General features: G+C 38.2%; 9 protein-coding genes across 19 annotated transcripts in view; 6 read left to right on the forward strand and 3 right to left on the reverse strand.

The window, feature by feature from the left end:
• LOC125200753 (serine/threonine-protein kinase D6PKL1-like) overlaps positions 1-1,874 on the forward strand; it is a 4,234-nt gene extending 2,360 nt beyond the window's left edge. For all 4 annotated transcript variants that reach the window (XM_048098507.2, XM_048098506.2, XM_048098505.2 and 1 more), the window contains exons 2-3: positions 1-116; positions 794-1,874. The exon at positions 1-116 is cut by the window's left edge and continues 1,194 nt beyond it. In XM_048098507.2, coding sequence (XP_047954464.1) covers positions 1-116; positions 794-1,670 — 993 coding nt within the window. In that variant the 3' untranslated portion in view covers positions 1,671-1,874. The remainder of the gene's footprint in view (positions 117-793) is intronic.
• Positions 1,875-2,848: 974 nt separating this feature from the next.
• On the reverse strand, positions 2,849-10,946 carry SBI1 (Leucine carboxyl methyltransferase). The gene is made up of 13 exons (XM_048125727.2): positions 10,731-10,946; positions 9,679-9,767; positions 9,438-9,574; positions 8,454-8,501; positions 8,134-8,215; positions 7,249-7,351; positions 7,022-7,142; positions 6,811-6,858; positions 6,038-6,121; positions 4,694-4,758; positions 3,581-3,632; positions 3,301-3,339; positions 2,849-3,208 (listed from the first exon to the last, which is right to left on the reverse strand). Exons 1-13 carry the CDS (start codon positions 10,808-10,810, stop codon positions 3,125-3,127), a joined length of 1,032 nt encoding a protein of 343 aa, XP_047981684.1. The 5' UTR covers positions 10,811-10,946; the 3' UTR covers positions 2,849-3,124.
• Positions 10,947-11,019: 73 nt separating this feature from the next.
• Positions 11,020-16,410, forward strand: LOC125222880 (COP9 signalosome complex subunit 7-like). 3 transcript variants are annotated; one of them, XM_048125751.2, is made up of 9 exons: positions 11,020-11,319; positions 12,598-12,673; positions 13,620-13,708; positions 14,673-14,762; positions 15,015-15,059; positions 15,147-15,217; positions 15,321-15,459; positions 15,913-16,021; positions 16,159-16,410. In XM_048125751.2, exons 1-8 carry the CDS (start codon positions 11,161-11,163, stop codon positions 15,985-15,987), a joined length of 744 nt encoding a protein of 247 aa, XP_047981708.1. In that variant the 5' UTR covers positions 11,020-11,160; the 3' UTR covers positions 15,988-16,021; positions 16,159-16,410. The 3 variants fall into 3 exon arrangements, with proteins under 3 accessions (XP_047981708.1, XP_047981715.1, XP_047981696.1); XM_048125758.2 differs by having other exon boundaries at positions 15,916-16,021; XM_048125739.2 differs by having other exon boundaries at positions 15,933-16,021.
• Positions 16,411-19,061: 2,651 nt separating this feature from the next.
• Positions 19,062-26,481, forward strand: LOC125200613 (protein ARABIDILLO 1-like). Its single transcript, XM_048098291.2, has 12 exons — positions 19,062-19,200; positions 19,496-21,401; positions 21,577-21,735; positions 21,809-21,895; positions 22,023-22,154; positions 23,160-23,375; positions 24,151-24,245; positions 24,527-24,590; positions 25,298-25,473; positions 25,568-25,783; positions 25,886-25,970; positions 26,069-26,481. The coding sequence occupies exons 2-12, from the start codon at positions 20,064-20,066 to the stop codon at positions 26,246-26,248; spliced, it is 2,748 nt and encodes a 915-aa protein (XP_047954248.1). The 5' UTR covers positions 19,062-19,200; positions 19,496-20,063; the 3' UTR covers positions 26,249-26,481.
• A 427-nt stretch (positions 26,482-26,908) lies between these two features.
• SHOT1 (Mitochondrial transcription termination factor family protein) lies at positions 26,909-29,299 on the forward strand. Its single transcript, XM_089063969.1, has one exon. The coding sequence runs from the start codon at positions 26,993-26,995 to the stop codon at positions 28,631-28,633; it is 1,641 nt and encodes a 546-aa protein (XP_088920095.1). The 5' UTR covers positions 26,909-26,992; the 3' UTR covers positions 28,634-29,299.
• A 9,852-nt stretch (positions 29,300-39,151) lies between these two features.
• LOC125201202 (uncharacterized) lies at positions 39,152-41,595 on the forward strand. 6 transcript variants are annotated; one of them, XR_007172851.2, is made up of 4 exons: positions 39,152-40,437; positions 40,524-40,595; positions 40,673-40,741; positions 41,078-41,595. XR_007172851.2 is itself a non-coding variant. In XM_048099220.2 (3 exons), exons 1-3 carry the CDS (start codon positions 39,454-39,456, stop codon positions 40,676-40,678), a joined length of 1,062 nt encoding a protein of 353 aa, XP_047955177.1. In that variant the 5' UTR covers positions 39,153-39,453; the 3' UTR covers positions 40,679-41,025. The 6 variants fall into 6 exon arrangements, 2 of the variants coding, with proteins under 2 accessions (XP_047955176.1, XP_047955177.1); XR_007172852.2 differs by having other exon boundaries at positions 41,176-41,595; XR_007172849.2 differs by having other exon boundaries at positions 40,524-40,741.
• A 1,086-nt stretch (positions 41,596-42,681) lies between these two features.
• Positions 42,682-47,263, reverse strand: SD3 (import inner membrane translocase subunit). The gene is made up of 7 exons (XM_048102718.2): positions 46,969-47,263; positions 46,124-46,142; positions 45,645-45,808; positions 44,210-44,388; positions 44,067-44,115; positions 43,369-43,488; positions 42,682-43,239 (listed from the first exon to the last, which is right to left on the reverse strand). The coding sequence occupies exons 1-7, from the start codon at positions 47,110-47,112 to the stop codon at positions 43,081-43,083; spliced, it is 834 nt and encodes a 277-aa protein (XP_047958675.1). The 5' UTR covers positions 47,113-47,263; the 3' UTR covers positions 42,682-43,080.
• A 36-nt stretch (positions 47,264-47,299) lies between these two features.
• Positions 47,300-48,724, forward strand: LOC125196400 (uncharacterized). Its single transcript, XM_089065549.1, has 2 exons — positions 47,300-47,773; positions 47,881-48,724. The coding sequence occupies exons 1-2, from the start codon at positions 47,472-47,474 to the stop codon at positions 48,566-48,568; spliced, it is 990 nt and encodes a 329-aa protein (XP_088921675.1). The 5' UTR covers positions 47,300-47,471; the 3' UTR covers positions 48,569-48,724.
• A 22-nt stretch (positions 48,725-48,746) lies between these two features.
• On the reverse strand, positions 48,747-50,861 carry LOC125204797 (uncharacterized). Its single transcript, XM_048103534.1, has 4 exons — positions 50,452-50,861; positions 49,416-49,574; positions 49,203-49,311; positions 48,747-49,069 (listed from the first exon to the last, which is right to left on the reverse strand). Exons 1-4 carry the CDS (start codon positions 50,794-50,796, stop codon positions 48,879-48,881), a joined length of 804 nt encoding a protein of 267 aa, XP_047959491.1. The 5' UTR covers positions 50,797-50,861; the 3' UTR covers positions 48,747-48,878.
• Between the last annotated feature and the right edge of the window lie 18,449 nt (positions 50,862-69,310).

The raw sequence follows: 69,310 nt of genomic DNA on the forward strand, positions 1-69,310 counted from the left end.
ACTCATTTTGAGACCGACAGATTTTGTTGCTTGGTCATGGAGTATTGTCCTGGAGGAGACCTGCATACACTGAGGCAGCGACAACCAGGAAAACATTTTTCTGAATATGCTACTAGGTATGTTTACCTTCAATTCATTTCTCAACATAACACTTTTTGATGCTTTTGTTTCAATGGGAGACTTCATCTTTCCTGAGGTCTTATATATCCATGTGATTTTGAAGTCTACATATCATGATGTCTCAAACTGCAAAACCGCATCTGATATCTCAGTAGCACTTCATTGAGCTCTTTCCCTCATTAAAGCAACCTATTTCTTTAATGTTATCGTGAAGATCCTTCATGGCTATTTTGTGAGCTTTGGCTCATCACTACTTAACTAGTTTGAGAACATTCTTGTTACAGAATATACATAGATTTCTTGCTTGGAATATATAGTTATATACCTCAATTGAGATGAGTTGCAGATCCTAATGCTAACCTTAATGTACAAAAATGTAATTTCAGATTAAGATATGAAATATTATTTGGTTGTCTCTCTTTTTCTGCACATTGAATTATATGATATGCCTTCATGCTTCTCTTTCTAGTGCTCCTATTAACTTTAAGGTTGTGTTGACAAAATTAAATACGGTAATCATCACAAGATCATCCACACACAGTTATGATCTTTAATGTATAAATTGTTAATTGGAGCTTGTTATTATTTAGTCATCCTCTCTATTATCTGCATAATGATAGAAATCTTGTTTTCTTATTTTTCCTTTTCATAATTGTTTGTGCAATTGAATCAGGTTTTACGCGGCAGAAGTTCTATTGGCTTTAGAATACCTTCACATGCTGGGAGTCGTATACAGGGACATGAAACCAGAAAACGTCCTAGTTCGTGATGATGGCCACATTATGCTCTCGGATTTCGATCTCTCCCTTAGATGCGCTGTTTCCCCGACCCTAATCAGAAATTCTGCATTAAATTCAGATCGAGGATCTGGATTCTGTGTGCAGCCAGCATGCATTGAACCAACATCCGCCTGCATTCAACCAACATGCTTCCTTCCTCGACTCTTCCCTCAAAAAAGTAAGAAAAAATCCGGAAAGTCCAGAACAGAAGCTGGGATGCTATCCGGTGGCACCCTACCTGAGCTAGTTGCCGAACCTACCGCAGCACGGTCCATGTCATTCGTTGGCACCCACGAATACTTAGCTCCTGAAATAATCAAAGGCGAAGGTCATGGCAGTGCAGTGGATTGGTGGACCTTCGGCATCTTCTTATACGAACTACTCTATGGCAAAACCCCGTTCAAGGGGTCAGGAAACCGCGCAACACTCTTCAATGTAGTGGGACAGCAGCTGAAGTTTCCAGACTCGCCTGCAACGAGCTATGCCAGCCGGGACCTCATCCGCGGACTACTTGTTAAGGAGCCACAAAACCGGCTAGGGGTGAAAAGAGGGGCCACTGAGATTAAGCAGCATGCGTTCTTCGAAGGTGTTAACTGGGCTCTGATACGGTGCAGCACGCCACCAGAGGTGCCGAGGCCTGTTGAGGCGGCCGAGTTTCCTTCGAAGTTTGGGCAAGTGGACCTGGCTAGCAGCATGGGCAGTGGGAGCAAGAGAGTTGTAGGAAATGACATGAAATCTGGTGGTAAATTTCTGGATTTCGAGTTCTTTTAGCTTAGGGAGGGCATATATATGTGTTGTTTTATGTATTTTGTGAGTACTGTTAGTTGTAGTTGCTGTGATACTTGAGCTTTTGTTTTGATGCAATTCGACCATCTTTTTTACCACTAGAAATTGGATCAAGAATCTCAGCATGTAATGTAATACTACAATCATCTGTTACCTATTTAAATCCATTTTGGATTCTTTTTAGTACAACTCAAATTTATTTCTTCTTTACAGAAAGAAATCTGATTTATTGTGCCACAGGCCCACAAAAGTTGTCACTCGTTCCAAATTAATGTGATAAATTAGGGTTTAATTCTGGTTTATGATCATAATAAAATAAAGATTAAAGTTATGGGTTTACTCTTTTGTATATAAACACAAAAATAAGATGCTAAACCATTCACTAGAACTAGAATAGTTTCTCTGTCAAGCTTTTAGTTTAAAGTGAAGGATCTTATTGTATTGTTTCCAAAGACAAGTATATGTATATTGTATAAGGGTCATAATTATATTTTTATATTGCTACTTTTTAGGCTTAAGCAGTAATTTGGCTGGTAAACTAGAAGAAGTTATTCTTGACATTCTGAATTTCATATGGAGTATTAAATTGAACTATTAAATATTAATGTTTAAGAATGGGACTCCAACCCTTAATCTTCCAAAATTAATTCAACCATGGAGCCCAGGGAAAAGGGTCCTTTGATTCCTCTTGTTCTGTATTGTGACAGAAGACAAGATATGGTGGAAGTAAAAGGTTGAAGTTTCTATTCATACTTCTTCTTTTGGACCCCTTACAATTAAAATTACATCATCTGTCTCTCTGTTTGGAGTATAGATTTCAAAAATGCCAAGATAGTTGAACTATGATTGGTAGAGCAACTGTTGAAGTGTTGATGTTGAAACTATACTAGAAGAATGAAATGTTTGTTTGCTCTCTTGTTTTTAGCTAAACTGAGAAACTTGTGTTACATTTCTCCAATGTATTTTAGGAAATTTTTACCCTTCAAATTATTTGTCACACGTCTTTTATTTGTTGCATGATGCCTATATGAAATAGGAACATAAAAAATTCCTAATGGACTCCTAATCAGACAAGTCATCCTTATGCTTCCTCCCAAAATAAAATGTAAAAAGAAAATAATTGTTTTCTCAATAGTAAAAGAAGAAAAAAAGAAAACCCAAAGTGACATAGAACACATGTATAGGATTAAAAATAATGTAATTGAAGAAATACAATATAGGGGAGCAATCAACTATGCAAGAAACTCTTTTTCCACAGACGATTCTGGCTTGTGGATTGACACAATCTTGAGCTATATTGGGGAGGGATATTGCAGATTAGAAACAAATTAGAGGGATCCATACACATTGTAGAAAACTCTACTAGGAAGAAAGAAACTAGTTCTGACGACCTCTCATCTCGATTATCAGAGATGAAGATTAAAAAAAGTAGTGTATTTTCACATAGAGGGCGCGGTTGTGGATGCAGTGGGGGAACCTGTTGCATGCTCCTCGTCGGGGAAACCAAATTCTTTGAATATACCCTGCAAGAACCAAAACGATGCACCCACTGAGCATCATACACAACTTAAGGGGTCGAGGAATCATATCTCGGTGAAGAGGCATACAAACATACCATTGCATCATTGATTGCACAAGTCACACAATAATGCTCCTGCAATAAGCAATGAGGTATTATGAACAGGTATAAATATGTTCGGTATTAAAGACATTTGTGGAACGTGATCTTTGGGCATGTCAAAAACACACAGAAATCTAGTTCAGACTACTATTGTAATTATATAAAAAAATATCTAAAATAAGGAAGAGGCAAAACATTGCACCACTGTATTCAAAAGAAATCATTTCTGACATATGGTTATTTGACATAAGTAAAAAAGTGAAAAGATGCTTGCCTGCATCATGTACCACTCTTCAAACTCATCGAACAATTCCAACCGTTCAATCCTATTCCAGGAGATAAGAATTATTAAAAGAGACCATTGATGCATACAAGAAAGTTAAAAAGGGTAAACAGTTGCTTGAAAGTAAATCATGGATCTGCAAAAGTACTTGATCTTTTAAGATTTATAGAAGGCACTTTCTGATAATCGATACATTCATAATGAAAGGGGGGAAGGTTTAACTGAAACTTTTCAGCCAATTGACAGTCCTACTCCTAGTTCCAGGTGGGAGTGGAGAAGGGTGCTAAAGGTGGTGAGGCGTGAATATTTGTAACCAGGCCTCGAAAAAGGTGGATGCCCAGATTCATTTAACTCAAGAAACCTAAAGAAAGATGCCTCCTTATCTCCTACTACAACCCAAAAGAACATGTTTCTTTTTATGTTTTTATTAACTTGGCTCTTGCCACACTCAGGACACACCCATTCTCCTCCCAAAAGAACTCTAATTAGATTCCCTGAATGGAAGCTTTTTTTAATGCCGAAAATGGGAGAAACGGGTTTGGAAACGAGTCACTTCAAATAATGAGATGCGAATTAAAGATGCATCATAAGTGAGACGCGAAACTGAATCGCGTCAGAGTAATTCACGTCTCATATGTGGCGTGATACAGTTCACGTCTCACTTGCAAAGCATTTTCAATTTGCGTCTCATTAACTGAAGTGACGTGATTCCCCCATTTTCGGAAGTAAAAAAAGAGCTCCAATTTAGGGAAGCTAATTTGTGCATGTAACCCAAATGAGAAATTCATCGTGATGATGAGGGTGGCAGGTCTAGGTCTGAGGTATGAACGGATGTCAAATTTGCTTTAGGACATAACTTCACTGCGATACACGCATGATCCAGGCAAGGTGATTATTGAATTAATAAAAAAAAGAGCTTGTAAGCTGTAAAAAGTTGAAAAGCCTAATAGACCTAGACTTAATAAAATTACATTATAGCAACAAACAAAGGTATAATTGCCTCAAAGAAGTAAGAAACAGTTAATATAGCATTAAGATATTCGTAATAGGACTCAGCAGTTTTCTAGCAATCACAGTTCTATCAATAGATTAGGCAACATATACCTGCTTCTTTCCTGGGCATCAATAAATGTGCTGTAAACTTTCAGCATATCCCAAGCAACAGCTCTCTATGAGACCCCAACCAATAGATGGATAAGATATAAGAAAACAGAAAAAATCTAAATTGTACAAAGAAGAAAACGGAAAGTATCTAAATTGTACAAGAAGAAAACAGAAAGGATCATGTATTTCATAAAAATTGGGGGATAAAAATGATTTCTTCATCTTAACAAAAAAAAAAACAGAAAAAATAAGAGTAAGCTGTGATATGTTCGCTAAATAAATCCTCATAATTATAAAGAAATGACATTCGAAGTCTAAGCAAGTTCATGGAGATACACATACAAGAGCCATGTCTATCCAATAGAGTTTATGCATTATATGACTTAATTTAACCAGAGGCAAAATTATATACTAATGCTGCCATAAGCAAGCAATCATGAGTAACACTTCTGTAAAATACTTTTCAGTAATAAAACCACAACCAATTTATATACTACAAGATATGTCCCAGGCAATATCTCCATGATTAAGAAGAAGTCAAATATCTACAAGTCCACCCTGAAAAAATATAACTTGGCAGTGGTTCATTCTTTCATCATAGAGCAGCAGAAAAACAAATGTATTTCTTAGAAGATTTGCACCCACCTTCCCTCTATGGCTAACTAAATAATAGAGATTCACAAAACCAAGTTACAGTTACTTTTTCTGATATTCCATATCCAGTTTCTTGGCAGCTTGTGTTGTTGCTACAACTGTGGTATCCATTATTTCAGTCTCCAACAATTATTCCAATGATTACAAAGAGGGAGTAAGTAGAACAAAATAGATTGGGATCGTGACCAAGAAACACTAGTTTTTCTTGGTGGGGCAGAAATAATATGTTCTCAGCTTTATATTAAAATTCTGAAAGCACACGCCTTTCTGACATGTTGAGGCTTAAATTAAATCCCATCTATCTAAAATCTAAATAAGGCAGATAAAATGATACTGTAGCAAGGCAATACTCATTTTCATCTCGTTCAGATAGATTTTCAACCTAAGACATTCCAAAAATTGCATCCAAGCCAGTCAAAGCTACAATAATTTGTGCTTTTCATAACTAAGATACTCCAGATCACTGAGATAACAAATTAAGCTATGATTTCTTTAACTTTCCGTTTAACAACGTAAGACTGTTAAATCAGATAGGATGAGGTCCAAATATGATTCAAATTGGTTTTCGTAACTTTTATGTAAATACTTCAGAGTTTGTGCCTTCATCTGCATAGCAGGAGAGGCAATTTCTTGACATCATATTATATATAACTTGGGACCCAGACAGGTTGTGCCATAAAGAGATCATACCTGCCATCCTTGATCAAGAAAAAGTTTTTCCTTCGCCTGCAATGTCGGTGTATCATGAAGGCTTAATAATCCGCATCCTCGACTCTGAGATGAAAAAATATCTCAATTAAATGCCACGTTGTTCACAATATCTTGAGGCAGGACGTCTCAATTTACTTTCATCTAAAATAAATGAGTCCCCATGAACATGACATTGTTAAATTCAATGAAACAGAGATAAGTCGGGGATAGAGACTTCACAAAAAGGAAAGAAAAAGTATTAGCACAATTTACAATTAAAATGGATAACAATATGCTACCATGAACATAGGTGCACAAAAGGAGTACCCCATGCAATAGTATATCTAAGAAACAATGTGCAAGGAGACCAGTCTGACCACAGAATCTTATAAATCATTACTGAAATATGAACATTTTTGGTCTCAACTCATAAGCATTATGGATCTCCCGAAAATGCAAAAAATAAAAAAATAATAATAATGAAAAAACTATAGGCAATACTTTGATTCGACATCTTCAATAGTTCAATTGAAGGATAGTAAAAAACTATTGACTAAACTGTGAGACTTGTAGGAACCTGATGCTTGAAATGAAAACTATTTGATGTCAAATTACAACTAATTACTGGCTGCAAAATCTCATACTAATTTGAAGCAGAATATTGGCCAAAACTGACGGTTCAGAGCAGCCACTTAAGCCAAATAAATACAAAGAACAAAAATTGGCTCCACCTATACAAGGGTGATTAATATTACAAGATAATGAAACACTACCTCCAGGTTCATTATCATCTGTTGCCCAAAAGCATCATTAGGATGAATCTGTTGGAATGTGAAACATTTTGTCATGCCATTGTTGACCAAATAACCAAAGACAGGAGAATATGATAAAATAAGAGGACAAGGTAGAGCAAGTTTAATATATTAAAACTAATAAAATACAGCAACATATAAGATTTAAAAAGAATGAAAAATCTCCCCCAACCTGCTCATACAAGAAAAATGCCGCAGTAGAAAAAGTTCTAGACGCCCAACTAACAACAGAACGGCTTGATTCTGGATCCAAGTATATTAGAACGCATTCTGCAATTATAAAAGTTGGCAAACTGAAAATAGCATTAGAACTAAACAGCTGAATTTTCAAATTTTTTATGTGGTTCATGGGGAGTGTGTGCAGTAAATGAAAATAATTGTCAAAGTATATATGCATACCTAGGGTCCATATCAGCCAAAGAAATCATATCGTCAAGTTGTTGTATATCACGCAAGTCAACAGGGAGGAGTTTGTAGTGATCTCCAGACACTTCCCCTTTCTCTGAACAAATTCAGGATTGAATTTTATTTTTAAAAAAGCATAACCACACACAATCTTCTATATCAGTACCAAAATGACACATCACATTAAAGAAAGATATAAAACAAACAAGTGTCATATTTAGTCGTAAACTCACATAACCTAAACTGACACAAAATCATAAATAAGCTATCATGTACCCTAATAGTTAGAAGTTTGAACAATAGAGATTCACTCAAAAGAGGCCCTTTTAGCCAAGCCTCAGATGTTATAATTATGAAATAAGATAATCAAACTTTAACTATTCACACAGTTCATCTCGCAAATACAAGTCAACTCTAGGAGGCTTCCATAATATGTATTTACATTCTTAAGAAATTACAATAACGTTTTGTGGCTCCTAAACAAATAAAAGGTAACAAAAACCAGAAAATATGTTATTTGTTTACAATAAAGTTTCAAAAATCCTTAAGGAGGTAGTACCTATTGCCCCAACATCTACCAACACTATACTGGAGAACGAGCTTTTAAAGCAGAACTATATTCTAAGCAAAGCCAGAAGGTACTCCACACCAAACATAGAAAAATGACAAGGGGAGAAATGAAAGCATTTTGTTCACTAGAGTCTCATGATTTGTAGTAACATATATAATGCTTGCTCGTTTTCTTGTACAGGTTCCATAACAAACTATCGCTAAATCTTTTTGACTCGTTAGGGGACAAAAGCAGGGCTGGATTATCAGTTGTTTCTTGAAAAGATCTGAAATTTCTTAAGGTCAAAGTATTGCATAATATCCCAATACCTTGAGAGATCAATGCAGCTTCACCAACTTTGCCTCTCAGCTCAGATGAGTTTTCAATGATAGCAGCTTTCTTACTTGTCACCTAATAAATGCAGCACCATGATATGAGAACAGAGAGCTGCCAGATAAACTAAACGTCAAGAGTTTAAGAGATGGATTTCATTTCTATTACAAGAAATAAAGCATCAAGGGTAGTAATACAATTCAACTCTGAAGCATAGTGGCAGCGTCTCCTATTCTTCCAGAGATATGTTCGCTTATGTTCTACTTAAAAAGAACATAATGGGAGAGGAAGAGAGGGGAGAACATGAAATCTCTACCTCTTTGAAATCTAATTCCACGTATAAATGAGGCGCATTCCCTTCATCCTGTAAGCAAACAGAAATGGTTCAATGGAAAAATCATGGCAACTAATTGCATCTGAGATATAATAAAGAGTTGTTTATAGCTGACTTTTTAGCATATTTTATTTTATAGCTTCAACTTTGATTTGATCTTGAGTATAGTCTGGGCTTTGAGAAAATTTCAATTATACCCTAGTTAATAAAACTTGACGCCGGCATATGACTGGGATGATTATCCACCTAAAAACAGTGTCATTCATGTTCACATCATCAACATAAAAACTGCAACAATGTAAAATACGGTATCATTTTCTTCACCTTGAATCAAAATGAGGATCGGTTCTTCTCCATGAAAAATGAACAAAAGCGATTAGGAATGCAAAAACCAAAAAACCCAACTCCCACCCTGTAATGTCTGAATCATCATACTAGAATACCAACGAGACGATGACTCTTTTATTTGATGAAATGGACACGAACGACATAGTTCTCTATAGAGGTGAAAATTTAAAAATTCACCTCATTTTACTTATCAGTTATCACCCCAGTCACAATTTCGGTGCCAGTCTGACAGATAATTTTATCGAGCTACAATTGAAAACTTTCTCAAAGTTCAGACTATACAAAAAATAAATCAAAGTTAAGACTATAAACTGAAAAAGGCTGAAAGTTCAGGCTATAAACTATAATTAAACCCATAAATTATTAGCAATTACAAACAGATGAAGTGCAGCTACTAAAGCATCAGAAGGTGTATCAAGAAAGACAGCTAAGACTAAATGATAGATGTGATTCATGTGAACAGTATAACTAACTGATAGATGTGATTCATGTGAAAAGTATAACTAACTGATATATGTGATTCATGAGAAAAGTATAAGTGGTGATATACTAGTTGAAGGATCCTTCCAGTAATTAGTAACAAGAAATAAATAATATCTCACATGAAAACTCAAGCACCTGCAACTGAAAATATGTAGTATCAAAGCCAGCCCCAAGTGACAATATTTGCTTCTTGCCTTTCTCTTCCCCATTTATCTTGCAGTCAAGAAATTTATAGAGAAGCTTCCGGAGAGCTGAATAACGAGCAAAGTACCCTAAAACATAATTTGCAAACAAAATCATGAAAACTGAAATGCAACAGACCTTGAAGTAATAAGTTTGAAAAATTAGGAAGCTTTAGGTGAAATCCAAACCATACCACGATTTATAATAGGGGATCTCCTGATGGGCCTTCTAACAAACAAATGAATGTAGTCATCTGTCATGTATCCCTTTTTAACGCAAGACCTTGTTACAGAAATCAGATAGCATTAGCAGCGTAGGGCAAGGTAGAGCTACGGCCTACCGGTATACTCAATGCAGTGGGTCTTTATAGAAATGAAGTTTCGAAAACCATATCTGAAATCTGAAATGGGGCTAAAGGAGCACTCATAATATCATGACACCATGGATGGCTTACTTTTTCAATTTGAACATTAAAGGAGGGATGTGTGTATTGTGTAGTATAAGTTAACCAACTTATAAGGGGAGAAAGAGACAATGGTACAATTTAATTCAGATGGGCACTCCTACTACCTAGGAGAAGTTCCACGAGTACCGGAGATAAGCACCAGTAAATTGTTGTGAAAGACTATGCCAAACAAGTGAGGAATGATGCACTTAAGGAAAAACGAGAAGGAATAGTACACTACAATTCAGCTTTATGCTCCTACTACCTAGGAGAAGTTTGGAGAAAACAAACCATAAGAACCAGTAATGTTACATACTACATGACTAATTGGAATTAACCCTCCATATTCACGACCCCCTCTCCCCCCTCGAATTCTTAACCTGAACCGGCTACATAGTAACAAGGCCACAAGAAGAGTGACCGAATTACACCGGTCAACATCTCCCTCGTCTTGATTGTTAACAATTGGCCCCACCTTTAACCAAACTAGTTCAAATCAAAAGCTAAATTGCTTCAGTTTTACCATGACAAGTTAAGTGTATTTGAGGGAGAAAAATTGAGGTAATGGCAATCATCATTTGCCCTTGGAAATGATAAAAAAATACTAATACGCATCAAACTTGACCAATCCAACCAAAAATGAGTGGAAATAACAAACTACGGAGTAGTACAAATTTAATCGCCTTCCATATCGTTTAATACGCAGTTCCCCCGCAAAAGTCGCGTGCAAACGGATAAAACTTTGCATCTCGTAAAAAATGGAAAGAGAAGGCAACATAAGAGGAAAGAGAGGAGCTTACAGCTTGCTAGCGGAGGCGTCGTCATTGGTGGCTTGAACCGCCTTTCTATTGCTCCGCCAATCCGCCGCCGGTTTCGCCATGAAATCAAATATCAGAGGAAAGAGGAGAATGAAGATTGAGAGGAAGAAATTATAAAATGAGGTTTAAATTGGTTCAAATTTATACTCCATATATATTCAAAGTTAAAATTTGGGGCTTTTAAATTCGTAAATTTAAAATATGTAAATATTTTTATTTAATAAGTAGGAAATAGAATAAATAAAATATTTTGCAACAGTAAAGCAGAAAAAGAGATTCATTGCATTCTACAAAAAAATAAGAAGGGGGGCCTTTAAATCCATAGAAACCCATCCCCAAATCCTAAACTTTGATCCCTCAAACCCTAGATTCTCGCTGTATTCGAGTAAAGAAGCAACCAATTTCGTTGAAAATGGACATTGAAGAAAGGCAGGCGGATCACATAGACTATTTTGTGAAGAAGGCTTCGACTCTGAAGGGCCCGGCACTAGCAAACGTCGTCGTCGAGGCCACCTCGCACCCCTCCCTTTTTGCTTTCTCCGAGATTCTCTCAGTTCCCAGTGTTCTCGAGGTATGTATAGCTTCTTTTAGGATTAGTGGTGCTTTCCAGTCTCCATTCAAGATTTAATTTTTAGTTTTGCTAGTGAGGTTTGAAAGGTTTCGCTTACTATGATTTTGGTTTAGTGGGGTTCAAGGTTAGTTTTTTCTTTCTTTCTTTTTTTTTTTGTATTTTTAATGTTTGTTTATGAGGAAGTAGTTGCAGAATATGACTTTGTATTAGTTTGTCAAATTTTCTTGTAATTTGTTGCACTGCACCTTTTGTGCTTTGTGGAATTGTCCCTTGTCTTGCAAATTGTTGCTAGGAGTTGATAGGAAGGAGAGTTGGGCCCTTATATGATATTCATAATGTAAGTTAATAGGGGGATTTGTTATTATAAAATGGTGGAGAAATGTGCACTTTTGCAGAGTTTGAACAATGACATGGGTCTTGCTTGCTGATAAAACTGCAGTAAAAGCTGTGATTTTTAAGAGTTATGATTGAAATTGCTTGTGTTTTCTTTATCTGTTTTTGGGCGGGGGAGGGGTCTTGGTTGGAAAAAAAGACATATTGGTGTCTGACGGAGTGTTTGTGGAGGCAAGGTTAGATGGCCAGTCGAGCTGTCTCTACCAAATCAAAGTCTTAATCACCTTTAATACATAGAGCCGGAGGAAGGATGGAATCACGGCATCATCTTGTCTACCACGTGCAAAAGTCTCTAACGAGTAGTATTTTAATAATCTTGATTTCATTTGTGTCATGTTTGCTCTCCTCTATATACACATATATAATTTGAAAATGTATATTTCTTTGATGTGTAAATTCCTTCCGTCAACAAAATGTATACAGCCATTTCTTTTGGATGTCCACAAAAAGTAAACTTTTCGTTTTAGTACATGTCTCAACCTTATAAACATAGCTTATTACAAAAAGAAAAAAAAAAACACATTTTGCCTACACAGTGAGACCTTTAGTAACTTCACTGGCTAAAAACACAGCTGCAACTATTTCTTTAAATGTGTGCCAGTCAAATGTTGTATACCATTCGTGGATGGAGGGAGTATGTCCAAAGAGAATAATGGTGCAATAAGGTAGTGAAAATGTGGCTGATGCATAGAGAGATATATACTTCTAAACTCACATACTCCAATAAAATTAAAATCGATCATAAGTGAAAAGGGATAAGAAAAGAATATTTTGTTATAATAGTAGTTTCTAGTAACAGCCTGTGGTTTTGAGTTGACAGTTGCTAAAACCTAAATAAAGCTTGTTTTACTTTGAAGTTCTTAATCTGTGAATATATATGTGCAGCTTGAAGGAACTGAGAATAGTGCCTTCCTTGATTTGCTTCGCATGTTTGCACATGGTACCTGGAGCGAATATAAGAGTAAGACTCGTTCTCCTCATATAACCAATTTGACAAGGGTATAGATGTCACCCAAATTGCATGATCTCTTCACTATGTTGTTTCCTTCGTGAAAGTTATTGCACTTTATTGTCCGTGCTCCGTGTTGGATCACTGATAATCGCCTGTTTTCTGGCTAAAGTTAATTGGGCTGCAGATATCATCTGGATTGACTGGGTGTGTAATTTCCTTTTATGTTTCATTCAGGGAGCTTGTATTGATCGTCAGATAAAATCTTTTTGTGCTACTGGTGCTTTAGTATTGATGATCTGGATGTCTTGCATAGGTTAGGGATGCTCACACCATGATAACACTTGCACACTGAGCAGTAATGTACTCTTCAAAAGATTCTCATTGTTTGATTATTTAACATACTCTACAATCATACCTGATTCTGGAAACTGCTTCAAAATAAGTACTCGCCAGTTGAAATCCTACTCTTTATAGGACTAGAAGCCTCTGGTCTGCTTCAAAATAAGTACTCGCCAGTTGAAATCCTACTCTTTATAGGACTAGAAGCCTCTGGTCTGCAGTTCATAAATGTGCATACAGTGGAAACACGTGCACTAGAATTCATGCAGTCAGGCTGAATGTTATTTGAAAAAGACAATCCAGAGAACTCTGCACAATGAAATTTAGTACTGCTTGCAAGATGTATACACCTATTATTTAACTAACAGCATCTGGGCATTCCTATGTTTCTGTTACTTCTCTTCAACTGGCCTATAGTGTCATTATCAGTGGGGTTATTGCTAGTGGGTGTACAATGCCTTAGAAAAAGGAGAGCCTTCTACTGAATGTTGGCAGATGCTTTAGCTAGAGCTTCATATGTTTGAATTATGGTGCTTACACTGGAAAGTTCTCCCTTTACATATCTATAGATGGCGTTTTTTGCTTATCAGTTTTACATTCTTATGTCATGTGGCAGATTCTGCTGGCCATCTTCCAGAATTGGTTCCTGATCAAGTTCTCAAGCTGAAGCAGCTGACTGTGCTTACTCTGGCTGAGACAGACAAGGTAGCTTCTCATGCATTGTCTGAGTGTAAGTGGGTATCACAGACTTTAGTTAGTAGTCCCTCCGTCCCACCGAAGATGACTCACTTTCCTTTTTGGTTTGTCCCAACCAAGATTACTCATTACTAAAAATAGGAACGTCTTTATCTCTACTTTATTCTCTCCACTCAACACACAAAATTAATTTGCATAAAATCCCGTGCCGCGCCCAAGGAAGGGGTCATCTTCCTTTGGGCGGAGGGAGTAATAGATATCTTCTACCTCATTTCATTGTCAGTTATCACTTCTTCTAAGTGAATATATTACTCTCATCCTCGAATTAGTTACATTACGTTTTTTGGGTTTGATCTAGAAGAAAGTCCTAGTGGTTTGATATGTCAGTCATTATTATATACTCCCTCCGTCCCATAATAGATGTCACACTTTCCTTTTTAGCTTGTCCCATAAAAGATGTCACATTTCCTCTTTTGGAAAAAGTTCTCTCTCACATTAATATATATAGACTATATTCTCTCTCCACTTAACACACAGAATAACTATCTCCTAAAATCTTGTGCCATTACCTGCGTATGTCATCTATTATGGGACGGAGGGGGTATATAAATATTCACGTCAATTTGGAATTTGAGGATAATTTATTTTAAAGAAGTTACAAAAGTGGCGCAGTGTTCTGAAGAGTCCATTGGATACATTCCGGAACTACTACTTGTTCATCTTTTACCACTATTTCCTATGCAATTTTACTCCGTGTGTATAAAAAGATTGTCTTTTTGTATAAATATGCGTCACCAGCCCATTTTGACTATTTTTTCTTTGGAACATGCTAGATGATGCAATTTTTGTGTGTTTAAGAAAATTTGTTATTTCTTTGCTTGACAATGACATATTTTGCTGAGATATACTGGAGGCTGTTTTTCAAGTGATGTAACTGCTATTGTTTGAATCTCTGATGTCCCCATTCCCCTAGGTATTGCCATATGATACATTGATGCAGGAGTTGGATGTTTCAAATGTTCGTGAGTTGGAGGATTTTGTCATCAATGATTGTATGTATGTGGTAAGTGTTTACGCTTTCTGTTCCAGAAAATGTACATTTAATGGTACTTTATTTCTGAGATGAACTTGCCGCAATAAAAAAATTTCTGTTGTTTGAGACTACCCTTTCCACACTTTTGTTAGCCATCTTTCATTTTTCTTTGTGAGTTTCTTTGTGCTTCCTGTTCGAATAGCATGCATTAGCTTGTTATCTTCAGTGTGAAGTTGGTGAGATGAAATTTCAATGCTGATGTTCTTGGTGTTTACACGGCAGGGGATAGTTAGAGGAAAGCTGGATCAGTTGCGAAGATGCTTTAAGGTCTCACTCTAATAACATAATTCACGCGTCTAGTAGCTTAATGTTTGACTGGTGGATTGTTAAATCATTCATCTTTTGGACCTGTAGGTGCAATTTGCAGCTGGGAGGGATATCCGACCCGGACAGTTAGGCAGCATGACTGACATTCTAGCAAACTGGTACATGTTTCTCCCTGTGAGATTTGAATCTCAAAGCTGATTTATTCTTGTACTAGTTTTAAATTCCAAATGTGTAAGTGACTCTTCTTTGGCTATATCTTAGGCTGACTACATCAGACAACCTTCTTGTCTCAATTAAAGAAAAGATCAATTGGGCAGACACTATGGGTGAGATGGACAAGAAGCATAGGAAGGAGACAGAGGATAGGGTAGAAGAAGTGAAGAAGACACTATCCATGAAGGTCTGTTAGAGTAACCTTTTTTCGTAAAGAATGTACTGCTCTGTGTTTCATGAGGTTGTTTCCTTCATAGTTCATGACACAATACTTGTAGCCTTCATAGAAACCTGAATGCCTATTTGAACAGTATATGATTTGTTCTGGAGGCCTGGGGTGAAGTGACGTCTTTCTTGTCCTGTAGTTTGAAATAACTTAAATGCTTCGTGACTCGTGAGTCCAATTTCCTAATGGGATTGCTTATATGATAAGTTGTAACCATTAGTTGCGAGTTGATTCAATCTCAGCTTTAGCCAACTTAAACAGTTGTTAAGAGTGGTGATTACTTGCATCTTTCTTAATAATACTTCAAAGGATGCCCGTCTTAGTAAATCTTTTAGATGTATAACTGAGGTTAAGCTTTTGTGTTATATCTTGTATACATCTTTGGTCGATGTTGTCTTACTTACATTGTGGCAGAAGTTACGAACTGTGAGCAGGCAGCCATTGACTCCCGAGGGCATGAAGAGAACTTTTCTGAACTTGGTGGAGTAATGGACTATGACCATGATCGTAACCGGCCAAAGAGGTAGCCGCCATACTTCTATTATCTCAGGCTTCTGCTATGAATGTTATTATCGTCGTTAGCCTTCACAACTAGAGAACGTTATATATTCTTCGTTACCAGCTGTCTCCACTATCCAACTGTTTCAAACCCATGTGCAGGAGACGACATCCCATAGGTTGAGGAGATAGAACTGAGAGAGGGGTACTAGGCTACTCACCATTTTGCATTCAGGTCCGCTCGTGGAGATGCGGTGATCCCCGTGCCATTCTTTCTCAGCTCCGTTTTAGACGGAGCCATTTTTATTATCTATTAGCCTATTGCAACATCTCTCATTGTGTAGAACAGTTGCTGTCATAAACTTATGTGTGGATATCTTTTATTCAATTAATTCATTTCTTATGGCAGCCTAATTGTCTTTTCAATTCACCAAATATCAGTTTTGTGATTTGCAAATTTTGATTTTTCTAGTTACTTTGAATAAGTTATCAACACGAGTAGCTTCCATTTTGGGAAGGCACACATTTGTGATTGGATCAATTGCATAAGCACATCATGATTGTAACAAAGTAACTTTGGTTTTGGAAATAAAGTAAGCTTTTCAGTTGATGATATGATAAGTTGGAATCATTAGATTGGGAGTTGGTTTCTGTCTCAGCTTTGGCCAAATATACGGATTAAGTGTGATTACTTATCCTTGTTAGCAAAACTCCTTTTAAGTTTTAATTATGCATAATTGAGGTAAGGCTTGTACTTGCATTTACAGAGTTCATCTCGATTTTAAAGAACTTCGTTAATGAAAGGGATATTGGAGACTAATATCTCGAACTTTCTAAAATTTGTTTTTTCACTAACATTAACCTTGACATAATACACGAACCTAAATAGTTGTTGGAATTTTCCACCAGCGACAAAATCTGACTGCGTTAAAATGAGATGAATAATCATATATGGCTTCTAAGGACTTTGTCATCACATCATTACCATTTTTCAGTACTAACATTATCTGATATGATGTGATGGCAAATGTGATGTCGGATTCCTTCGCCGATTTAAAAATTGAACAACTATTATCTCCGTCCACAAAAATAGACAGAGTTGTAAATGACACGGGTTTTATGCATAATTGGTAGAGAGAGAGAATGTGGTGGAAATATTATTAGTGGATTGTGGGGTCCACATTTAGAATGATTTGTATGGGTAGAATATGTTTAAAAGTTTCCATATTTAGAATGGTCTAATTTTGGTGGACGGCCTAAAATGGTAAAATTAGCCTATTTTTTGTAAATGGATATAGCATTTAAGTTCGTGATATTATATGATAAATTTAAAATTCTTAGGAAAAAATAAATTTTTGAAAAGTTTTATGATATTATATATCAATGCTCCTTAATGAAAATACACATTTATAGACAAACACAATGACTATTATTCTTGCACCTACCGAAATTGAAAATACACATTTATAGACAAACACAATGACTATTATCCTTGCGCCTTCCATTTCGCTACACAACTTTTTGCATCCCTATCGTATATCTTCGATTTCCGATTATCTCATAGAATGATATCCTAATATTTACAAGTTAATTCATGAAAATAAATATGATCTAAAACGTAAATATACATAAGAGTATAATTGAAAGAAAACATGGATCCTAAGCATGCTTCTAAGGATTAGAATATAATAATTTATGATATTTAGATCTTATCTTTGTAGGTGTGGATTTGCTACTCACACCAAGCCACCAAAAGAACTATAAACCTTGCATCTTCTAGCCATTTCCCTTATTATAAGTTTGAATAATGTGTGGCCATCTATTTGTCAAACTCTTATAGCCTCGGAAAAGAGAAAATATCACATAAGGAGAGATGTCGATGATCTCAAAAATCCTTTCAGACGAGGGCCAAAATTGCTAGAATTATGAACTGTGGATATGTGATTTGATTTTCCCTTCCCTATTTATGTGATTCACACGTCTCTCGTTCCAACTGCGACAATCACGATCGTCGTGATTGCAGTAGACTGTTTACCATGCCTTTTCTGAAAGGCTCTTTGGGTTACCTCAAAGCCTTCTTAGGCCAAACAACAAAACATGGAGAAAATACGTGAAAACAACAAAACATGAGTAAAAAGCCTAAATCCACCGGTGTGGGACAAAGTTCTGGTGTTCAAATAGGACGAAACAATGAAAAAAGTTGCACTTAGGGCCAACCCACTGGGTTGAACAAATAAGAATAGTAAATAGAGAGAATCAAATTAGGTCCAAAAATTCATAATAACTAATTTTAGAAGAGGGGCAAAGTTTCATACAATCACTCCTTGCTCCACTTGTTTGCTTCTTCTTTTCACGCTTCTCCCTTCATCTCCAAAACAGATGAGGCTCAAACTCCTTTTGAGTTAATCACAAATCCCTAGGACAAGGATGTGGGAAACTGACACATGAGCTCTGGATCTTCAACTTAATTGCCATATACTTAGTACTCCGCCCTTAATGATTCTTGATATTATCAGTGTTACTCATCGCATGTCTCTAGTTCCAACTACGACAATCACAATTGTCGTGATTGTAGTAGAGAATTTCTTCCATGCATTTCTTAAAAGACTCTTTTGGTTGGCCGAAAGCTTCTTGGGCCTACAAGCAAAAATGCATGAAGGCAACAAAACATAAGGAAAAGGCCTGCCAGGGGATAAAAACTAACGAAAACTTGGGAAATTGACATAAGACTTGATGTCATAATTAAGTCAGATACTATTCTGTATATTATTCCCATAAATTACTCCATGTGTATAATTTTATTTCTTATGTAAAATTAAATGTGTTCTAGCTTAGGAATAATTGTTGAATGTAGTCTTAATCAAATTTATTTTTTTCAGTAAAAATATGGATTCTACATTGAGTCCAAATCACTACCAATTTTTGGTCATTTGTTAGCTTTTCTTTTAGCATGCTTTTAAATACTATTGTAGTATTGTTTTCGTTACTATTTCACAAATTTTCCATTTATAAATAGAAGTAGCACATGCTACAATATGTGCTTTACAAGCTATTGAAAAAAAAAGTTAGGAAAAGTTTAATAAAACACACCACAAGCCAATGAGCTGTGCGTAGATATATAACAAAATACTATGATGATTGCATTGCATTACATTACATTACAATTACATTCATCTCATCTGTGATTGAATGCCACCTCAAAAGGTAAATTTCTTTTCATCGCCTCTGGTTTTAGATTTCCTACAATTCAAACGCACCAGAGAGAGAGAGAGAGAGAGAGAGAGAGAGAGGGCTGACCAAGTTGCGTGAAGGCTTTGTCTTTGCCTTTTCTCACATCTTTGATTTATTACTAGCCTGAATTCTGTCATACCCTCAGCCCATTTTTTCTTCTCTCTCTGTGTGTATATATAAATTATAGCAATCAGTAAAAGCTTTCGTCTTGTGCCCATCCGTATCTTGTTTTTCATCTGGTTATATAATAAATACTATATATGTGTAGGTTTAGACGAACTTTCTTGGATGCAATTCGCTTCAGGAGGCCACAGATTTGATGCCCAGATGAAGAAAGGAGATTAATGGTTTTCAAGGGTTTTGAAGGAAAAAGCAATTGAATTGCATTTTGTGATTGGGCATATACGCCATCAGTTGGCCTCCTTCATCTTGCATTTCATCACAAACAAATATAGGCTTTGATTAAGGATTTAGTCAGTAAGTTCACGATTAGGGCATTCCTGCTAGGTTAACTTTTGGATTGAACTAGTTTCAAGATTTTGGTTTTGATAGGAGTTCATCTCCAATTGATGAGCATATGCTTGTTAGTCAGTAGTGTGTGAAAGATTGTGCCTTTTTCAAGATTGAGCATTGTGGTTTATTAGAATGCTGTATTGGTCTTGACTGAGTGGTGTTGCTGGTAGAAGAGTTGAAATCAATCGAGAGGAAAGAGGTCGTGAATCGGGTGCTGTTTCTCTGGTTATTAGCAAGCTTTAGATGTCGGGATTCAGTGCATAGAATCTGTTGTTGTGGCCTTTTAATTTGTATTTAGATCTCCTGGTGAGGCTAAATCAAGTATGAGTAGAAGAGTGCGGAGGAAGGTTGTGAGGAGGGGCAAAGAGAAAGTGGGTATCCCTGAGATTGAAGAAACCACGGCTTTGGATGTGAAAGATGTGCTTGATTGGATTAAATTACCTGATGATACAGTAATTCAGCTTTTCTCATGTTTGAACTATCGTGACCGGGCTAGTCTGTCATCAACCTGCCGGACATGGTGGAACCTAGGTAAATCTCCTTGTTTGTGGCAGGAATTGGACCTCCGGCCACATAAGTTTGATTCTGCTGCCGCTTCATCACTTTCTCCAATGTGTGTGAATCTTCAGAAGCTTCGGTTTCGAGGTCCTGAATCTGCTGATGCTATCATAGCTCTTCAGGCTAAAAATTTACGTGAGATCAATGGAGACTATTGCAGGAGCATGACTGATGCAACACTCTGTGTGCTTGCAGCTCGACATGAAGCACTAGAGTGCATTCAAATTGGGCCGGATTTCTGTGAGAAGATCAGCAGTGATGCTGTAAAAGCAATTGCGATTTGTTGCCCACGGCTGAGAAAACTTGGGATCTCAGGTATTCAAGAAGTGGATGCGGATGCTATCAATGCTTTAGCTAAGCATTGTCCGAATTTGACAGATATTGGGTTTATTGACTGCCGAAAGGTGGATGAGACTTCCCTGGGAAATGTTGCTTCGCTTCGCTTCCTTTCAGTTGCTGGAACAACTAATATAAAGTGGAATTTGGTAGCACAACACTGGGGTAAGCTGCCCCACCTGATAGGGTTAGATGTTTCTAGAACAGATATAAGCCCAAATATAGTTTCAAGACTCTTCTCATCCTCAATTAATTTGAAGGTCGTATGTGCCCTAAATTGCCAGGCACTTGAGGCGGATTCGACCTTTATCTCTAATAACAACCATAGGGGCAAAGTGCTGCTGGCTATCTCCACCGATATTCTTAAAGGAATCGGTAACCTATTTGTCGAGACTCAAAGGAATGACAAGAATATTTTTCTGCACCGAGAGAATTCTAAGAAGGATAAAAAGTTAGATGAGATCTTGAATTGGCTGGAGTGGGTCATTTCCTATTCACTTCTACGTATTTCTGAGAGCAATCTACCTGGTCTGGATAAATTTTGGCTTGATCAAGGCACAAGTTTACTACTTAGTTTCATGCAGAGCACCCGCGAGGAAGTTCAAGAAAGGGCAGCCACGGCTCTTGCAACATTTGTTGTTCTTGATGATGAAAATACTAATATTGACACTGGAAGGGCAGAAGCAGTTATGCGTGATGAAGGCATATGCCTTCTTCTAAACCTTGCCCGATCATGGCGTGAAGGACTTCAGTCAGAAGCTGCTAAGGTAAAGTTTATAGTGTAGGAGCTTTATGGATTAGAATATTAATGCTCACAATTTTCTTCCTTCTTTGGCAAAGGCACAACCTATAGGGGTTTTTGATAATCATGCATCAAGTCTTCAAGAATTATTGTATTGTTAGACAAAATTCATGCTTTAGTTGTATTTATTTTACATGTAGGCCATTGCAAACTTAGCAGTGAATGCTAAGGTTGCGAAAGCTGTGGCGGAGGAAGGAGGCATCAGTGTTATTGTAAAGCTTGCAAGGTCTGCAAACAAATTAGTTGCAGAAGAGGCTGCAGGAGGGCTCTGGAATCTTTCTGTTGGTGAAGAATACAAGGTTTCCTTTTGGGTTTTGTCTTTTTGAATTTGAAGTTTTTTTTTTCAAGTTCTAATATAAGTATTGTATTTAGGGTGCCATTGCTGAAGCTGGTGGAATAAAAGCTTTAGTGGATCTTATCTCCAAGTGGTCACGGTGTACTGGTGGTGAAGGAGTCTTGGTATCCTCCACAGTTGTTTGATCCTATTCCTATTTGCACTTGTTTGTGCTGTTGTAGTGTCCTGAAATGGAACATAAGCCTTAGGTACTAAAACTTGAGTTCTGGCTGATTGCTTGATTGATTTCAGGAACGTGCAGCTGGTGCACTGGCAAATTTGGCTGCAGATGACAAATGCAGCATTGAAGTTGCTTCGGTCGGTGGCATACATGCCTTGGTGACACTTGCTCGAAATTCCAAGGCTGACGGAGTGCAAGAGCAGGTGGATCTGTGTTGTATACAATGCCCATTAGTTATTGGTACTTTTTGAAAATCATATTCTTTGCTGAGCTGTTGTTGTAACGTTTGCTTAGGCAAAGCTATATTCTAATTGGTACACCCAGTGAGCTGTTTACAGCACTGTTTCCTCCTTCATAAAGTATCCAAAATAGTACTACTAACAAACAAATCTAATTCCTTAGATGAACTTCCTAGATTAGTAGGGTGGTTTCAAGGAATCCTCAGTTGATACTGGAGTCACTTTTTAAATGACTGATGAACTCATGCTTAATATGCCGTGGCAGTATTTGTACACAGTTTGCTTATTTTCGTTTCTTTTGTCAATCATCTTTAGCTAGTTTTGCCTTGAGGAGCAAGTTGCCGGTTTTAACTAAACAGTCACGACTTAGTAAACTGTGCCTGAACGTGTGGACTGTGGTTGAAGAAAATTACTCCATCCATCCCTAAATAATAGTTCAATTTTTCCTTTGGCACCTCCACAAAATTAGTCATTTTCCATTTATAGACACTACCCCACATCATGATTACCTTAATATATCAACTTATTTACACTTTCTACCACATGGCCCACCACTTTTTTTTACTCACAATACATTTATTAATTATCACTAACACTACCTTCAAGGTCTTCACTCACAATACGCTCAACCATTTTTGTGAAAACCTGTGTTGCTCCCCATTATACCTATTGTTTGGGAATTGGGGAAGTATTACATAATCCATCTAATATAATCTTTGAGGGTCATCCAGAACCTCATTTTAACCGTTTCTACCTTCCAGTCTTCATTTAACACTACTAATTCTGTTTTGCAACTTAATGGATCGTATCTTCTGAAGTGTGTCAATTTCTAGTCTATTTCTTAAGTGAGCTTAAGATGTCATTCAAATATTTTTCAGATGCCACTTTAATATCAAACATTCACCATCCAATGCAGAAAAGGATCTTTTTGCATGCTTCTCACTTGTATCTTTTGATTCTATTGTCCAGGCTGCTAGGGCATTGGCAAATTTGGCTGCCCATGGGGATAGCAATGGTAACAATTCTGCAGTAGGACAAGAATCTGGAGCTCTTGATGCTCTTTTGCAACTTACTCGATCACCAAATGATGGTGTCAGGCAAGAAGCTGCTGGTGCCTTATGGAACTTATCATTCGATGACAGAAACCGAGAAGCAATTGCTTCAGCCAATGGAGTTGAGGCATTGGTATGGCATTTTTTTTTCAGTTTTCTTATGACCTTGTTGAATCATTTCTGGAAAACCTATAAAGTTATGGGTGAGGATGCATGTGTATGTGTATTCGACTATTAGTGCTTTAGGGGTGAGGATGTATTATGTGAAAGCTAGCTGATACAGAACCTATAAAGTTTTCATTGTGGTGTCATTATGTTAATTTCTCTACAAATTGTAAGGTAGTGACATTATTGAAACCTTTCAAAGGCTGTATTGAAATTGTAAACTGAGTCAAAGTTCATGAAATAGATTTCACTTAACCAAGTGAACTTCAATCTACTGTTTCAAAACTTGTCATTGTTAGGATCTGTAGTTGAACCTGAACTTTAACCTGATTTTTTAGATAGAACACATTTTGCTTTTATATAGGATGCTACTGTATAATATTTTATCTTGTGTATGGCCCATAGATAAGGGATCTTACTGTTGGTTTTGCGGATCTGTTTTTCCTTCCACCTTTGAGTTTTTCACAATTTTCTTATTCTAACATCTCATTCCATTTATGCTCGTGCATGCAATGTGTATGGAACTGCCAATAGAAGAACATGTGTATGGAACTGCCAATATAGTTCTTCATAGTTTCGAGCTTTCCATATTGGTACCTGTATCACATGATACCAAATACCAAATACCAAGTGGCTGAATATGCATTCATATTCAATTATGCATCCATTTCTTGCTTTAACATTTTAGTCGGAAAGATAAATTTTTCATCTCAATCGACTATTAAATTCTTGTCCTGTTCTAGGTTGCTCTAGCAAGTTCCTGTTCAAACTCTCCTCATGGCCTTCAGGAGAGGGCTGCTGGTGCTCTCTGGGGATTGTCTGTGTCAGAAGCAAATAGGTATGTGCTCGTATAACTTTCTTTTGTTGATATTTCTACTTTTAATGATTAAATAAGTGTAGGTTCAGGTTATCGATCAATAACAATTTATTTGTAATCCGACAGATTTGATTATGTATTGAAGACTGCCAATGGTTCACTGAATCCGTTCTTTGCTTCTTTTTTCTTCTAAACATTATTGAGATGTTCAATCGATCGAAATTAACTAAATATGTTTATTTATATGCTGGCCACACATAACTTATTTGTCTTTTTTTATTTTCTCTTTCCCCTTGTAATAGCATTGCTATTGGTCGTGAAGGAGGCGTACCTCCACTAATAGCGCTTGCTCGATCAGATGCTGAGGTATGTTTACCAAAAATAATCAGTGGAGAATTTAAATACTTGTTGGTCTAATTAGTTTTCCATGTGACATCGACTTGCTTTTATGAATGAGTGATAACCATAATCCGAATTTTTATCTTGATGAGGTCAACATGTTTTATCAGGTATACTTATGTTAGTCATTTTTACTAAGACCCGTCATTAGAGAATGTTTTGCGTATTATGTATGATTTTTTTAATGGAAAGAGTTTTTGGTTGATATACAATATTCATTATTATTGATTTTTTTTCTAGAATGCAAGGCTTCGTTATCATTTGGGGTGTTGAGTTACCTCCTAATGGTCATGTATCTCTTTCAAGATTGTAACATCATAACTCCGTGTTACGAGATTGCATGTCACATGCTTATTTAACTTAATTTGGCCAATGAAATTGGCAATATATATTAACCTCTCTCCATACTGTGCATGGAATGATAAGGTCTTCTTCTATCACCAGCATCATAAGAAACTGTTATTATGTACACTTTGTTTAAATCTTTGCAATGTTTCTTCTCTTAACTGTTACATTAGTTCAAATCTCGAACATGGAAATTCTCATAACTACCAACCATACCTTCAGAGATATTGCTAATTCATTTTCCACTAGTATCGAAGTATTCTAGGTTGATACCGTTTACCAAAGTGTCTTGATTTTTTATACTTAAATTGGTGTGTTCTAACTCTCAGGACGTGCATGAGACCGCTGCAGGAGCTCTCTGGAATCTTGCTTTCAATCCTGGCAATGCTCTACGCATTGTGGAGGAAGGAGGAGTACCCGCTCTTGTCTATCTTTGTTCTTCTTCTGTATCGAAAATGGCGCGCTTCATGTCTGCACTCGCACTGGCCTACATGTTTGATGGAAGGTATGCAACTACACTTTTAATTTGAAAAGGTGCATAAAAAAGTAGAAATTTTTTTTATAAAAGCAAATATGTTTAATGCTTTTGACCTATGCAGAACGGATGAAATTGCCCTTTCGGGGACACAAAACATACCCAAGAATGTGAACTTAGATGGTTCAAGAAGAATGGCCATGAAGAACATTGAAGCTTTCGTCATGACATTCTCTGACCCTCAAGCGTTTTCAGCTGCTGCCGCATCATTAGCCCCTGCCGCTCTGGCTCAAATAACTGAATCGGCTCGCATTCAAGAAGCAGGCCATCTCAGATGCAGGTGCACTCTCAATCCCTGTTTGAAGATTTATCATCTCTGATTCCAATGTTATGTGACAATTTATCTCTTACATGTCTGATATTTTCCTCGTTGGTGGCACAGCGGATCTGAGATTGGAAGATTCGTTACCATGCTGCGAAATCCTTCCCTCACACTGAAGTCGTGTGCTGCATTTGCTCTCCTTCAGGTAGACGAACAAACAACTCTCGATTTTCATTTTTTCCAAAATAGAAAATTCAGTAGTGCAACCAACACTTGATGATCTGAACTTGTTTAATGTGGCAGTTTACGATTCCCGGAAGCAAGAATGCAATGCATCATGTGAGCCTTCTCCAGAACAGTGGAGCTTCACGAGTGCTGCGTGCAGCAGCAGCAGCTGCAGGTGCTCCACTCGAAGCTAAAATATTTGCACGCATTGTTCTAAGAAACCTGGAGCAGCACCAGACGGAGTCGTCCTCCCTCTAAAAGAAATGGAGCAGCAATCATCCACCATGGATAACCATTTACTAGTAATAACGTCGGTTTTTCTTTTCTTCTGTATCTTTTTGAGGGGTGAGAGGGATGTTAGAATGTTGAAGATGAGATGATGTAGTTTGTTGGGATGGATCTGTATTGTATAAAGGCTACTGTCCTTGCTTTGGTTTTTTCTTTTAATACTGGTTTTGGATTTCTATGGAAATATATTGCATCATAATGTAGTTTTGGTGTCGCACTATAACTATATCACTACTAAATTAATTCGTCCATTTTTAATTTCTCAAATCTAATACTTCCTCCGTCCATGAAAATAGACCCATTTGTGGATAATATGAGTTTTGATAGAAAAGAAAATGTGTTGATTTTTGCTAGAAAAGAAAATGATTCCATTATAAGGGAACATAGTGAAATGACAAAATGACTCAATTATTGTGAAATTGAGAGAGTACACTGTTTTGGTTGTTCCAATATTTCCTATCTTAATAAAAAACACCAACAACTAATTGGTAGGGATAATAACTTATCTAGGTATGAATTTTATGGAAAAAAAAATGTCATTTTTTTTCATAAAAACATGCCATTAATACAATATTAATATAATTACAACAGATGATATAAAAGTATATTCGAATCATAAACTAAAGCAAGACAAGTCAGCCAGCCATGGCTACGAAAATTTTGAGGTCCAATTAATTATGAAAAATCCCATTTCCCACTCTTTAAACCCTGGCTATGCTACTCCGCCGAGCCACCACCGTCTCCCTTCTCTTCTTCTCCACCTCCGCCGCCACAAAACCTTTCGCCAAAATCCCATGGAAACACCGGTCCAAAATCATCCAAGAATCGCAGGCGGCGCTTCTCGACTACCTCCACACCACCCGCGCTCTCCCTTTCATCTACGCCGACCACATCTCCAGAAATTCGCATCAGTGCCTCTGGAACGTCGTCTCCAAAATCCCCTTTTCGCCTCACAATTTCTCGTGCTCCTTCCAGCGATTCCTCAGGTACCATCCAATCAACGAGCTCGATTTTCTATTCGAAAGCATTGGATTGAATTGTGACGAAGAGAGCGAAACCGCGCGTGACATTTTGCCTAAAAATACGTTCTTTATCTCTGATTGGAAGCGTTTTGATGTGGTCTGTGCATTGGGCGGGATGGGTTTCCCTTGGAAGAAACTGGGATTGCTGTGTAGAGATGATTGTTCGGTGTTCAAAGTCGATCCGTCGCATTTGGAGAGGAGGATTGAAGAAATTAAGTGTTTTGGGTTTAATGGTGTTAGTGTGATTGGTATAGGCTTGGCCTTTCCTCAAGTTTTGTATAGCAATGCTGATGGATTATTGGGTGATTTGAAGATATTAATGTTGGATTATGATTTGTTGAGTTGTGTTGATGAGAATGTGGATGCTTTGTTGGAGGTTTGTGAGAAAATCAAGCTGTTTTATGACTTGGGTTGTGAGATGGGGAAAGTTGGGGAGTTGTTGGGAAGAAGCAAACACATATTTATTGAGTACTCGAAAGAGCATCTGATTGGCAAGATTGAGTATTTTTGTAGGTTGAATGTTGGGAGAGTTCAAGTTGGGTTATTACTTTTGTCAAGACCTGAGATCTTTGGTTTTGATCTTGGGGGTCGGGTCATTTCAGTTTCGGGGTTTCTGGCACACTTTGGAATGGGAGAGGAAGAGTTGAAGTCGCTCGAGCAGAAGTACCCTCATGTTTTTGGGAGGAATAGATTAGAGAATGTGCCTAGTGTGATGAGGGCGATGGATATTGGTGAGTGGTTCTTTGAGAGACTTCAAAATGGGGATCCGGCTTTGTTGACTGCTTATACCATGCCGAGTGGCGAGGACTTGGATAAGCACTATGAAGAGGGCTTGAGGAAATTAGAAGATAAAAGAACGAGGGCATATATGAAAACAAAGTTGGATTTCATACACAGCCTTGGTTTTGGAGAGAATCGATTTGCAATTAAAGCCTTGTCTCAAATGCACAGCTCTCGCAGTGAACTGCAGCAGAGGTTCGATATCCTTCTCTCCTGTGGGGTCGAATACTCCAGACTCTGTGCTATATTGAAGTTTGCGCCAAGGGTTCTCAACCAAAATCCGAGCCAACTGGAAAAGAAAATCGAGTTCTTCTGCAATGAAATGGGTGCTTCGGTGCAGTACTTAGATGTTTTCCCTGGATATCTTTGTCATGACTTGGAGAAACGAATCAAACCAAGATTCAGATTCCACAAATGGCTAAAGGAGCAGGGCTATTGTAAAAAGAACTACTCCATGGCCACCATAATAGCCACTAGTGAGAAAACATTCATTGCTCGTATTTCTCGTATGAACCATGCTGCAGCAAAGATGTGGGAGCAGCTACAGAAATAGATGGAATTGCAAGCTCCCGAGAGTTAAGAAGGTATCAACGGGTATTTCCAGATATATTAATCAGCCCCCCTTAGATCGCTCAAAACTGGTCAGGTTGCTCCATCCACGAGATGGAACTCCAATGATATTGTATTATCTGTAGGCAACGAATGTCATTTATAATTGGTTAAATGACTTGATGGGCTCGAGGGTAGTGAGGCCGAGCAAAGTGAAAAAGGTTTTCCTTGAGATGGGAAACACCATGTATTAGTGAACATCCTGATCAATTTTGCTCATAGATTTGGTTGTTCATAGTCATGAGCTGAAGACGCTACCTTGTACACGAATGTAGCCGCTTTGTAAGATTCAGTTTGCAATAGAATTGATTATTGCATTAATTCTTGGAACTAGTGAGACAGAAGAACCTAACTTGAATCTTTCTTCCTTGCATAGTTTGTCTACCTTATAACTGCTTCGTTGATGTATTAACTGTATCGGTATTCCAGTGACAGGCTGCAGCATAGCTTCATGGAGTCGGTGTTTCGTTTCCCCCGTCCCCCCTGCATTCAATTATTTACTTTGCTGTTTCTTTTTCTGCATCCCGGTTCGGACACTCATTGATGTTTGCAGTTACCAATATTTATGTAACTTTGAACATTGTCATCATGTAGTTTATCTGCTCATCAACTAATGTGTATTCTTTGAGTGGGCTGATTGTCAAATACAGGCCTAGTTATCTTCCCCTTCGCTAAAACTTCTCTCTCTATCAATGTTTTCTTTCTTTAATATTCAGAATGTAGGCTTCATTGTTATATACCACTGCTACTATTATTTTAATTATAATGAAATGTGAGATAAATGAGTTAGAACTAAATATAGTATAAGAAAATGTGATATGTATTGACCAACCAACCGAAAAGAAAAGAAAAATGGGACACAAAATTGCAGACAGCCATACTACTATTTTTTTCATTGAGGAAATAATTTGGTAATAAATTGTTTAAAATATATGGACAATTTCGTTGTTGAAACTTGAAATTTATAAGTGGAGTACATCATTTGAGACTTGTCTCTGGGGATTTTTTAGAAGCTGTATTACTCCTATATATGGAAATGGAAGTTCTGCAAGAGTTATTCTGGCAAAAAATCTAGTCTAGTAACATAAGCATCGATCATCCATCTGTGTCAGTAATGAGTGATTTGAGAGGATGTCAATCATTATTGAACTATAACTAAGATACAGTAAGTACTATGTTCGATATGACTGATTCTTGTACTGCATCGGCAATAGTGCATTACACTTTTTTGGCCGTAGCAATCTCTATTTTATTTAGGAAAATATTATTGCACGCGTCCTTATCTCTTATCCGTCTCTTAACCGTCTCATCTCTTCACATTTCTTAACTAAGAGACAACACCTGCATCTCTCCCATCTCTTAACCATCTCATTCCTTAACTATTCATTCAATTTCGTTTTCTATTTTTATTTTCAACAAATTCAATTAATAAAAACACACTTTGTTAAAACATAATCAAAATCCTAAAAAAAATAAAAAATACACAATTTAAAATACTCTAAATGAAATTATAGTAAAAACTACTCCACCGGCGAATCATCCCCCGAAGGCGGTGGCGGTGCCCTCAAGCTAGCGGGAGGCGGAAAACCAATTTGGCTTGCCATATACGCAATTCCGGCAAGATGAGCTTCATATTGGGGAGACGTCATGCGGGAAGTGTCAGTCATCGTGGGGAACAAGTACATGGACATTAAGCTGTTCGAGCTCGAGCCCGAGCTTGCCTGGCTTGATTCGCCTCGGCCCCTCCCCCTCCTCCTTCCTCTAGCCGCCTTCGCCGCCTTGGTCCCTTGCGGCCGACGTCGTGAACCGGAGGAGCCCCCTGCATCGGTGGTCGTGCCCTCAACCTCTTGTGAGGTGTTGTCTGACCTGCCCTCCCTGCCATGTGCTTCGTGCGTTTCGAGTTCGACCCTGTGCAAGACGGGACACCGCCAGCCCACCTTTCAAGGTCTTTGACCGTCGACCAAACATCGACATGTTTGTAATCTTTACCGTTGGTGTCTTTAAAGACTCGCAAAGCCGCTCTCAGAATGTCGGTCCACTGGCTCCGCTTTGGTGATTCGCCGCTTCAGTCCTATAGATCGTGCAAAAATTTTTGACATCTTTATCGCATCGGTCAAAATGACAGCGGAGCATCTTCAAGGTGCGGCAGCGGCCCCCTTCGGCTTGGTCGAGTTGTAAGCTTTGGTGACCTTTTCCCAAAAACACAAGCGGGTTTGTTGATTCCCGATGATGGGATCGTACGAGATGCTGACCCAAGTGTTGTACAGAGTCAACGTCTCCTTGCGGCTGTATGGATGACGGCCTAGATCCTCCTCCTCATCGTCGCGACTGGCGGAGCCTCCACCGCCTCGTCCTCCTCCTATCGGAAGGTTTTCCAGAGTGTGTTCATCTGAAAAATTCTCCTTTATTTGGGATAACCCCTGCATTTGCCCATACCTCGGGGGGGGGGGGGGGGGAGGGACGATAGTATGCATCCACATCAAATGTGGTGTTTGGTACGCCGCCGACGTCGACGAGCCTTGGGTGCCCGACGACGAACCGGAACCGGTAGCACTCAAAACGTTGTACATGCCCCCCAGTCGCCAACCGAGTTCAAGTCGAAGCCGCCGGAGTTTACGTCACCGGACATTTTTTTCAGATATTGGAGAGGAAAGAGAGATGATTTGAGAAGAAAAGATGTGTGTTTTCGTGTACAATGGAGAATGAAAGAGGAGTATTTATAGAATAAAAAAAGAAAAAAAAATATTTATGACGTCAGCCATGACGACGCCCACTCGCGGGCTGGCGAGTGGGCGTCACGCCTAGCGCCAGCGCTCGCCAGCTCCCTCTCCGGCGTGAGACGTGAGACGAGACGGTGCCTCGCATCGCTGTCTCGATGCGGTCTCGTCTGTCCGAGATGAGATAGAGCCTGCATCGAGACGCGATGCGGATAGGGGTGAGCATTCGGGTTTCGGTTCGATTTTTCGCCCAAACCGAACCGAAACCGAATTTATGAGAAAATTGAAACCAAACCGAAACCGAACTAGAAAAACCGAATTACACCGAAATTGTTTTGAATTTCAACCAAAAACCGAAAAATCGAAATTGTATGGAAAAACCGAAAAACTGATAAAGAAAAGAAATCATTAACCCTAACATAATTAATATCCATCAAACCAAAATTAACATCCATTAACCAATAAAATGTAAATATTTAAGCCATAACATCAATGTGAACCAAAATAAAATTTCAAACTAAATGTTTACTCTTTATTTCTTCCAAATTTCAAATATTCTATCGGATAATTTAGAAAATGAGGGTGGCTGGAAGGAGACGAGTCGTCGGGTGGAGGGCGTTGGCGTCGGGCTGGATCTGGAGCACGGCTGGAGTGGAGAGGAGTCGGGTGGAGGGGCGTCGGCGTCGGGCTAGATCTAGAGCACGGCTGTAGAGGAGAGGAGACGGGTGGAAGGGCGCCGACGTCAGGCTGGACTGTTGAGCACAATTGGAGGTCGGAGGAGACGGGTGGAGAAGAGATGGGCGGCGGATGGAGAATTTTGATTTAGGAGAAAGAGGCGGATAGATGAAGTGGAGATAGGGTTAGAGCTTTATATATATATATAATTTAATATAATTGATAATTTATGATATATATTAAAATATAATTCGGTTTTTCGGTTTGGTTTTTTTATAAAACTGAACCGAACCGAAAAACTGAAATTTTCAAAATTTCAAAACCGAACCGAACCGAAAAACCAAAAAAACCTAACCGAATTTCAAATTTTCGGTTTGGATATTCGGTTTTCAGTTTTTTTGCTCACCCCTATATGCGGATGCTCTAAATCCTAATTTATTTGTTATCTATGTCAAATTGTTAATCATAGATACGAGGAGTGATCAATTGCTAACTAATTAGCAATCCCAAACTAAGACTAAATCTTAGCCATTTAATTAGAAGATCTAGTGGTTGAAATAATGCCACATGGATTATACTTTTAATTAAGAAAATTAATAAATAAAATTAGAATTAATGTCAATTCCCTATCATTAAAATCATCTTAAAATTTTAAATTTACGTAACTCTCTCGATTTAAATTATTTTTACGCAAAAAATATATCAAATTAAAGATAATTTTATAAGGATTCCAACGAGATTTCAATTGCATATGTTCCGGCGACGTTCGGATGATGAAATTTGATATTTTTTATTTTAGTTTTCGTAAATGTTGATAACCAGATTTTTATCAACAAATACATCAAAAGATCTCAATAAAACCATGTAAAAATCTCAATAAATATGTGTTGATATTTTCTTGTACTAGTGTTGATATTCTTATGTCATATTGTTGATATTTGTAATACATTATGTTGATATAAAAAAACATTCACGAAAATTATCATATGCTAACATAATGACGATATTACCCCTTTGCTGATATCTTATCTACTATTTATTGAGATTCGTAAGATTTAATCTCATCCACTCATTTTAAAATTTAAGAATGGAGATTTGGTCTTAATTTTAGATTAGGGTACTATAAACCCTCGTACATACTCCTAGTAAAGACCTCCTATAAATATTGGGCTGTAATTTTTCATACGTCAAGATACAAAGTTTTGAAAAATTATAATTATTGGGTGTGAAATTAATAATACGGACTAGTACTATTTTCTTTAGTGATAATATGGCCTGATAGATAAAAAAATGTCAATCGTTTGTGTTAATTTTACCCCTTGGTTTTATTCTTTCAATATTTCTGTCAATCTAAATTATCTGATCATACTAATACTCCTAATTCAGAGAGATAATTCTAGTGATTTTTTTTCCCAAATAGCCATTCGATTATTCCACTTGCAGCATAATGTACAAATTCGATTTTGCTGTTTCATATAAAAAAAAAATCTCAGATTTCATTTTTCTAAAATTTGAAGACCCTTAATAAGAACATTTACAAAGCAATAAATTAATATGAAGATGCAATTTTACCGAAATTGCAAAAGATTGTAAGTTGGCATAAATGCTTAGCACATGCTCATGCCACGATCCATTTATTTAAACACTACCACCCAATTGTTATTAATGCCTTTTTCTAACATCAGAGAAACCATATCCACACATTCATGGATTTAGTTTGAGTTTTATTTTGTTCTGAGTAATTCGCAATATTATTTAGAAGTTGTTAGAGCAATTCATAACAGTGCTGAGGTGTTCAGGGATGGATTGACATCAACAAGCGTTGTGTGTGTGCCATGTGTCATGAGTTCCGGCGGTATTGTGGCTATGCAACCACAAGACCGTCCTCACGACATATTGGCGTGAATCCACTCGCTGGCTTGCCAATGAGTTTCATTTTGTCCAAATTTTTAATTATTTGCTTAAATTTGATTTCAACGACTTATTATTTATGCAATATATATAGGACAAGGGAGCATTAAGACCACCTCCAATAATACACCAAATCCTATTTTTGATGTAAAAATATGTTCCAACCATACTCCATACCCATACCCATTTTTGGGTTTTTTAATCAAACAACACCAAATTTAAAGTGAACACCAAAATTGAGTATCTACTGCAAAAAAATTTTAAATATTACATAATACTTCCTCCGTTCCATAGTAATATAGTCATTTTGTCATTTTGGTACGTTCTATAGTAATAGAGTCATTTCTATTTTTAGTAAAAGTCAACACATTTTTCCACACCTACTTTACTCTCTCTTACTTTTTTATCTCTTCATCTCTCTACCTTTCTCATTTTCCAATTTCCTCTCTTTTTATTTAACTCACCTAACACAAGTTTTCCTAATCTCCGTGCCGAAAAGAAACGTCTTCATTACTATGCAACGGAGGGAGTAGTCCTTATTATTATCTTGATAGTTGAATCAGTCGGCGGCCAATTTGTATATTGTCAATTTGTGTACTAGTACAGTAGTACTTGATAGTTGATTCAAACTATCAGCCGCATAATTTACACACAATTTGTTCATGGAATTTACATATATTTTTCTAATAAAAATAATTAAATAGAAATTAGCAAGCTGGCCATATTATAATAAATTATATTTTTTTACAAATAATAACTAATAAATTTACTAAATATGAATGAATATTGCTAACAAAATCTTGTTATTATTTCAAGAGTATATGACCCGATATGACGCAATAAGAAATAAAAGGTTCATCTGAAACTTCAAAATGCGCTAGTTGATCATTTGTGGGAACAATACACAAATTTCGAGTCTTGAATTTTAGCTATTTTTTATGTAATTGCGATATACTTAAATGAGTTTCAGTTTATATTTGAATTCTATTATTGCAAGTTTAGTGTATTTAATTTTAAAATTAGTGTAATTTTTTTTAATATAAAGTATATTTAATACATAAATATATTAATAAAAAAAATTTGTATAATTATTTAAGTTACATAAATTATTGATAAAATATTGTGGGACTAATATGTAATTTAAGTAAATATGTAGGTATAATTGAAAGCGTATAAAAAGAATATAAATATGGAATATTCTTTTGGGTTTGAGTTTGGAGTAAATGATTGAAGTAAAACTACTTTTGGGTTGACCCAAATTCAAAAATGGGTTTGAGTTTGGTGTAAATGGTTGGAGATGGCCTAAGGTCCTATTGCCCTCTTAGTATCTATTTCCTTCTTAATATCATCCATTAGATTGATAAAATGGATGGACTAGATTAAAAGGGGAAAATTGATCTCGTGCTGCATTATCAGGTTGATTCTGTGCATTATATGAGTATAATTGTAAAACAACAATGAATAAAAACGGAAAAAGCGAGAATTCAGCGGCATTTTCCATCTACTCACTCTCTCTCTCACTCCAACCGCCTCACTCCTCAAACCCACGATTAAATTTCGTCTCCCCTAATTCCCCTCATTTCCAAACCCTAGCCGCTACTCCAAGCCACCGGAAATCAACACTACCGTCGATTTTCGCCGTTAAATCAAGCTTTTTCCGCCGTTTCACAGTCGAAACCTCACTCCCTTCGCTCGCGACCTTCCAGTTCAAGTCGACAACAAGGTAGGGTTTTAATGATTCAGTTTTTCGTAATACCCACTCTTAATCGCCTATTTTCACCGCCGACACACCACCTAATCGTCGATTCAATGTTTTCTCCCAAACAATATCACGTTTTTCACACTTGTTTTGGTCGAGATTTTCGTAAATCGTAAAATCGTGTTCATTTTTGATAGGGTTCTGTCCATTATTGAAGTTTGTAGTGAATGGCCGGTTTCCAATTGTGTATTGGGCGATTTGGTAGATAAAATCGTATCCGAGTTGATTTTTGGTTTGTCTTGCATTTGCATTTATATTCATTCGTGCATTATTTGATGCAATGTGTACATTACTGTACGAAGTGGTGTGCATTATGTTTTTGTTTGAAGCCACATCATTCGGTTTGATAAAAAAGCCTGTAAATGAGTGAATATTATTATCATTTGTGCATTATTTGACGCCATTTGTACATTATTGTAGAGAGTGGTATACAAAATTTGTTATTGTATGGACTGGTGTACATTATGGTTTTTGGTTGAAATTACATCACTCGATTTCCTAATAAGACTGTAATTGAGTGAATGTTATATCCATTCGTGCATTATTTGATGCAATGTGTACATTATTGTATGTAGTGGTGTGCATTACGTTTTTGTTTGAATCTACATCAATCCGTTTGATAAAATGCATGAAAATTGAGTGAAATTTGTATTCATATTTGCATTATTTGTTGCCATTTGTACATTATTGTAGAGAGTGGTGTAAATTATTGTATGAACTGGTGTACATTATATTTTTTGTTTTACTTTAAATGCATCAGTTTTATAAAAGGTCAATGGTTGATAGAATGTAATATTCATTGGTGCATTATTTGCTTACTTTTGTACATTATACCGTTTGTATTGTGCATTAATGCGATACATTATTGTTTTTTGGGCAGTGGTGAAGCAACCTAGGTTAGATATTGACGAAGCGGTGGATGATGTTCTTCCACTTGCGATTGCGCAAAAGTTCAAGGATTGAGATTGGTTGAGCAACAAAGGTCCTATTGCCTCCCGTCTGATTTCCAAGAGGGAAAAGGCTATAAAGGAGGCTACTAGGCCTCTTAGACGGTGTAAGGCTTGCGATGAGATGGGACATCACGACTCTAGAAACTGTCCAATGTTTAAAGAGATGGCGAATGAGAAAGAGTTTCGTAAGGGCAAGAAGAAATCTTGATGTATCTTGTACCTAAAAACATTATTAATTGTGGTTTTCGGTTTAGTCTTAGTTATCATTTCGTTCTCTGAGTGTTATTAATCCTACCACTGTCAACAATTTATGCATAATAATTTTACATTTTTAGTCTCTGTACATTATTAGCAATGAAGTTGTACATTATTGTCTACAAGCACTTAACTTTCTGTACGTAATTATTGGAGTATAGTTCATTATTAGACACATTTTGTACATTACACATAATATCATTGCATTATTAAACTATTAACGCACATTATTATTCATGAAGATGTACATTATTGTACGCAATGACTTAACTTGGTGTACATTACATTATGTACATTATTCATCTAATTTCATCCACTATACAATTTCTTGTTGTCTTCCCTATTGCATACAACATAATCGTCCATTAATGAGTCAATAATAACCATTACACAGTACTATATGTACATTATGTTTATCAGTTAAAACTACTCCCTAGCCGAGACAATATCTAAACTCTAGAGGAATGACAAAAACTCGTTCACTTTGGCAACAGTTGTGGTACTTACTACATACTACACCCTAGCACCAAGGATTGCTAAACCCTCAGGGAATAAATGAAACGTGCGCCGAACAATCAATCAGCGAATATATACATTACAGATCAGATATCGTCCATTACAGAGTTGATAAAAACCATTACACAGTAATATATGTACATTATGTTTACAAGGTGTAACCTACGAAAAGAGACCAACACAAAAATCTGTACACAATGGCTGATTTCATGAAAAAAGAACGACAATTGATGCAAAAAAAAACTAAATACAAGAACGAACTAATCACAAACAAATATATAAAACCATAGATTCCAATTATACAACTAATACAATAACTTTCTACCAAAATTTATCAATAATAATAATAAAAAAAACAGACGTCTTCAATTGAAAAAAGACGACAACAATTTCTTGAGAAGGTCTTCAATGGAGAAAAAACGATGAGGGAGAAAAGAAAGATTGTTCGATTCCTTCAATTTCAACATCTTCATATCCGATCTCGACCGGTGTGCGAAGAGATCAGAAACGAAATTTTGGAGGAATTAGAAATCGGCGTCGTGATTTCTTCTCTCCACCACTCTCCTTGCTCTCTAAATCCTCCTCTCTTCAGGCGTCGTGAATGAATACTCCAATAATTTGGTTTTGTGACGAAAACCCTAAACACCAGATGTCTTCAATGGAGAAAAACCGAGATTAATTGAGGGAAGGAAGAAAGATAAATTGGCGTGAATATTGTAGAAAAAATCAGAATGAATTAAACGTATTTTTGCTGATCTTTGAAGGAGAAAATTAAGGAAATTACCATGACTGAATATATTGTGTATACCAACAATGCCCTTTTTGAAATTTTTTAATCTTTTAATTAAATACAAGTGGCCCTATTTTCGGCCATTAGATCTTGGAAATAGATGGTGGAGATTGAGAAGGAAAAAGAACAAAAGATGTAAGAAGGATATGAATGCATCCATATATATAGGAGGTGCGTTAAAATGACAACGACTCTTAAAATAATACCATACCACAATTCCTAGCCAATCATTTGTACACATGGACGAATAATCAACTATCATATGACGATAAAAAAAATGTTCAAGGGTAAATTTTCTTGGCCAGCAATATCCAATACAATATACAACAATTTACAACAATTTTTTCTCGGCCAGCAATATCTAATACGCTATAATTGTTGTCTAGCGTTTATACTATTGCTGTGTAGCGTTTATAATATTATTGGATACGTGGTGTCACAATGTCACTTTAAGAGTGTTGTCATTTTAACGCAAACGGAGTGCGTTAAAATGATAACACCTCTTAAAGTAACAACATACCACCATTCATAGCCAATCATTTGTACACATGGACGAATAATTAGCTGCCATGTGACAATCATAAAAAATGCTCAAGGGTAAATATTTTCGGCCAGTAATATTTAATACATTAGACAATAATTTTTATCGACCGGCCATATCCAGCAATATTACTTTAAAAAGTGTTGTAATTTTAAAATAAATAGCTAATTTATGACTTCTGAGTAATTGCGGGCAAAGGTATGAGCCGACCCTAATTAGGGTTCTGAAATCCCTCTTCTAAGATTCGAGCGATAGACATATACATACACACGTGTGTATATATTAGTCGATTAATTTAAAATAAAATTAATTTTAACTTAGTTGAATTTATATTAAGTTTTTATTTTTCTCACCTCACTTCTTCCCTTACACCTTCTCTCTGCAACTTCTTCGTCTCCTTCTCTCTCTCTACATTCATCAATTCTCTTCTCTCTATCTTCATTCACGTTTACCCCCCACCAAAACTTCACCCAACACACATAACCACACGCACTCGCCGTATCACGCACTCAATTTGATTCCACATCGTCGGAATTCACCAAACGATGTGACGTCGCCGCCGATTTCCAAACACGATTTGCATCTGCTGATAACAATTCAATACTTTTTTCGTTGAAATCGGCGCTCAAATTCGATTGTTGCTTGCTGCTATGGCCTCCACTGCTCCTGCCAAATCTCAGCCGCTGCACAATTTTACGCTGCCGCATCTAAAATGGAACAAGCACAGAAACTCCAACGGCCAACACCAGCGCCGCCGCTCCGTCAAATCGCCGTCGCGCCGGCCGAATATCTCCTCCCCATCTCCCATCCGCCAGTCGCCGCTGCGAGATTCCGTGTCGGCGACTCCGCCTCGGCACCAGTCCCCTTTCCGAGACTCCGCCGCGGCGGCGGCTTCGTCTCCTCGTCGGTCTCCTGTCCACGGGGATTACTTGGGGAAACGGTCTCCTTCTCCTGGAGAATCATCTAAGCCGAGGGGGAAACACTCGCCTACCGGCGCTGATCCGGCGAGGCATTTGCCGAGGCATGAATCGCCGCCACAGCCTGAAGCTTCCGGCAAGGGAAAAGGCGGCTGTGTTGAGCATCGGAGACATCACTCAAATAATTCAACAAATTCAGAGCACTCCTCTCACAAATCGGAGCTTAAATCAAAGGCGAAAGAAGTCGATGCGGCTGGAATCAAGAGATCGAAAATCTTAATCAAAATTCCTTGCAAAACCAGCAAAACAGAGGACGAAAATCCGCAAGAAGAGCCGCTGAAGGCGGAGAAAAACGACGAGCACGATTGCAGCGGCGAAGCGCAAGATGAGGAGAAGATTAGTAACAACATCACCGATGAAGAAACGAAGACGTGGAATTTAAGGCCTCGGAAGCCTCTACACAAGAGCGGAGGTCCGGTGAAGAGTAACGTTCCGGCGATGCCGGAGAGGAGTAAAGCCCAGTCGCCGTTGAGGAGCCTGAACAATAGATCGGGGGAAAACGAGGGCGGTAATGGTGGGAAGAAGGAGAAGAGGAAGCTTAGCGTCTTTATCCCTCTAACGAAGGATGAAATTGAAGAGGATATTTTTGCGCTGACAGGATCAAAGCCGGCGAGGAGGCCCAAGAAGAGAGCGAAGAACATACAGAAACAAGTAGATGTAAGTTAAGATCTGATTCGATTTGATAATTTACATAATTATGTGTATCTGTGTGATTGATTTGCCTAAAATTTCATGGATCGCAGGTTTGTTTTCCTGGATTGTGGCTGGTATCGATAACTGCAGATTCATACAAGGTCTCTGAGAGTTCTATGAAGGTACAGCCTTGATTGCACATCTATGCCGTTGTTTGTTGGATGCTGAAATCTGAATCTGATATGGGTGTTCCACACAGGGCTAGAGGCAGTTTCTGGAAGTTTAAGCTGCTTTGCTTCCAACTTTTTTTTTTGGATGGTATTTGAAGGTATAGTCTGCAGTTACTTGTACTATTTCAGAGGAAGAGCTAGTGCTGATTTAGGGTTTAGCTTTGCCAGTTTCTTTTTTTCTTTATTTCTTTCCTTTGTTTCCCCTCTTCAATCTGCTGATCTCCAAGAATTGAGAGATGGGTGAAAGGGTGATAGATCTATTTAGCATCAGTTGCAGATGTAAATATGGATTTCTAGATATGTTAGATTTCCCTGTTCAGTTCTGACAACTCAATTGGTTTTGATTCATTTTTGTTTAAATGAATAATCACTGGTTTGGGTTTTTCTCTTTGTACATTATAGTTGAAAATTCATGTCTTTTTGTTCTGTTGCAGTTTTTGACTCATGAATCTTGACAGTTTTACACTACATCTCAAATATTTACATACTTCTATCATTGAGAATTTCTAGCCTGGTCGCATTTGATTTGAAGGACACTTTGTGATGGCACTTGATGATGCTTCAAGTAGAAGCTGTGATGAAGAAAGAGTGGTGAAGGTGGTATGTGTCCAGGGTTGGTGAAGTAGACACAAAGTTGGATCTTTGCCACTTGTTTTGTTCTATCCTTTTGTGTGTATGTATGGCTTGAATTTGAATTTGGTGAGATTGGAAAAAAGAGAGAGCTTCATATCTGTTGCTGGGGAGAATGAGTTGATGCTCTGCATTTGGTGAGTGCATTGGTTGGATTATGGTAATATAAAAGTGTGGAGAATGTGTAAATTGAAGATGAAAGAAAGGCTAATACTACTATAATATTGTATTCAAGGTAGGAAATGGGTAAACTATGGCAACTAAGTATTGGTTGGCTTGACTTTTTTTTTCTATTGAATTGAATTGAATTGGTCTCATCTAATCCCACGCCATCCTTTTCGTATATATTTGATCAAACCTTGATTAATTCTGTATCTCAACTCTTCCTATATTCTCTACTCTGTCTCTCACCTGCACTACACTAGGTATAACATCGCCGTATTTTGTCAATTCCGGTCGCCGGAGTTAGAGATTTCCGATTGTTTGAGCTATCCAAATCATATCACAATTCTATCACGTCATTTTTTCCTACAATTTTTGTCCACCCATACATATGGATGCAAATCGATAAATGAAGAAAATCACTCTAAAATAAGAACCATATCAAAGTTTTTCAATCAAACTGTGGAATAGAGATTTTGTAAAATAAATTTTTTTTTGGGTGTAGAATAAAAGAAGTACTAGTAATACATAAATAAAAATCTCAAATTTTTGGATGTATGTAAAAAGAAAAGTAAAAATAAATGTGGGGGGTGGGGGTGGGGTATATTCACGTTGTTTTCAACTTTTGAAAGATAAAAGCGCGTCTAAAATTGATAAAATAGTTGACTCGATTTCAGGGTGGTTCATTACATCTACTTGTAGTACTTTTTGGTAACGAACTCCACAAAATCTTGAAATGTGCAACTGACTCATTTTGGAATTTTGGTCGAAATATACATATTGATTTTGTCTATATGATCTTACACAAGAAAGTACAAAAAGTATGATCAAAGTACACAAAACAAATCACACACCGAGAAAAAGAAAAATAAATAATTATCCTATCACCACAAACCACTGCAATCACCACCATACAGGCCATGTCAATATTGATATCGAGAAATCGTGGTATTTAAATGAATTATTATTATTAGTACCACCCTTCACTAATTCTATTTTTTTTAAAAAAATTTTAGCCTCTTTATTAATTACCGTCAATCACTTATTCTTCTATTTATCAGTCACTTTATTAAGTTTATATTAAAATCCATTACATTAAATCATAAAACTACTATATGACCTAGAGGAAGATTAGGGAGTGTACTTATTTCTATCTAACTCAGAAAAGAAATTTGAGAAACCTTTTTCCTAGACCAATTCCAGTTGAGAAACTATTTGAAAGCAATTGTTTTAAAACCAGAAGAGAAGTACCAAGAAAATGACTATTATACTCGGTAAATAACTAAATATTATCAATGCACCAAAGTTCTTGGCATCCAAACAAAATTTTCTTCTCATACATGTGGATATTGTACCACCATCGGTTCATAATCCACAGATACTCGGATTTTGAAGCGTTCCAATGCAACAAATGTTTAACATTCAACATATAATGGAAGTAGGAAAAAGATAAGAATCAGAAAGCAAATTAGCTAAAGTACACAAGAAAATTGCTGCCAAATATGATTTCAGCACTGCTCAACTGACAAATTATTCATGCCCGCGCCATCATTTCAGAACAAACTTAAAACATTGATATTAGCTGATAGGGATCACATTGAGGCCAAATATGTAGACACCAACATAAACTGATCAGCCGGCATGCTTAGGCTGGAATATAAGACTCGAGCATGAGTTGAGTTTGGGAAGGTGAAGTGAGTTCAACAATTAGGTACATGAACTTCCATTCCTTGTCCACCTTGTCTTTGAACATCTCCGACATAACTTTGCCAGCTCCATGTGGTCCACGAATGAAAAAATTAACCTACAATGCCAGCCATTACACATCATAACAGTCTTGAGATGTTTGAGTGCTTCTAGTCTATGACATCTGCTATTTTAATGAGTAGAGTATCATAAAGGCAGTGACTTTCTAGTTTCTAGTGTAACTTACCAGTACATGTTCAGTGCCATCATCATCAGTCCATATCTTGTGTGGAACCCGTTGACGAGCAGCACGGTTCCTGCTTTCTGATCCATAGCCAGTGACAGGAGATCCGATTCTTACCCTAACCTGTTGGTAGTTCAAAAAGGGATCAATAAGACTAGCCAAGACCTAAGAAAGAACTTCAATATCAAGCTGTTGAGAGATCCTTTGAACTCTTTGCAAATATGATGATTTCTCCTAATAAAGTAGCAGTCATTATTTCTGTTTCCATGCCAAGAAGAATAACAGGCCCATGCTTATAGAAAAAACAATCTGCAATCAATGAGCTCATGAATATAAAATCTGAATAATAATGAAGCTAACAGAGCAAATCTCACTAATTTGAGACACTAAAGCACTATTAATCCAGTTATCACATGTCAAAACTTTTGTGATTTAGAGTGTAAGTGCTTCATCCAACACTAGTTCAAACCAATGTTATAAAATAGAATATGCAACTTTTTAATCCCATTCTTCTCTACAATTATTCTTTTCAGCTTAATAAGCAGCAGAAAACAGTGAATGTAATTTGATGCTAGATAAAGCCTGGAATGCATTTACATTTACAGTTCTGCAATAAGTGAAGTCCATTAATGGAGCTCATCCATTCCAGCTCAACATTACAGAAATGCAAATTCACGACACAGAAAATAGATCAAACATACTTGGCTGTCACTTTGAACCCTTTCAAGAGCCTTGTTGAATATTTTGTACCTGAAAAAAAACATTAGCTTCAATTAATATCACAGGAAACAAGAGGAAAATAAAACAATTCACACCTTTTCAGGCAGTAAAAATATTAACGCACTCTTTTGGTTCAAATATAAGTTCTTTGCAAACTGCATATGCTGCAGCACCAGCAATGCCAAGGCCGGCAAGAATTACAAGACTATAAGAAGCTCCCTCCGTGAACGTTACTGGCTTCTCCGGAATATTATAAGTCGGGGAATCAAAAGGGTCCTCGACGTTGGAGAGCTCTTTTCGAGTCTGTCAAAGATAGGTGCAAATATGGAAATCAGACGTGATTAAGAACTCAAGAAAGTTCATAAATACAGTATTCATGCAAATAAACATTGAAGAACTACACACATAAATTCCTACAAAGAAATATATGAGGAAGTTGATTCAAGAGCCAAATCTGGCATTACAGGGGAAGGGCCACTGAATTATAATCACAAAAAAGTTTCTAGGGACTTGTGCAAGGATCACACTGGATGCACATGTTTACATAAGGTTGTGCCCAAGGATATGACACAAATAGCCACAATTTTTGTTCAGCAAAATGGGATCATCAACAGCACTATCGAAAAGAACTTATTTAATTGCCTCAGCAGATGGTTTTTGTTTAGTCTACTGGGAAAAATTTAGAACTATTTTTCAAGGAGACACATTTATATTACCAACACAAACTGTTTCTTGTGAGCTGTGACACAGGCAATATATGTGCATGGCAACAAACACCTACAAAAATATGCCCTTTTATTAGATGGCACAATCTCTGATACGATCCCACATCGGTTTCACACGAAAGTGTGGAATAACATATAATAGGGAGTCAAGCCTTTACTTTTGACCATGGTCTTGGGTTAAGTTAGGGCTTCTTATCTTATATGCTTATCAATTTGGTGCGGTGAACGTGGATCCGGATGTCCAACGGAAAGGGGCTACCTGTAGGTGTGACCAAAGGGGTGCCACCGAAAAATGTGGGCCCAAAGGAAAAGGGCAGCAAAGGGGATGGTGGGCCTGTGGCTTTGGGTTTTCCACCCGGCGTGTCCCGTCTGGTTTAAAAGAGGGATGGATTGATACGATCCCACATCGGTTTCACACGAAAGTGTGGAATAGCATATAATAGGGAGTCAACCCTTTACCTTTGACCATGGCTTTGGGTTAAGTTAGGGCTTCCTATCTTATATGCTTATCAATCTCCATCTAGATAATACATTACGGGGACAGATAAATTGGGTGAAAAGCAAGAATCTAGCTTAGCTAAAAAAAATTACTGGTGCTATAAATCATCTTTCGAATCCTAAATATACTTTTTTACGTCAGACAAACAAGTCAGACCAACAGTAAAAGAGGTTCGATTCTGTGCATCCAGATTAAAAAATCAGCAAAAATGTAGTTGCGGGCATGTCTACTCTATCTAGCAAATAAAATAAGACCAGCTTAGTCTGGAAAGAATGCTAATATCTTGGGGTGTCACTTATCAGTGTGTGTGCTTTTATTTTAACTGTAGGACAGACCTGTGATCCTTTTGATTTGTTTGACGCCGTAGGCTGGGATGCAAAGGATCTCGCATAGCAGGATGGGCTAATCTGCTGCCTGGCACTTCCAGAAAGTTGAAATGGTGATCGATGGACCAGAGCATGTATCCTAGCCCACTCATTTCTGCATAGAATAGAGTTCCCTGCGAGATCGAAGTGATTATGAACAGAATGTTTTAAAAATCCACATGTTAACATGACCATCCCTTCCTGCTACCACCTAACCCCACTTCGACATCCCCCCACCTCCCCACACCCCCATGGCCATGATGAAAAAGAGAGATGCATGGCTTATGCATGGAGACCAGAAGTGCGGGCAAGGGAGAAATTATCCAAATGTGTTCTAAATATTGTACTCGAATATGCAATTGAGCAGAACTCATATTTGCGCAACACATTTTCATTAATGGCTTCAAAACAGAACTTGAGAATTTCATCGAGTCAAGAAATCAACATACCATTAATAGGACGAGTAACCTGCAACGTTAAAAGACATAAATCATCAGCACTGAAATGTAAGATAGAAGCATTTCTATACAATTCCAGATAGAAAATGATGCTAATTCACACAGAAAACTTGAATACAGCAAGGATCAAGCAAGAACATGCAGGACTATACTATCTAGTGAGGTAAAATTTTCTCTAGCTTTCTTATCAGACAAATTTTTCTCCAACGTATGAGTTAAGAGTAAATGAAGAAGATCGTAAACCTTAATCCACTTTGAGATTAGTAACATGTCACCGTTAGTTGTAGTTACTAGTCACCAAGAGTTTTTCCGGAGCTTGAACAATAAAATTGCATCAATATACCACCCAGACTACGCACTAATAAATTGAAAAGGCAAAAACATTTTGTGCAGTAACAAGGTTTGGTAGTTATTGCCCATTGGTGGCCTTTTTAAGTCGTATTCTGGTACCATCATGTAAGCATAAACTAGAATTAAGCTTCAAGAGCCATTGCAATTTGCATTTGCACTGAAATAAAATGCAAATGGATAAAAACTTCGACTTGCATAGAAAACCATGGAGGAAAATTATTTTCACGAATACATGACAGAAGAACCAAGTTGAGTAATAGCTAATTTAAACACTAACCTATAGCTCTCTAATTCAAATGCAAGGCCAAAATCACAAACTCTAAACATACAGAAATTATCGTTTTCAAATAATTAACCACTTCAATTGCATAATTAGCAGAACGCATAAACATAATTAGCTCTAAACGCAAATCTCGAACAAGCATTGAGCAAAAACATGAGCTTAAAACCCAAAAACACAAACTTTTCACATCCACATCACTGACCAATAATCTTTGGGCCGCCGACGATGAATATTGGGCGGAAGCAACATCAGCCACCGCGTTGGGATACCTAGGTTTCAGCCCGTTGCATGATGATCTCAAAACATTCAACACTTTATTCTTCATTCCAAACCCACCTCGGCTCATAGCTTGCAATATTCTTAAGCTTTGATTGTGTCTTACTCCAAAAGAATCGTGAGATTTAGTGTGTTTAAGGTTACTGAATTTGTTTATTTTCTGAACAAGAAATCACAAAAAAGGAATTCAGAAATAAGGTATAGGGTTGAAGAGATTGGAAAAGGGGAAGCTTCTGCAAATCACGTGCACGTGACACTCTCTTAACAAGCCAAGCCCAATAATGAAAAAGGCCCATTGAAAAGCCCAAGTTGAATGAGGAACGCGGGAAAATTGAGTGGAGATAGTGGGAATAACCGTCGCAACCGCCACTCTCTCTCACTCTCAAATTCCAAACACACAATTGATAGATACAAACATTATTCTGAATTATGAATCACTCCACACAAAATCTGCAGACAATTAAGCAGAGAAGAAGCAATACCATCTCAATCAATCGGCGTTTCAGTAAGAGAACGATGAATGGGAAGAGAAGGATGATGTCGCGCGATGATGAAATGCGCGATATGAAGAAAGGTCCGTGGAAATTTGAGGAAGATCAAGTCCTCATCAATCACGTGAAGAAATACGGCGCCAGAGATTGGAGCTCCATTCGATCCAAAGGCCTCCTCCGCCGCACCGGAAAGTCATGCCGCCTCCGCTGGGTCAACAAACTCCGCCCTCACTTGAAGACGTAACTCTCTCTCTCTGTTTCTCCAATTCCAATTTCTCTTTTTTTCTTCATCTGTTTTCTAGGTTAATTGTAAATGCTCTTAATTTGTTGTTTGTGTGTGAGTAAAGGGGGCTGAAGTTCACGGCAGAGGAGGAGAGAACGGTGATCGATCTGCAAGCACAGTTCGGGAACAAATGGGCGAAAATCGCGACGTATTTGGCCGGAAGAACAGACAACGACGTCAAGAATTTCTGGAGCAGTCGACAGAAGAGGCTTGCTAGGATTCTACACTCCTCCACTGCTTCTTCTTCAACCAGCCAAATCCCTACTTTCGATTTCCTTCCATCTCTTGAGGTCATAAACACTTCTCTCTTCCCACATCTTATGATACAAAAATCTCAATCATTTATGCATACGCAGGCGCCCAGTTTAAGCCAATCAAGGGAGGAGGAATTTGGGGCCAATTCACAGTTTGGGGAGGTGGGGAGTCCGAGCCCGATTAGTGCTGTTCCGGTCGAGCAGCAGCAGCCGTACATCTCCTTCCCTCAGTTTCCGTTACTTCAGCTGGACTACCCCTTGCTTCTAGAAGGGCAGGACTTTACTGGCAGGTTCGAAGCTCCGAGTTTTCTTGATGATGAGCTTGGGCATTCTGCGTTGGGCACTGCGCAAGTCCCCATCGCCCCCTCGTTCCAAGCTTCTGGGACGTTGGAGAGTCACATTGAGGTGGACATCGATAGTCTCATCGAAGATGATTTCCCTCCTATTGAGTTATTCGATGAAATCGAGCCACTTCCCAGCCCCTCTCACTGGTCGTGATTGAAGCTAATAAAAATTGCTTCTTGCATTTTCATCTAACATTGTAGCTAGTAATTTCTTTCAAGCTTGTTGTGTTCTGTATCTGCAACTCATTGTGAAATGAATTCTAGTTTCTATGTAAATAGTGTGTTTAGATGTGACTGGAAAAACAAGAATGAGACCAATAACAAGCCAAAGATGAAAATGAGCAACTGCTTTTACATTTCACTACATTCGATGATTTCAATTTTTAAATTGAATGTAGCAATAACAGATTGGTACAAGTTTATTAGATTCACAACAAAAGAGAGGAAAACAGAACACCAATTCACTAAGTTTCTTGAACTTGCACTAGCTGAACACCGACTAGATCTTGCAGTGATCCCACAAACTGTCCAGCACTAAACGACTTGCTCTCTTTGAAAACTACGGACCTGTGTAATACTGAATACGCACAATACTCGACTTCGGCTACCTCAACATCCTCAAAACATCCAGCAACAGAGGATCCAACTCCTTCCCCTGAAAAAGCAGACCATTTTTTTCAAGTCTCAGATCATCAAGAGAAGAAGCAACTATGCTGATGAAATGTGTAGAATGATAACACTTGAGAGGCAGTGAGCGCTACATTACGACTAGCTGTTGAGAAGCTTACCATGAGTCACTAGCAACAAGTTTTCCGAAGGATATTTGTCAGCAAGACTTGTGATCACCTGGAGATATCTAGCCCTTGTATCTTCTAATGTCTCTTGCCATCTTGGCAACTACATTCACAGACACAACCGAGTTTTAGCATACGAGATGTTGAACTGCTACAGGCTCATATTGTGGAGTACTGAACACAACGAAAGCACTGCTATAATATTACCTCCTTATAAACCATTTCAGTAGTATTATCAATAGTTCCAGCAGGTAATACAGATTTACACTGTGCTATATCAAAAGTAAAAATCCCATCTTTAGGAGCAACTTTAGGTCGGATGGCTAAAGAGTTCATCATCTCACATAATCCAAACTCCATTGACACCTGAAATATATGCAATGACATTCGTTTATTTGAACAATTCGTGCAGTTTGATTACTTTGAAGTTTATATAGTTACACCCACACACACTTAGAATTCTGTCACTTAATCACACAAAAGCATAGATAAAGAATGGAGCACATATCAACAGCCTCCTCTTATTTCCAGTTCTAGCATCCTAAGAGAAGCTAAAGAGTAGTTTGTTTACATATTATGTTCCAATTTTCTGTTTTATTAGTATTGCAAAATATAGATTACAAACTTGCATTAGTATTTGACAAAGTATATATGTCTAAGCGTGGGAATAAAATATGAGTTTGAGGAGAATATATTGACCTTTTGCAGTTATGGATTTGGAATTGAATAAGTACTATATGTTAGGTTAGCTGTATTTTCTTGAAACTAATGGTGGGGTCAAATGAGTTTGCGGTTGGGATGGAATAAGACAATTAAAGAGGTATAAAATTCATGTGAAATTTGACCTTTTTTAAAACAATGATTATTTGAGTGAGAAAAAATGCTAAGTGTTGAAAGCCTCTAAGTAGCTAACGAGTGACAAAAAAATGACTTTTTTTGGGTGGAGAAGAACGATAGTGGTTTTCTGAGTTGTCGAAACTTCACAAACTCAGAGGGCAAATGGATTTGGATAAACCTCACAAAAAATGCATTCGATCAAAATTCTGAGATTTCATCCGATTAAATTTGATCTTAGAGATCTAACCTAGAATTTCATCTTCAATTCATCACGCAAGTACTTAAACTCAAATTCAGTTATGATTCAAAACAGAGAATTTACAGAAAATGAGATTGAAATTCGATAAATCGAACACGAGAAAAGTTATAATGATTATAAATGCATAGATTGGAATGAAAAATAGACCTTGATTTTGGAAGCATCGATGACGACGGCGTTGGAGGTCAAGTCATTGGGATCGTCGGATTTCCTATCGACGGCGCAGAGCGCGGAGACGACTCCGGAGGCGGTCTGGAGGCAGCGGAGGAAGGGGGAGACGAAAACGCGGTGGATCGGGAAAGAGAGGTGTTTTCTGAGTTTGGCACCGGAGGTGAAGGCTCGGACGTGGCCGTCGTCGGCGAGCGGCGGGTCCCAGGGGCGGGGCGCCGAGGCGGTCCAGAGAGGGACGGCGTTGTCGAGCCTGTCGCCGTGGCGCATTACGATGACGTGTTGGCGGAGCTGAGAGGAGCCATCGCCATCTGACAAACCCATCAACAGATTTGGTAGGGTGTTGATTTCTAGAGTGAGAAAGTGTCGCCTTTTCTCTTCAATGCGCTACCATCTCCTCTCCTATTTATAGCGGCTGTATAATGCTAATTTTTGTTTATAACTAAAACCGATTGTAGCACGGTTAGCAGCGTGGAGCTACAGTGACCTTAATGTAGTGGATTCAGCAAATTCGGTCAAAAATAAGAACAAATTCGGAATACATTTGGTCTAATGGAATAACAGTTTGCTAAAAGTAATTTCTATTTCATTATTGTTTTATACTTTGTCAGTCTTTAAAATATTTTGAACATTTGATTTAACACAAATTTTAATGTATAATTGATAAAGTAAGCTATGGTGACCTTAAAGTAGTGGATTCAGCAAATTCGGTCAAAGATAAGAACAAATTCGGAATACATTTGGTCTAATGGAATAACCTGTCTGCTAAAAGTAATTTCTATTTCATTATTGTTTTATACTTTGTCAGTCTTTAAAAAATTTTAAACATTTAATTTAACACAAATTTTAATGTATAATTGATAAAGTAAGAGAAAGATGAAATAAATGTTAGTGTAAGTAGTATTAGAGGAAAGTGAGCTCTACATCATTAGTAGTGTAATGTAATGGTATAAGTTGTAGATAAAATGAAGTACGAGGTTAATTTGTTATTTAACTATTTCATAAATTAAAAAGTTTATATTTTTTAGGGATAGACTAATAAAAAAATAATTTATACTTTGAGACATCATATCAACATGTGTATAAAAATAGTTCTTACTTTTCAGAAATAGAGAGAGTATATAAACACGTTTATGAATACTTTTACTTGACTCTAACGAAAAATACAAAATTATTATAGTAGTAGTAGTTATTTGAAAATAAATATGCTTTTGTAAAATATAATCATGAAACATGCATGCCGTCCAATTTATGTATAGGACACGTGAATGTTATTGTTGTAGGCATGTGTCACGTGTGTATTTGAATTTTACAATTATCTGATGTCAAACCAGTTAGTAAGTTAGTAGTCGTAGTAATAAGTACTACTCCTAATAACCAGCTGCTCTATGTAAAGTATCGAGTTCGAGTCTCTCGACATTAGTTGTATTTCCGCATTCGTACAGAAGTTTATTTTATTTTATTTAAAAGGGCCATAATAAGCTTACCACCTAGTCTTAGGTGACCTAGTAATAAAGTGATTAATATTCGATAAAAAAAAATATCAGTTCCGAGTCCATCGTGGCCTTTAAATTTTGTCTATTTACCATAGTACTTAATATTCTATGAAGCAACAGTGGATTTGGTGGATGGTGGGCGGTGGGCAACCAGTGGATGCATTGCAATGAAGCTTCCAAACTACAACGACAAGACTGAAAGAGACGATCCACTAAATAAGAATTTTATCCATCTTTTATAATCTCGCATTTCTTTTTCTATGGGCCACTGAATTTTTGTCTCTTCGTATTTGTTTTCCTTCTACTACTTATACAATAATTATAATTATAATTTAATTGTATGGGTAGACTAATATTGAATCTTGACACACGTTCAAACTCAGAAATATTTGGCCACGGGAATAAGTTATATATATTTAATTAAAATATTACTGTAATGGTTAATGCATATATGATAGTTTTTTGAAGTAGTATTAATATATATCGGGAGTGATCAATTGCTAACTACAATTAATTTAAGACAATAGAACTTTAGAAATCTTGTGGTCTACAATTTGCCACGTGTAATTTTCGTTTTTATTAATTAAATAAAAAAAGATATAAAAAAAACTACCAAATTAAGATTTTGGATGAAAATGTCAGTATAGTTGTTCGAAAATATCAATACAATGCTTTGAAAATGTCAACACAATGCTTTGAGAATGTTAACACATTACTTATATTGACATATTTTATATACTATGTTGACATTTGTGTTGTACGAAAAAATTAAAAAAATCCGATTTTTTTTTTCAAATTTTGACGTCGGAACATATGCAAGTGAGATATCGTTAGAATCCTTATGAAATTATCTTTAATTTGATATATGTTGTGCGAAAAATAAATTAAAATCGAGAAAGTTAAATGCGTTTTAAAGGTATGAGATATTTTTCAAAAGTTAGTTATAACTAATATTTTTTAAATTGACCTTAATACATTTATTGACGTTTTTTATTGATAGTATTGACATTTCAGAGTTGATGATCTAAACCCTTAATTTGAATCTCTAATAACTATTATTTAATTATAATTAACAATTAAGTATTGAGTTAGCAATATAACACTCCCCCACTATCTATAAGTTGTGTATTTATAAAATTGCATTTTTGTTGCATAGGTACATTAGTCACCAATCAATTATGTTTTGTCATCTTTCCATTTAAATTTGCGCATTACTTAGTGTTTTCTTTTTCTACTAGTCCCATTATCGTCCCAATATCCAATTTATAAATACTACTCCTACTTTAAAGATAGGAAAACGAACGAGGCCAGTTGTTGTTGAAATTAGAAGATTTTAATAAAATATTATTAAAAAAGATACTCGTTTGCCAAAACAACATATAGAAATCATTTGATTAGAGTGACAAGATATCATTAATGAACTAATCTAATTTAATCAAAGATTTAATTTATATACTTATGTCTCAAAAGAATAAAACCGTAATATAATTTGGCGATTAATATATCACCCAAACTTGGTTAATGGACTAATATACTCCATCCGTTTCTTATTCATCGAGACATTTTTTACATGGAAATTAAAAATAATGTGTTAAATGAATGTCGAATAAAGTAAGTGAGATGAAAATAAAATAAAATAAGAGAGAGTGTTACTTTTTACCAAAAATGAAATGACTTAATTACCTTAGAAATTCTTAAAATAGAAAAAATGACTCAATTAACAAGAAACGAATGGATTAGTATAGTAGTCGGGGTAGCTGCTAGGGTAGTGGTTTATAAACATGTGCAGAATATTCTTGTTAATCAAGTGGAAACAATCATAGTAGTTTTATTTATGTGACGTATTGATATCAATCATATCGTCTAGGAGGCGTGCGGTTTGGTGGATTAAATATAAATTAGCTTTAAGATATGTTGGTCGATTTAGTCATGTAGTAGTACTTAATTTGAAGATAATATCAAACATACTATTCATTGTCTAAGTCTTGAAATTGCCCCAATATTATAAAATTATCTCAAAATAAATTTTAACTTTAGGTAAACTCGGGTCCATGTATTTCACGAACATTCAATTAAATGTTACTAATAATCTAATTTAATCTAACAAGTGCATCAAATGTAATGAATCAACTATATTATTAGGGTGATTGTACCACTAATACAAAATATTTTATTATTGTTTTATTATATTAATACAACAAATTTATTCACAAGAATATAATATGAAACGCACATACAGACTATAAATTAATGAAACATTTTGTATGAGTAATTATCCCAAACTATTATCTCATACATTAGTTTCGTGGTGCTTTAGCTTCTTTTTTATTAATAGAAGAGTTCTGCTTTTCTTTTATTTGCAATGGAAATTGGATTGTTTATACTCCCTCCGTCTGCCATTAGGAGTCCCGGTCACTTTTGCGCAATCGTTTGTAAAAATGGTAATAAATAATTAAAGTGAAGAAATGATAGAGTAAGAGAGAAAATAATGTTGACAAAAGTCTTATCTAAGTTATTCTCTCTCTTACTTTACCATTTCTCCACATTAACTATTTATTATCATTTTTATAAAACGAGTGTGCAAAAGTGACCGGAACTCCTAGTGGCGGACGGAGGGAGCTAACGTCTAAAATAACAAGATACTTAATAACTACTCCATAATACTACAAGACACAAGCATTCAAACTCGAAAGCATATAATTCAATTAACAAAGAAAAATACGAACTGATACATTCATTTGATTATAATATTACAAGTATTATTAATATTAATATAAATATTAAAATCAGAGTGGCGCAGTGGAAGCATCCCACATGTCCCAGGATCGAAACATGGCTCTGATATGAATAGCTTCCGGATTCTGATTATTTTTTGTTCATAATCAGTAATTTTCCCGTTTTCTACTCCTATTTTCTTTGATGGAAATTTATTGTAGTATTTGCTATCTGTAGCAGCTCATTTTGGCTTAGAGATACGCATGTGTATAAAAGGAAAGAAAATGAAATGAAGGAAAATGAAGAAAATAGAGTTATGGTACTGATATATACTCCGTCCCGGCTAAGATGACACATTGCTTAGCCGGCACGGGATTTTAGGAGTTATTTGTTAAAGTGTTTAATTGGAGAGAGAGAATGTGTGTGTAAGTATTAAAGCAGAGAGATAAAGAAAGATAAATATTTTAATAAGAGTGAGAAAAAGTGGTTGAGTGTATTAATTGGAGAGAGAAAGTTACCAAAAAAGTAAATGTGTCATCTTAGTTGGGACAAACTAAAAAGGAAAACGTGTCATCTTAAGCGAAACGGAGGGAGTATATATTATCCATAGAATCGAACCAACCTGTTCGGATTGTTAGGGTTATTCGTTTATAAGTCAGTTGGGTTAAATATTAATTTTAATTTGAATTATAAATCGTTAATCATGGGCCAATATTCAAGCTCAAAAGATATTACAATTTTCTTAACTGATGTATATTCTCTTCATAATTTTATCAAACCGATTGATCATAGTTAAGAACCATTACTCACATAATCACATTCATGCATAATTATCTAATTAATATATATACCCTACAAATTACTATCAAAACGATTGATGTGATGGATTTTATTAGACATGTGAAGATATTTAGTGAGATTAATCGAACTCGAAACAATGGGATGTGGGAATGCGTTATGTTAAAGAAAAAAAAAAAACTATCGTCAATCCATATACAATAGTATTATTTAGAGTAGTTAAGTTGTGATTTTAAAAAATTGCATTATTGTAGCACACCCACATTAGTCACCAGTCCATTGTTGGTATGTGTCGCCTTTCCAGTTATATTTGCACATTAATTTTTTTTTTCTTCTCTTTATTCTAGTCCAAAATAGTTCACTTTTAAAAATGTCTCCACAGACTCCACGTGATTGTTGGGATTGGAGTAATTATAATGTATAGTTAGTAATAGGGTTTGGTGCATTCAAGTTAGGTAAACCTAATACTTACACATTTTGGTTAGACTAGATAATACAAAACGGGGTTTATAGTTTGGTGGATTAGACATTAACTTATCAAGTTTTAAGATATGTTGTTCGGTTGAGGAGACTCAGACAAGTACTTCATTTCGAGATAATATCAAATACAGAGTATTAAATTACTCTTGTTTGTGTTCGATCATCCCCTATATATTAGATAAATCAATCTCGGGGTAATAATCTTGGATATATTCAATCCCAGGAATTTCTAGGTCAATTTAGTTATGCGTATCAACATTATTTCATAACACCTTTGTAAAATTTTGAATCTAATAATATTACTCCATTTGTCCGCCATCTAAAGACACATTTTGACTCAGCACGAGTTTTAAGAAATTATTTAATTTTACAAAGAAAATTAGTGAAAAAATTGGTAGAATGTGAGTCTTATTCATATACATTAATTTTATAGTAGAATGTGAAAGAAATGAGTTAGTGGAGTATGAGTTACACTTGCTTAAAATGTAAAAGAGTCATGTTTTGGCGGAGGGATTATATCCTCATGTTCACTAATAATATTATGTCATAAGAAAGTATTGTCAAATGTAACGTATCAACGAACTCATCTCATACATTAATTTGTTTTTCTTTTTTTCTTTGGGTACTTTAGCTTCTCATTGATTAATACTACGAGTTTTGCATTCCTTTTAATGGAAATTGGATTGTTGATAGACCATTTAAAACAATTAAATAGGTACAGTACAAGCATTAAAATCCAAGTATACTAGTTAAGTCAGTATAAAGCATTTCATTCGAGAGTGAACTACAAAAATATCTCTGGATTATGGGTTTATCTCGTCCATAGTCCCTGAATTTAAAAATATCGCCAGACTGTCACGACCGTGATTCACTTGGATTTTACATGAATTTAGAGGGTAGTTTTACTTGGTTTTGATCATATATTGTGTACTTTGAGACATGGTTATAGCTACTTCTCTATTATGTTGGTATTTTGACCATTTTGTGAAGAATGTGTAGAAAAATGTACAAAATATGTGGATGTGCAGCTGCTCAATGTTCTAGACAGCTTATCTGGAGATTTTGAAGTCCGATTCGCATTTAATACATACCATTCTCTTCGTCTTTGAAAGAGCTTCGCGTGGATATCTTAAACGTCTCAATCGGAGTTCGGTAGAAGAAGTTATGACCGTTTTACCAAGACTGCGCAGTGCAGTGACATAGCTGGCGACCCGCCAGGTTCGCATGCAAACGAACCTGGCGACCCGCCAGCAATCCACGAAAAAAACGCCGTAAGCAGCTGGCGACTCGCCAGCTTCGACGCACACCCAACCTGGCGACCCGCCAGCTTCGTCGGACAGCTTATTTCGGGCCCAAAGTCAACCCTAGGTATATATATGCCTAGGAAACGCCTCCAAACACAACTTACATGCCTCCTACCCCAAAAATACCACTTTTTCACCTAGGAAGAAGAGAAGAACGAGCAGAGGACGAGTATTCATCGCAAGATTGAAGACGAGACCTCCAATCCGCCCAATCCAATTCTAGGAGTTTCTACTTTTAGTTTTATTCTTGTTCAAACAATGTTTTTGAATATTTCTTTGAATATTTCTTTGACTTTTGTGATGAACATGAGTAGCTAAATCCTTCGTAGAGTTCTACGGGGGAGATACAATGATTCTTATGTTTAATTGATTTCCTTTTTCTATGCCTTGGCTCATGTGGTTATTTTGATTTCTTCTGCGCTTATACGTTTATTTGACTGATCACCTTATAAATGCATGTGGATTTTACTACAAGAACTGAGAAGTGAGTAGTTTAATTTGAAAGAGAAGAAATTGACGTCTTTGCCAATATAATCGAGAGATTTGAGCCTTTGAATGAAGCTAATTATCTTAGGAGCTATTAGGAGTTGTTGCCTTAGTTCTAGGAAGGAGACTTCGGTTCTAGGTAGCAATCTACAAATTATATGCTTTGAGAAAAGATATAGTTTTACCTTAGTGATAGCTTAATAACCCTTGAGACCATTTGTTGGCATAGTTAGGAAGTTAGTTGAGCATAGGATAGTTGTTATCGATCCCGTAGGATTCTACCCTTCTCATCCTTGATCTACATCCGTTTTCTTATTTGCTTTTAGTTCTCTAGTTATTTTAATTGTTTTTACCTTGCTTTTAAATAGATTTAGAAAAACCAAAATTCCGATTCATCTAGATAGTAGTTGAGGTTGGTTCGTGGTAATTAGGTTGACACTCATTGTCTCTGTGGATACGTGATAAGGCTAATTTCATGCATTGGTTATGTAGTGAAAAACATCACATTTCTGCTGGATCTAACAAGTTTTGTTAAGCCAGGTGTGTGTGTAGCGCTAGATCCAGGAGATGCTGGAGGAGGATATCTAGCGAGGAGCAGGAACGGAATCACGAGGAAAAGCTAGAGGAAGGAAGCCAAAAGCTGAGGGCAATCAAGTCAATCAATACCTCGCTGGGCCCCACCTCGAAGCTTATAAATAAAGGAGTGCGCAACAAGAATGGCAGATCCGTCACACTCCACACACAGTCACGCTCTTAGCTCACACACACTAGGGAAATGGGGAATTGGGGGAGGTTTTCGTTTTCGTGAATTACGTATCAGTGCACCACCGTCCCTTGAGGGCGAAGAAACAATTGTTCTCTTAATTTCTGTTTGGTACTCAGTTCAGTCTCGAACTTCACGTTTGGAAGTCGAGCTTGTTGTTTTGTTGCTGAATCAGTTTATCCGTTCTATTTACATTTGATTTGCTTTGATGAAGTTAGATTTCGTGTTGATTATTATGATGCTTGCTATTTTGGTTTGTTTATTTGAGATGTTCTCTTGAATTTGTTGCTGAATATTTTAGGAGATTCGAGAATCGTGGTATTGAAGTTGTGTTCGGTTGGATTTTTGTTCTGATGCTTGGATCCGGAGTGGATTTAGCATCCGAAGTGTGGATCTGAACAGGGGAGGTGAAATTTGTGCATGAGATTATGGGGATTTTGTTCTGCTTGGTTTGCTTCGTCTAGTAGTGTGATTTCCGTCGTTGTTTCGTTTACCGTTAAAATTATGTTTCCAATCTACATCTGAGTTTGTTTTTCTTGATCTCTGCATTTATTTGTGTTCGTTGAAGAAGATGAAGTCATTTTCAGTTGATGCTTTAGTTAGTTAGGCTGCAGATTCGATTCTGTCCGTACTTACCTTTTTCAGAGTTTGGTCCCCACTTGTTTTAATCTCCTTGGTCTAGAGATGTTCGTAGAAGTCCCAGATCTAGTAGTTGATTTGATTTAGTTCTTATACATAATTCATTTTTTGCCTAGATCTAGCAGTTAGCATAGCATACTTTATTTCCAAATTCACTTAGTTAAATTCCTCAACCCAAAATATGCGTGGCAGCAGCCAACCCAAAAATAGTTTCCAAATCTCTATGCATGTACTATACGAGTCCATCTCTGTGGGATCGATCCCTACTTCCCTGTGCTAGTTTAGTATCTGTGGTTGAGGGTTTTGAAGGTTTGCTTGCGTACCAACGACCAGACTTCCAGTCTTGTGAGTCTCTAGACCTTGTGATCTAGTTGATTTACTGGATCTAGGAAGTGTGTAATTAGAAATTGATAGGATACAGCAAGCAAGAAAATCAACTCTTCAAATGGCGCCGTTGCCGGGGATGGATGGCGTAGTTTGTTTATGTGTTTAGAGATTTGGTGTAAATAGTTTTAATCTTTTGAATTTCGCTTTTGGCAGTTTATGAGCAAGGGCTCAAGGTCAGGAATCTGGAGCAACCCATCTTGGTCAAGGAACGTGCAGTTGAAGTGGCAAGTTAAGGAATCAACATCCGCCATAACTACCAGATCGGGGTTGTCAACTGTAGATCCATTTCCGTTTGAATCAGGGAGTGAAGAAGAGTGGAATTCATCGGGGAAAGAGGATTCACGGTCGTCGTCAGAAACTGAGCATTCGGAAAGGGAGGAAGAGGAGTCTGTAATGGCAAACTTAGTGGACCTAGACCCAGAGATTGGTTCGCTAACTGCACATCTCGACGGAGAGCCAGCTCATGCCATAGTGTCAAATCAACGTCAGCGGTCTATTGAGATCAAGACGAATGTGCTGGGCGTTTTACCTACATTCTCTGGACGGAGGAATGAGTGTCCTTATGAGTTTTTGAACGAGTTTAGTAAGCTATGTAGCATCCAGAAAAGGCCTAACGAAACTACCGAGGAGGACTATCGCCTGCGAGCGATTCCATTTGCATTGAAAGGAGAGGCAAACACTTGGTTGCTGAGGCTTCCACCTGACTCGATCACCACATGGAGGGATTTCAAATTGGAGTTCCTGGACTATTTCTTTCCGTCCAATAAGACAAACGCTTTGAAAAAAGAAATTCAAGAGTGTAAGCAGGACTACGATGAATCTTTAAGCCAATATTGGTCTCGGTTTAAAGGCCTGCTTGACGCTTGCCCAAATCACAGGATGACGGAGGCTGAAACATTTTATCTATTCTACGAAGGGGCAAATCCTGAGTCCAAGGACTTAATGAATTCCTCGAGCGGGGGGAATTTCACCAAGAATAAGGCAAGCGAGGCACGCGAGATTCTGGGAAGATTAATCGACGCGAAGAAGGCGTATGACTGCCCGCGTGCTATCATGAGGAGAAGCTCCGCGAACACAGTTAAGGAACGAGAAGGAGAAGAGGTTAGAGACAGAATAGATCGACTGGAGAAGGCACTGCTAAATGCCATTGAAAAGAAAAATACCCCTGGGTCGACTGATAAGGAAAAAAACCCAGGTCAAGAGGAACATCAGCTTCAATTTTACAATAATCCCTCACTCGATGGAGATTTCCAAGCTCAAGTGAATGCAATGGGGAATTGGAATCAAAGTAATCAAAATACCAACTGGAACCAGTGGAAGATTAAGGAGGCACCATGGAGGGACAATCCTTGTTTCAGATGGGCTGAAGGGAACCAACAACCACAGTCACAACACCCAGGTCCAGCGGAGAACCAGCAGACATGGCCCAGCCGGAATCAGGAAGGACCACAGCATAATTCTAACTGGGCAGGGAAGCAGCAAGAGGGGCTGAACAACTGGAATTTCCGTAACCAAGGGGATCAGCATAACTGGAACAACAGGAACCAGAGCAACCAAGGGAATTCTTATGTGCCACCGCATCAGAGGAACAATTCAGGAAACAATCAAAATTTCCAACAGAGTCACCCAGGTCCAGCAACCCAGTACAACAATAATCAAGGAGGTCAGGGAAATTTTCGCCAGAACCAGGTGGTTGGAACCAATCAAAATCAAGGATTTAATCCCAGTTCAATTCAAGGTTTCCGACCACAGCGGAATCTTGATGACATGGTGCATGACCTGGTAAATTTCCAACAACACATGCAGAATAACATGCAGGCTAACAATGACGTGGTGCACAAAATTCAAGATGCCCAGCAGGAGCAGAAGTCTGCCATGGACATGTTGGCAAAGCAGATGTCCCAGTTGGCCACGTCGCTGAACGAAATGCGGGGAAATGAAGGGAAATTGCCTGCCACTGTCAAACCACCAGACCGAGCAAATATTAGTCAAATTACCTTGAGATCGGGGAAAGGCTATGAAGGACCGAAGCAAGTGATAAACGAGGAGACACCCTCACAGATGAACGGAGAAAAGGGGAATCAGAAGTCTCGAGGAGATGATCCTGGACTCAGAGAAATTCCTATACAGGATGACCTCCAGGAGGGAGATTTAAGGGGATCTATGCCTCGACTAAGTGACCCATTTTTCCTTGATCCAGAACCTGAGTTGGAACTTAAAGAGGGAAGCAGGGAGACAGGTGCAGCCCCAGCAGGGAGTTCCACGAATGCAGTAAAGCGACCCAAACCATTCCCATATCGAGGAGAAGCCAAGAAAAAGAAAGATGATACTGAGGACCTTGTGGAAATATTTAGTAAGCTGGAGATTAACCTACCCTTTTTGCAGGCTCTGAAAATACCCACCTTCAGCAAGTTCATCAAGGAATTCATAGCAGGAAAAACCAAACCTGATGGGAAGATTGTTATAGGAGAAAATGTATCCGCCGTGATACAAAAGAGGAGGATGCCGTCAAAGTGTACAGATCCAGGTATGTTCACTCTTCCTATTTCTATAGGTGATATTAAAATTGAGCATGCCATGTGTGATCTAGGTGCTTCGATAAATGTCCTACCGCTGTCAATATATAAAAAATTGGTGGGAGTCAGTTTGGTCGATACTAAAGTAGTGATTCAGTTGGCCGATAGAACATGCATATCGCCTGAGGGAGTATTGGAAAATGTCATAGTCAGAGTGCATGATTTCCTATACCCAGCTGATTTTCATGTGATAAAAATGAGGGGTAATGAATCTGCTGAGTCTAGTGGGGTGTTACTGGGGAGACCTTTCCTTCGCACCGCGAAGACTGTTATTGATGTGTTTGATGGAACCATATGCCTGGACTATCATGGGGAGAAATACACCTTCAACATTGAAGAAGCTATGAAAAAACCGCTTGATGTTGAAAACTTGCATGTTGTAGATGTAATTAACCCCCTAGTCCAAGAATATCTTGAGACTGAACTAATGCAGGAACAGTTTGACAATTCGGAGCTGAGCCAGACTGTAGAAAAGGAGGTGACAGGATGGTGTGAAACTTTTTTCACACAGGACTTGACAGATGATCAGATCAATGAAGCGATCATGGCATTCTGCCACCAGCCACTATCATTCCAATCAGCCAGATCTGTTCAGGAGAAGAGCCCAGACGAGGGAGCGAATCTAGAGGAAATGGCGCCAAGAAGTAAGGCGGAGAACCCTTTACCTCAGGAAGCCATCACACCGAAGAAGGAGTTGAAAACTTTGCCTGAAAATTTAAAGTATGCATACCTGGAGGAAGGAGAAACTTGTCCAGTGATAATTAACAGCCGCTTGACTGAAGACCAAGAGAGTGCGCTGCTGGAAGTAATAAGGAGGAACAAGAAGGCCATAGGGTGGACACTTTCTGACCTAGTTGGAATTAGCCCTGATCTTTGCATGCACCACATCAGACTAGAGGAAGGGGCAAAGGCTCGGCGTGATCCACAAAGGAAACTGAATCCAAACATGAGGGAGGAAGTGCTCAAGGAAGTTCTGAAACTACTGTCCCTTGGAATCATATACTCTATTCCAGATAGCGAGTGGGTCAGTCCGGTTCACATGGTACCGAAGAAATCTGGAATACAAGTGGTGAAGAATGACAAGAATGAGTTGGTGCCTACTCGACTGGTCACTGGATGGAGGATGTGCATCGACTATAGGAAACTAAATGAAGCCACCAAAAAGGATCATTTTCCTTTACCATTCATTGACCAGATGCTAGAGAGGCTGGCTGGCAAACAGTATTTCTGTTTCCTCGACGGATATAGCGGTTATTTCCAGATTTTCGTGAACCCAGAGGACCAGGAAAAGACCACATTTACATGCCCTTTTGGAACTTATGCCTACCGAAGGATGCCATTTGGTCTATGTAATGCACCAGGTACATTCCAACGTTGTATGATGAGTATTTTTTCGGATCTACTAGAGGTATGCATCGAGATATTCATGGATGATTTCACTGTATATGGAGGCTCATTTGATACTTGTTTAGCCAGCCTTGACCTAGTGCTGCAAAGATGTCAAGAGAAACATCTAGTCCTGAATTTTGAAAAATGTCACTTCATGGTAACTGAGGGGATTGTTTTAGGTCATGTGGTCTCTGAAAGAGGAATACAAGTGGACAAGGCAAAGGTGGAAGTGATTGCAAAGCTACCTTACCCTACAAATCAAAAGGAAGTTAGAGGATTCCTCGGTCACGCAGGGTTTTATCGAAGGTTTATCAAGGACTTTGCAAAAATTGCGCAACCACTCACTCATTTGCTGCACAACGATGTGGAGTTCGAGTTTGATGAGGGATGCAAGAGGGCATTTCAATTGCTCAAGGAGAGACTAGTGTCCGCACCAATTATCAGGGCACCGGACTGGAATCACCCTTTTGAGATAATGTGCGACGCGAGCGATTTCGCTGTGGGAGCCGTCCTAGGGCAGAAGATAGATGGGAAAAACTACGTAATTTTCTATGCGTCCAAGACACTAAATCAAGCTCAGAAGAATTACGATACTACGGAGAAGGAAATGTTGGCTGTCGTCTACTCGTTCGAAAAATTCCGCCCTTATCTTCTTGGGTCAAAGGTTATTGTTTTCACTGATCATGCAGCAATAAAGTACTTGCTAGCTAAGAAAGAATCAAAGCCAAGGCTAATTCGATGGGTCCTACTTCTACAGGAGTTTGATTGGGAAGTAAGAGACAAAAGAGGAACAGAGAATCGAGTGGCTGACCACTTGAGTAGAATTCATCAAGGAGATACGGACGAGGCTATTCCCGATGTTTTTCCCGAAGAGCATTTGTACTATATGGACGAACCACCTAGACCGATAAGCTGGGAATCTGTCTTAGTTTTAACCGGTCCAGGAGAATCTGATCGAGGAAAGCGCGTACGTAACGCAGAACCATGGTACGCAGACCTGGCAAATTACTTGGTCACGGGAGAGGTGCCAAGTTCAGAGGAAGCTTCCCGGGCCCAGAAGATGAAGCTTAAAAGCGAAGCCAAATATTACTTCTGGGATGATCCTTATCTTTGGAAGATGTGTGCAGATCAGATAATTCGACGTTGCATTCCTGAATGGGAACAAAGAGATGTACTCCATCATTGTCACTCCTTGGCGTGTGGAGGGCATTTCGGACCAAGGAGAACCGCAAGGAAAGTTCTAGACAGTGGATTCTACTGGCCTACATTGAACAAGGATGCCTTTGAATACTGTCAATGCTGCGAAAGGTGTCAACAGACAGGGGGAATCTCGAGACGAGATGAGATGCCCCAAGTGCCCATAGTGATCTGCGAAATTTTCGATGTTTGGGGGATGGATTTTATGGGCCCATTTCCGTCGTCGTACGGAAATGCTTACATATTGGTCGCTGTAGACTACGTTTCCAAATGGATAGAGGCGAAGGCTACGCCCACTTGTGAGTCTAAAGAGGTGGCCAAGTTTCTGAAGTCAAACATTTTCAGCAGATATGGAGTTCCTAGAGCGATTATCTCAGATCAAGGAACACACTTCTGCAACCGCACTATAGAAGCGCTCATGAGGAAATACGGCGTGCATCATAGATTGTCTACACCATATCACCCCCAATCGAATGGGCAAGCTGAAGTCTCTAATAGGGAGATAAAGAGTATTTTGGAAAAATCAGTTAACACCACAAGGAAGGATTGGAGTAAACGCCTTGACGATGCTTTGTGGGCGTATAGAACTGCTTACAAGACACCAATCGGGATGTCACCTTATAGGTTGGTGTTTGGGAAAATGTGTCACTTACCCGTGGAAGTGGAGCACAAGGCATACTGGGCCATTAAGGAAATGAATATGAAGTCTGTGGCATGTGAAGAAGAAAGGAAGCTGCAATTACAGGAGCTGGAGGAACTACGGCTAGAGGCATTCGATTCAGCAATGTGGTACAAGGAAAGAACGAAGCTCTGGCACGACAAGAACCTCCGGGTCAAGGAACTTCAGGTGGGGCAGAAAGTACTTCTATTTCAGTCCAGACTCAAGCTAATGCCAGGGAAGTTGAAGTCAAAGTGGGTAGGTCCATATACCATCGTTGGCCTCCGCGCACACGGAGCAGTGGAAATCCAGGGAAGTGCTCCTAACTCGGTCCCTTTTCTTGTTAATGGCCATAGATTGAAAGTCTATAGGGATAATTCTGAGCTATGCGTAGTGGAGGAAATACCACTACGTGCGCTCTCAGTTATCACTTAGCCAGACAAAGGAATATTCTCGATGAACTCCTGGGTCAAGGGAAATGTTATGTTTTTACACACTGATCCAGGGGATTCGAGAATATTCAAAGGTAATTGTACATAGTTTAATTGCTTTAGAAGACAAAGAAAATCCAAACAAAATAAAAATTCAAAAATTTCCAAAAATATTTTCGAAGACCCAAACTCAAAGGGGATTTATGTCTCGTACTTTAACCTTGACCCAGGAGTCTGGGGTCTTCATATTTTTTTTAGGTCGCGGTCAAGGGAATCAATTAGAGGAAGAGTGCATGAAGGAGCAGTTGAGGAGGGAAGTTATAATTTGAAATTCAAAATGCCGACAATTATGGAGGAGTACGGTCGCTGATGTCATGCCTGCAACCGTCTCTCTCTTCTGTGTAAAAGATGCGAACCGACCTTCTCTCTCCACATAATAATTTCACAACTTGCTCCTCCCTCTCTCTACTGTCATTCTCTCTCTAAGCTTACAAACCCTAACCAAATCGGCCGAGTTTTTGTTTGAATTGCAGATCTGAGTAATGGAATCCACTAATCCCGCCGGAAATTCTCCACAAATAGTCTACGACCCGGCCTTGCTGGCCGATCTGACGCAGAAGGTAGGGTGCGTCGAAAAGGCGAAGGAGGTCTACGCCCTATTCTTTGCCAATATGATGCCATCCGCGGCGATCACTGTGCCGACGTCGGTACCAGACGATTCGTCAGCCCGACCTTCCGTCTCTCATGAGAAAGCGCTGCAAGGAGAGGCGGAAGCGTGTAGATCTGAACCGACAAACACAGAAATAGTCCCAGAGGAGGCGGATGATGTCGGAGGTAGGCAAAAGGACGGCGGAAAAAGGGACGGAAAGGAAGGCGGGGACGGTGACGATACAGAGACAGGTAATTTTGAGAACCCTAATCTTGAGGGTGACGAGACAGAGATAGGAAAATTCGAGGACCCTAATCTTGAGGGTGATAAGGGGAAGGAAGGGGGTACCCCTGCCGACGAGGAGGGTACTCTACTCGATATTGGGGGGGGAAGCCCCGTTTACATTGAGGGGGCAACCCCGATGGTTGAAGGTGAGGGGGCAACCCCTGAGAAGTTTGAGGATGCTGCGGAGATGCAGCAGACTGATGTACAGGAGCCCGACGTGGAGGGGCTCCATTTAATTGTGGATTTGGTAGATGAACCGGAAGAGAAAGATGAGCCCGCTGTAGACGAAAGGGCTGAGCGAAGGCGCACCAGGAGAAGCTTACTGGATGAAGTTGACGAAGTGGCACAAGAGGACTCAACGGCTGAGGAGAGCCGTCTGGAAAACGAGAAGAAACAGAAAGGGAAAGGCCATGCAACTACCCGATCGAGGAAAGCTACCTCCGTCAAGGAGGTCGAGGAACCTTTTTCCCCAGTGGTCGAGGAACCCTCCACGGAGCATCAAGACGAACAGACTCCCCTGCCGGAGTCTGACTCTGAGGAAGTGGAGGAGGAGCCTATCGCTGGACGCCCGAAGGTGTTGTTAACGAAAAAATTGTTGCAAGCTATGAGGAAGTTCGACGATCCGAAGAGGGCCGCTATTTACAAGGAAAGGTGTGGCACGGGAAAGATGACGAAGTCTGGGAAGCAATATCGGCCGAAGGAACTAGTAAAGATTGCAAGCGACGAAGAGTTCTGTGCTTGCATTTCCTCAATTGGTTTTGAGTGGCTGCTGCAGCATAGCAGAGTAAAGGTTCCGGTGGATCTGGCGAGGGAGTTTTTCTCCACCTTTCGGTTTAAAAACACTACTGACTTGGATGCAGACTCCATTACCTTCCGGATGTTCAACGAAGAACATGAGATTAGCATCAGAGAATGGTCACTCCGTATGGGGGTGCTCACTCCAGAGGAGGATGATGAAGGGGAGTGGAACGAGAGGATGATTGGGCTACCAAAGCACACACCCGGTTTCAATGTGCAGTCAGCATGGGAGTCGCTCACTCACTCTCAAGCGGGTGCATTCAAGTCAAGCTACTCGAAGGCCTCTCATATCCAAGACCGCATCCTTCGTTTCGCCCAAACTTTTATCAGCTACAATCTGATGGGGACAGCAAATGCCGCTCTTACAACCACCGACCTATATTTCACTTGGTGCATGGCCAATGGCATCAAGGTACATTTGGGATATTGGCTGGCTCAGGCCTGTCACCAGATGACGAGCAATCCCTCACGCCACATGTATACTTGCCACCTCATCGGCGCCTACCTGCAACGAAACATTGAGGTGAAGATCGCCGAGCTTGCTCCCGAGGTCGTGATGTGCGACCGCCCAGAGGTTTTCAGCGTAGACTACTTCTTCAACAAGGGCTTGTTGCAAACTCAAGGCAACAAGACTTACTTCTATTCGCTGGGAGATAAAGCGAAGGCGGAGCCGGAGGAAGCTGAGGAGGCCATGCCAAGTGAAGAGGTGGAAGAGCTTAGGAAGGAGGTGCAGGACATGAAAAAGGAAATGCAACTGATGAAAAAGGAGATGATGAAGGAACTCGGGGGAATACGGAAGGAACTCAATGGGAGTCGGGAAGAAGTAAAAGTTCTGAGCAGCAACGTAGCAGATTTGGCCACGAAATGTGCCAAACAAAGTGAAAGAGTGGCGGAAGCTGTGGAGATATCTACGCGGATGTTGAAATGGCTGCATCAGACGCTTCCCTTGACCCAGTCGAAGTCGACTCCTGGGTCAAGTGGCGAGGCACAGAAGATCATCCACAGCAGTCCCTCGATCAAGCCATTCCAGCAGTTGACCACCCCGACTATTCCCGAGAAAGTTCCAAATCCACCGAGGACGAAAATGCTAATGAGGAAACCAGGACTCGATCAAGCTGCAGAAGGAAAGGAAGAGCTGGAGCAACCAGCGAAGAAGAAAGTGAAAACAAACCGCCCCAGTGTTCCACCACCGTCTGGCTCTCGCGGGAGCCAGCCCCAGAAATGAGCAATTTCCCCAGACCAAGTAAATTTTAGTTTTTGTGTTTCTTTTTCTGTGTTTTATTTCCATGCGTTGCTGTGTTTTATGCTATCTTCTCCCACTTAGCCCAATGCTTGGTCTAAGTGTGAGAAGTTCTATGTTTTCTGTTGGTTTATTCTTCTCCCACTTAGCCCGTTGCTCGGTCTAAGTGTGAGAAGTGAAATTGTTGTTTAATTCTGCATTGAATTCTCTGTTTTCCCCCCTTCACGACGATGGCTTGAGGACAAGCTTGAGTGAAGTGGGAGGGGGAGAGGAATCAATGCAGTGTTATTATGCTTTGAGGAGTTGTAGGTCTAGGATTGTATCGCATGAACTAGTGGATATAATACGGCAGATTCCCTTAGGGAGAGTAATTGAAAATAGGAGGTATTCCAACTTAGAAGCCTGATTCTTTAGTAAGCCGAACCAATCTGAATGAAGCAAGAACGATAGTAAATGCCTTTACTTGCCTAGTTGTGAAGCCCTACTCTAGAGGTGAGTTATAAGCCTGTGATAACACTTAGAGCTAACACATGTCAAAAGTCTGCCA

Source organism: Salvia hispanica, chromosome 2 (assembly GCF_029641045.1).
Source record: "Salvia hispanica isolate PSC_SH4W2 chromosome 2, Shi_PSC_v1, whole genome shotgun sequence".
Taxonomy (NCBI): Eukaryota; Viridiplantae; Streptophyta; class Magnoliopsida; order Lamiales; family Lamiaceae; genus Salvia; species Salvia hispanica.

What these genes read in the sequence shown, in the direction of transcription:
- SHOT1 (XM_089063969.1), top strand. Translation starts at nt 26,993, where the DNA reads ATGCTACTCCGCCGAGCCACCACCGTCTCCCTTCTCTTCTTCTCCACC.
- LOC125222880 (XM_048125739.2), top strand. Translation starts at nt 11,161, where the DNA reads ATGGACATTGAAGAAAGGCAGGCGGATCACATAGACTATTTTGTGAAG. An exon ending in TCAATGATTGTATGTATGTG is followed by an intron (nt 14,763 to 15,014) that starts GTAAGTGTTTAC and finishes TTTACACGGCAG; the next exon opens with GGGATAGTTAGAGGAAAGCT. An exon ending in ACTGACATTCTAGCAAACTG is followed by an intron (nt 15,218 to 15,320) that starts GTACATGTTTCT and finishes GCTATATCTTAG; the next exon opens with GCTGACTACATCAGACAACC.
- LOC125201202 (XM_048099219.2), top strand. Translation starts at nt 39,454, where the DNA reads ATGGCCTCCACTGCTCCTGCCAAATCTCAGCCGCTGCACAATTTTACG. An exon ending in ACATACAGAAACAAGTAGAT is followed by an intron (nt 40,438 to 40,523) that starts GTAAGTTAAGAT and finishes CATGGATCGCAG; the next exon opens with GTTTGTTTTCCTGGATTGTG.
- LOC125196400 (XM_089065549.1), top strand. Translation starts at nt 47,472, where the DNA reads ATGAATCACTCCACACAAAATCTGCAGACAATTAAGCAGAGAAGAAGC. An exon ending in CTCCGCCCTCACTTGAAGAC is followed by an intron (nt 47,774 to 47,880) that starts GTAACTCTCTCT and finishes GTGTGAGTAAAG; the next exon opens with GGGGCTGAAGTTCACGGCAG.
- SD3 (XM_048102718.2), bottom strand. Translation starts at nt 47,112, where the DNA reads ATGAGCCGAGGTGGGTTTGGAATGAAGAATAAAGTGTTGAATGTTTTG. An exon ending in ACAAATCAAAAGGATCACAG is followed by an intron (nt 44,389 to 45,644) that starts GTCTGTCCTACA and finishes TATCTTTGACAG; the next exon opens with ACTCGAAAAGAGCTCTCCAA. An exon ending in ATGGCACTGAACATGTACTG is followed by an intron (nt 43,240 to 43,368) that starts GTAAGTTACACT and finishes CTGGCATTGTAG; the next exon opens with GTTAATTTTTTCATTCGTGG.
- LOC125200613 (XM_048098291.2), top strand. Translation starts at nt 20,064, where the DNA reads ATGAGTAGAAGAGTGCGGAGGAAGGTTGTGAGGAGGGGCAAAGAGAAA. An exon ending in TTCAGTCAGAAGCTGCTAAG is followed by an intron (nt 21,402 to 21,576) that starts GTAAAGTTTATA and finishes TTTTACATGTAG; the next exon opens with GCCATTGCAAACTTAGCAGT. An exon ending in GCAGGCCATCTCAGATGCAG is followed by an intron (nt 25,784 to 25,885) that starts GTGCACTCTCAA and finishes TTGGTGGCACAG; the next exon opens with CGGATCTGAGATTGGAAGAT.
- SBI1 (XM_048125727.2), bottom strand. Translation starts at nt 10,810, where the DNA reads ATGGCGAAACCGGCGGCGGATTGGCGGAGCAATAGAAAGGCGGTTCAA. An exon ending in CTACATATTTTCAGTTGCAG is followed by an intron (nt 8,502 to 9,437) that starts GTGCTTGAGTTT and finishes GTTTGCTTACAG; the next exon opens with GATGAAGGGAATGCGCCTCA. An exon ending in TGGAATTAGATTTCAAAGAG is followed by an intron (nt 8,216 to 8,453) that starts GTAGAGATTTCA and finishes TGCATTTATTAG; the next exon opens with GTGACAAGTAAGAAAGCTGC.
- LOC125204797 (XM_048103534.1), bottom strand. Translation starts at nt 50,796, where the DNA reads ATGGGTTTGTCAGATGGCGATGGCTCCTCTCAGCTCCGCCAACACGTC. An exon ending in TCGATGCTTCCAAAATCAAG is followed by an intron (nt 49,575 to 50,451) that starts GTCTATTTTTCA and finishes CATATATTTCAG; the next exon opens with GTGTCAATGGAGTTTGGATT. An exon ending in CTTGTTGCTAGTGACTCATG is followed by an intron (nt 49,070 to 49,202) that starts GTAAGCTTCTCA and finishes CTGCTTTTTCAG; the next exon opens with GGGAAGGAGTTGGATCCTCT.